The following is a 70,333-nucleotide window of genomic DNA, read 5'->3' as shown; positions in this document are numbered from 1 at the left end:
GGGAAGGAGGGAGGGGACGGGGCTGCCAAAAAGGGGATGCCAAAAAGTCCTTCGGGTACCACCTCGGAGGGGAGGAGGCCGGATGGGTGCTCCGTTTTCTGCTCCTTCTTTCTGCCAGCAGCAACAGGCAGCTCCGTTCAGCCCTTGCAAGCCGGGGGGCTGGTGGTTGGGGAGGGGGGGTCTGTGCCGCTCCGCCTTTCCCCCCCCCACCCCAAGGCCGCGCTCAGCACTGTGAGAATCTGCGGTGATGGATTGCCAGGCGCTGCTGTTAACAGGTGCGAGCATTTGGTGATAAAATCTCCAGCACTAATACCGGGGAGCCGGGCCAAACAGCTGCGCGGCCCCGCTTCCAAATGCCGGTCACAATTACTCAAAGCCTAACGACTCGGTGCGCCGGGGAACCCCCGCGAGCGGGCACCCGCACCCCTCCCGCACCCCTCCCGCAATCCTCCCGCTCCGGAGCCGCGGCCCCGGCCGCATCCTCCTCCCTCGCTGCGATCGGAGCAGGATTTCCCTGAACGGCCGGAGAAATCGGTGAAGAAGCGGGCGAAGAGGGCTGGGGGAGCTGCTTTCCCGAGTCCTTTCACTTTTCTACCCTTCTCCTGCCGACAACCTGCACACGCATCCCCCTCTCCTCTCCACGCGTGTGTGCAAGCGGCTCTGTTCATCCTCTCTCTGCCTGCACGGAGAAACGCTCCGGCTCCTCTCCATCTCTCCCACCGCCGCTGCTCAAGCTCCCCGTTAGCCAGCCCGGCGGCGAGGCGGTGGGAAGAACAAATGGAAGAGGGGAGGGAAAAAAAAAAGCCGAGCCCGTTTCCATTTTTATTAAGTAAAATAATAGTTATGACTCCCCTACATAAACGAAAGTGTCATAAAAAATTCCGAAGCAGCTGCCAGAGATTTCGACCACACACACAAGCGGGCGATTGAATTTCCACTCGGTGCGTTTCGGGGCAGAAAGGAACCGCCGGGAGCTGCGCCTTGTGCCTCTGCGAGGGGAGGGCAGGGGACAGCGAAGGGACCAGAGGCTGGGGACAGCAAAAGGACCGGCGGCAGGGGACAGCAGGCACCGGGGACAGCGGCACTGCCACCCCCCGCGACCCTCCGTGCCCCTCAGGGTGGCTGCCACCAAAGCGCCCTGCCCCGAGGCTGGCCCCACCAGGAAAGCGGGGCTCGAAGCGAAACCAACGGGGGGGCTGTGCCGGGTCCCCCCCGCACCATGCCCAGTCCCCATCCCCTCCCAGGAGGGCAGCTCCGGGGGCAGCCCCCGGGAAATGGGGGCTCGGGGGGAGCCGTACGCCCCTGAGCGCCTCCGCTTCCACTCCGAAACTCCTCATGGGGCCGGGGGGGGGTGCATTAAAGGGCGTTTTTTGGGGGATGCTACCGGTGCCTTGCACCGCTCCCCCCGGCCCGCCCCCCTCCGGCAAGGCGCATCCCGAGTCGCAGCCGCTCGGGGAGCAGCACGTCCCCAGCAGCCGCTCCTGAGCCTATTTCGGCGTGTTTTTAGGGGAAATGTGAGCCCCAGCTGAGGTGGGGGGGCCCAAAGCGAAGTGACAGCGGCAGAGCCCCCGTGCCCCCATCTGTCCCCATTTGCCAGCGACTTCTGCTCGCCGAGCGGCCGCTCGCTGCGGCTTCGTCCCGCAAGATTGGCTGCAGAAACGAATCGAAACGAGAAAAAGTACCTAAAACCCAACCGCCCTGAAACGATTCGGGAAAGGGAAACCCTGGAGTGAACCACACCAGACGGCCGGGTCCCATACGCACAGGCTGCCGGCCGTGCCGCCGGCCCTACGGACGGCCGCGGGTACCGGGGTCAGCGCTAATCCCGGGTCCATACACGGGGTGCGAAACGATGTGGACTCCCGGAACAGCCCCACAACCGATCGACCCGAAAAGATCGGCTTTGCCATCTCCCCCCTGCTCAGGGGCGGGAGGGGAGCGTTTGTTCTTAGGCGGATTTTTATTTTTTTTCTGCGCTCCTGTCTGGGATATTTCGTTACGGGCAGCCTCCCTTCCACCTCCCAGCCGCTTTCACCCGGCTCTGCGATACATTTCACGGGGAGCTGCGCCATCAAAAGTGCCTGGCGGGGTTCAGGGTCTCCAAAAAGTCTCAATAGCGAATAAAATAAAATAAAAATAAAAAAGACGGGGGCTATCTGCCGAACAGCATTTTAATTTTAACCTTTAAAGGGACTTTCGGTGCTTGTCCCACCTGTCTGTCGGAGGTATTTCCATGCCCTCCACCTCCCTCGGGCAGGGGGCTCCGGGCCGGCCGCAGCCTCCCCAGGGGCTCCCCGTGTCCTCCCTGGGGGCTCCACGCCGCCCCCGAGCCCGGAGCCCCCCACATGCTGCAAAACGCCCCCCCGACGAGGCACTGATTTTTTTTTCCACGGGGAAAATCTCGATCCCTGCCTGCCCAGCTGCTTTTTGCCCGAGGCTGGAGGGGAGGGAAGCAAGAAAGATGCCGGAGCAGCCCCCGGAGTTGGGGTTTATCAGGAGCAGAGCCCCCGGCCCCGCACCCTGCCCTCGCACAGGACCGGCTGGGTTTGCGAGGCAGACCCGTTGTTGTTTCCTCCGCCGGGCAGCATCTAAAGTCGTTTATTCTGATGAGAACCGCATCCACAAGTCCCCCAAGGCTCAGTGATGGATTTTCTGTATTACCTCGTTATCAAGCTCGGCTGACCTCTAACTTCTCTGAAAACACGAACAAGACAGACCTGCTGCTGCCTGGGCTGCCCCAGGGGGCTCTTTTTCCACTTATGTGATTTCCTTTGATATTATTTCTCTTCTTTCCATATCCAAGGCTCAGACCTTCAGTGCTCCCTGCAGTTCAGTCCCGTGGTTTTTTTTCCCAGCCCCTTATTGCCAGCTCCCAGTTTGCGGAGCTCACTTGGCTCGCCAGGAGCTCCTGGCACAGGAAGGTGGCTGGGAACGGTGGTGCCAGGTAGTGCAGGATGCACGAAATTCCCAGTTTGGAGACCACCGATGTCAAGTACCTTTAGCTGTCCCTGCAGCGTTCAAATGTTGGATATCTCTGTTTGGTTGACTTGCATTTTCAAACCCAGATGTCCCAAAATCCACACCAAAAAAGGCCAGGATTTCAGGTGAAGGTTTCCCCAGGTGTCCCAATGCTCAGGGCTGAACCTTCTCATCACACACACACACAAACACACACATTTAGGTACTGGGATCTGAGTTTAGGACCTCAGCTTTGGACGTGCAGTTCAACAACTCTGCCTGCTGCTCCGTGTTCATTACCAACCCCATCCCACATGGACATGAAGCCCACCAGGCAAGCTCACATGCAGCTTAACACTCAACTGATTAACTCTGGCTTGGCGTAAGCTTTTTTTCATGCTGTTCTTCAGCAATCTGACATGAAAAGAGACACACACACTTCCATGACTCAGAGGAAGGCAGTGATTTCAAGCCATAAAGCACCAGGTGCACTTTTGAGACTCACCAAATCCAGCTCTCCTGGTTGCCATAAAAAACACATTAGCCAAAGGCTGATGCATGTGGAAGGCAATTACACTCTGGCACATGGCAACATGTACAGAACAGCCTGGTAACACTGCCTACCACACGAGGAAAAATATCCCTGTGAAAACAAGCCTGCTAAATCACTTCATTCTTCCCTGAATCCCCTGAAAATAAAAGGGAGGATTTGGCGGAGGAGAGGGGGTCCCGTGAGGGAGGGAGTCACGTTTCCCAAATGTAGGTGCACCGTGCAAGACCTGATGTAAGTGACTGGGTTCCTGCAGATGCAGGAAGCTGTGAGGAGGTCTCCTAGTCCAGGTTTCCAAGCCAGCACCTGACCATGCTCAGGTAGCTCCTGCTGCTGAGTCCTCTGCAGTCAGCAGCCCCAGTGCCCACCTCACCCACCAGGTCCACAGAAGCCCACCCCTGCCATGAACGCCAGCTGAGGACCCTCAACATGGGGACAGGAGCAAGCAGAGAGAAGGTCTTCAAAGGAGGAAATTCCAGAGAAGGTGGAAAATTACTGAAACGTGGCTTGACTGGGAGAAAAAAAGCTTGATCATTATTTTTTTTAATTATTCCTGCATGGAGTAAATGGCTGAGGATGGCATTCTTTGTGGCTGGAAGTATCCATCAGTCTCCAGGTGGGGATGAGGTTGGGGTGAGTCTTGTAAAAGATTAGTCCTGCACACACGTGCTGACATCTACAGATGTGCCTGCAAAGAGGCTTGTAGATACATTTTGCCTCTTGGCTTCAAATAAAACTGTGCTTCAGTCAGCTGGTGACTGCGATGTTCCTCCTGCACAGGAATAATGCACAGGGTCCCTTTCCTCTACTCCCACCTCGGGAAGGAGCTGAATAAACAGTTGGAAAAAGTCTGTGACCTGAAGGCTGATGAGGGAGGGGAAGTATCTCACTATGCCATGCAGAGAAGCAGAGGCAGAGCCAAACACCCTAACCCCTGGCCCCTCACCCAGCAGAGGACAACCAGGTAGAAAAGAGGCTGTGAGGATGGTGAACATTTCATCTGGGTCAAATACCATCAAGCAAAAATACCAAGCTGGGAAGCACCAAAACAGCCCCAGCTGAAGGTCTGCAGTGGGGTGAATCCCAGCCTGGCTCCGGCACTTCCACACCTTCAGCTCAGGGAACCGAAGCTAAACCTTGCTTTGATGTGGGACTTTATGGCTGCGCCGGTGTGGCTGCAGGGGGCAGTTCTGCAGTCCTATAAAATAGGTGCAGAGTAGGTAAAAGGGACGCGCCAGATAAAAGGGACACACGCAAGAAACCCATCCCTGGCACTCTAGAGGGGCGTGAGCTTCTCCTGCACTGTTCTTGAAACCACCAGAAGCAATCGCTGCCCTGAGCTGCACGGAGGATGCGAGAGGGGAAACCTGTCAATGCACAGATTAAAATTAATGCTCGTCCCGGCTGAGACGAGGAAGCTGCACAGCTCGGGTGGAAGATGCAGCACCAGGGAGTGCAGGAGGAAGGTCAGGGCTGGCGTTTCACCTCTGGGTTTGCATTTCTTGGATAGACCCGACCCTTGCGGGGTGGGCACGCGGCGTCACCCAGCCAGCCGCATCCCACCGACGCTTATTTTGAAATTCCTTTGTTAAAAATTATTTTTATTACAATTTTCCAGACCTCGATGCCGAGTTCTGGCAGCAATACGGGGCCGGGAGGTGTCGGGGCACACTGTCTGCTCCCTGCTGCTGGGACGCGGGCAGGCTGAGCGCTGCGCCCGTGCTTCTGGCTCCCCAGCAGGCTGCCGGGGCTTCCTTCCCTCCCAGCGCAGAGATAAGCGTGCCACCTAGAGGAAATCCCCTTCACTGCCAGCACTGGCAGCTGAAAATTATCCAATAAAGAATAATTAACCTCTGGCTTGAGAGAAAATCCTCCTCCCGTGCCCTGCAGCAGCTCCGGGCTGCTGCACAGGCACGTCGTGGAGGGATGGCGATGCACCGAGGTGCCCCAGCGAGCGCTGTGGGGCCAGCCCGTGGCTTCCCATATCCCATGCTCTCTGCCATCCCTGCCTCTGAGAAACAGGCTGCATGTACCACGGGGCGAGGGGACTGTATATATCATATAATGCCCTCCAGTGGCAGCTAGCAGCAGTCTCAAGCCCACAGGTGTGAAGGTGAAGGGGGACGGTGGCGGTGTCACCTCCTGGCCCAGCAACTCCCACTCCGTGGGGCCCGGGCACGGCTGGGGATGGAGCTGTGGCCCCACAGAGGGCAGATCCACGTCTGCACATTGTTCCTGAGAAAAATCTCCTTTGTGCTTGACTCACCAGGCTGGCCACAGGCACCTCACCAACCCACCAGGCACCCGCGGGACCGAGAGATGCGATGCGGGAGCAGGTGGGGCAGCAGGTGCCACAAACCTGGTGTCCTCTAGGATTTTTCCCTGCACCTCTCCTGCCCGCACTGCTCCTCACCACCTCGTGGCTGCTGTCCCAATGCTGGTGTCCCTGCGGCTGGGCACGGTGCTCGTACGGAGCAAAGGGCTTCACGGCACCACGCGGGAAGCTCGCGCGCTTTGCAGGCCTTTTATTTCCTGCCATGGCCGAGAGGAGCCTAGTTGTAATAAAAATCTGGGCTCCGATCCTACAAACACTTATGCCTAAGCTTAACTCTAAGCACGTGAGCCGTCAAAGGGGACTATTCATGTGCTTAAAATTTAAGCATGTGCTTAAGCGTCTGCAGGCCTGGAGTCTGTCAGTGCGGGGATTTGTGTGCTAAGCCCATATTCTGGGTCATTATCCTTTTCATGTCTTCTCTGGCATTTCAGAAGATGCTTCAAAGGGGAATTTTCAAGTTCTTCAATAAACTTTGCCTTCCCAAGCAGCCTGGATTCTTGCCTATTCTATGGGGCGATTCTCCTCCGCTGCACCCCCTCCCCCTGTCAGCGATAATCCTGTGCTATTTCATGCTTGGCCAGACAATTAAGCCCTCTTGCTGCTTGGCTCTGTCTTTGTTATGTATAATTGTTCCAAATAATTAGCCACTATTGCACGCTACTCTGAAACTACTTTGTATTGCAATTATACTTAGAGGGCGAGCATCAGCTGAGGGAGAACCCAAGCAGCAGACAGCCTGCAAAGAAAGGGCCGGGGGGAGACGGATGCGCGCCTAAAGCAGCACCGCAGGGCGGCTGAGGGTTGGGAATGGATAAATGGTGCTTGGGGATGGTCCGCAGCTGGTGGGGTCTGGCCAGAGAGCAGAGGGTGGGCTGTGGGACCTCGTCCTGGGCGTCACCTGGCTGCCACCTCGTGGTGCTGGCTCTGGAGCAGCAGGTAACGCTGCGGTGAGCGCGTTGGCCAGCTCTGTGCGATGGGAATGCAAAGCTGCTCTGGGATGTTTGGGGGCTGGCAGCAAAATGGTCCCTACTTGTGTCTGTGGGTACTTCTGGGGGATGAAATTTGTGGTTCCCAAGGGTCCGGCAGCCTTCTGCTTGCTCACCAACAAGCTCACTGCACAGTGGACAAGCGCCAGACGGGACGCTCAGAAGAGTTACACCTCCACATGAAGCACCTTTTTTTAGATGAAAATGCTGTGGTGCAGCACGGACACCTTATTATTACTCAGTCTCTGTTATTTCAAGCAGGGAACATCCGAGAAGGATATAACCAGGCACCTGGGTTGGTGTGAGCTGTGCTGGTCAGTTAATTCCTCTGCTGAAACCTGGGGCCTGCCCTGAGCAAGGGCACTTCAGCAGTCCCAGTACACAGACTGTGTCCCGCAGCAAATACTTAGCAAAAGGGTAAAGAAGAGTGTATCCTGAGAGATCCTTTCCCAGATTTGATAAATGGTGCTTTGGGAGTTTCCCAGCCCGACGTGTTTAGTGGTGACCCTCCCTGAGCAAACCCCATCTCCTCCTGGTACCGGCCGTGCCCCAAGTCCCTGTACCTACTAGGACAGCCCCCAGCGGGCCACACACGGAGTCCCCCCGTGTCCCCTTGCCCATTGTGGGGACGACGAGGACGATGCGGGTGCCCCCCGACGATCCGGGTGCCCCCTGAGCCCCCCCGGTCGCCGGCCGGCAGCGGCTTCCCAGGGCTTTCCACTGGAGGTCAGTGTTGGCCCGAGCACGGCGGCTGCCACCCCGGCCACCTCGCCCCTGCCACCGCGGGTGACAGACCCCCTGTCCCCACAGCCGGCGCTGTGTCCCCTGTTCTACTTCGTTAGGAATTCACCATCGGCCGGCGGAGCCCATTTCTGCCGGTCCCACCGCACCCATCGCCCCATCACCGGGTGGCCCTAATGGCTCAGTCCTGACCTTTTGGTCCCTTTGGGTCCCTTTGGGACCAAAACTTCTGTCCGTCTCCAAGTGGTGCGTGTGCACAGGACAAAGCATCACCTGGAATAAAACTTCCTTCTGATCTACAATTTCCAGCACCGGGACTGTCAGTGGACACCTGGCAGCATCCAGCCAGAACCCAACCCTACTGGAGGGACTGACCAATCCTCTGGGAAACGTGCTTCTAAAATTTCAGCTCATGTGTTTGTTTGCACCCAAGTGGAAAAACGCTATTTGTAGCTTGGGAATAGCGCCTGAAAAGAGCACTCAGCGTTGCTTGTTTTAACCTGCGGGGAAGCAGCAGGAATTTGGGGCACGCACGAGACGAGCAGAACCCGCCGTACGCAGGCACCCGCGGCAGCCTGGCCAGACCTCCCCGGGCAGCTGCTGTTTCCGAGAGAAAAACTGCTTTAGCTGTCAAAGGGGCAGCAAACCTTGGGTACATGGCTCCCAACATCCAGGCTGAGCGACCTGAATCCTGCCCAATTCACCACGGCATCCTCCGAGAAGCCACCTGCCCGGATCTCCAGACAAACCTCTCTGGCACATCTGATCCCAAAGGACCACGCTCATTCCACCATGGAGAAGAGCAAACAAAGTTTAGCCCCTGGCTTTCTGGAGTAAGATGAGGACGGTTCTGCCTGCCACTACTTAATATCACCTGAACTCTCCGGCTGCTGCTAAATAAAGAGGGGAGGATTTCAAAGGAGACTTGGTTTCACAGCCAAAATCTGGGTGATAATTGCTCCCGTTTCATTCAAAATCCCTCTTATTCACTGAGCAGGGACACTGAAAAGACACTAAAACAGACAAAGGGTGCAGGTATAAACTTTACAAAGCTTAAAACTACTCTGTCCCAGCAAGGCTTATGCTTTACATGACACTTTAATCCTACTCATTTGCTAGATTCACCCTAACTGTAAACAAAGCTTTGAAATGAAAGCTTAAGAGCCTAGTTGGGATACATTAAGTTAACCAAGAAGACACTCTTAAGGCATTAGTTTAATGACAATCCCAATACAAGTGCCAGAGGTTTGTGCATGTGGGGATTAATATCTGTAGGGAGAAGAAGAAAAGGGGTTTGTTCCCCGTGCTTTCAGCCTCTTTGGCAACACAGGGCCCACTGCCTGCTGCCTGCAGGCGATCCGATAGCATTGAAAACCTTTTCTGACACTCGCTGCTCACCCTGCAAGGCTCTGGGGGGACTGGGTTGGAGCAGGGGGCCAGATATCCTAGCACCAAGCCCAGGGAGCTTCAGCATCACCTGCCCACCCCCGCCACCCAGCACCCATTCCCTTTTGCACCAGTGCCGGGCTGTGCCCCGCTGTGCGCCGCGTACAGGACAGCACTTTGCAGGCTTTCTGTAGCTAAAAAATCTCTACCCATAGATAGCTTTTATAGAAAGCAGAAATATTTTCAGGGGATAAGTTTTCTCACCCAGCCCTTTCCGAGCAGGGCTGTCAGTAAGGGAGAAGCACAGAAGCTGCTGCTGGGAGCAGCGTGGGAGCTGAAAGGAGAAACCAGACAAAGCAGGAGCAGAGCAGAGCCGGGAGGTTTTTACAGACAGGTGAAGCCCCATTTTTAAGGAGACCAAGAAGAGAAAAGCCCTGACAGTGCCCCGCACACAGCTTTTGGTCACGGACAGCAGCCGGAGAATGAGATGCTCGGGTCTGCATCGCCACCCCAGTGACACCCAGCTCCTCCTTAAGGACTGTGGGAACCGCTCTGCTTCAGAGCACTCCCTGCAGCAATGGGGGAAATCAGTTGCTTTTACCTGGAGGGTGTTTAGACAAGAAAAGCTGAATCCAGCAACCAGTGGTGGGGAATCCTGCCTCCTAGCTTGGCTGAGCACTCTGGCTGGACAGTCCTATAAATAAAGAGCACCAGGCTGGGCAGTGAACAGACTGGGTTTTTAATCGATTTTGTGCCTAGGAAGGAAAGCTACGATCTCCTAACCTGATGTGCTAAATCACAGATTTACCTGCAAGGGATTTCTGGGAGGGAAGACATGCTCCCTGCTACACAGATGGAAACCATCGGGTCCAGCAAGAACAGCGTGGGCAAACCTCTCAGCTCCCTCGTGATGATTGCAACCATCGCACAGCTCGGCAGTGGTTAGTTCCCATTCATTTTTTATAAATCATAGTAAAATAGCTTTAAAAAGCATCACTAAAAATGTAGGACGAGGCGGTGTCAGACAGCAGCACAAGTCTGCCTTCCCCCGGTCACGGGAGCAATGGGTTTCCTCCAGGGAAGGCCTGGCTGGGGCCAGAGGAACAGCAGCACTGGACATGTTGGAAGGAAAAGCTTTATTTTAAAAAAGTCCTTTCTAACAATAAAAGTCATTTTTAAAAATAGTAAAAAGAAGTAGTCAGGGTGAGGTTTTTTCTTTTTTTCTTTTTTTTTTTTCCTACGGGGAAGGAAAGGGTAAGCATCTTAAATATTCATCTAAAATCCAGTGAATTGCTTTAGTAGTGGGATTTTTTTTTTTTTTTTTTTTTTTTTGGTAGCTCATTCCAGTTCTGGAGGAGGCACCCAGGGAAGAGAGAAAAAAGCCTCATTTTGGGACATTTTCTGCTCTCTGGGTTCCTACCTGTCCCACCACACACTGAGCTCCTGGGTGAGCTCTGTCTCCCCCGGGGTGCTGCGGGGTGCCCTGCTCCACCCGGGCACAGCCAGGTGAAAAACAGACTCCCCTGGGCATGGAGAGCATCACTGCCAGGAGGGAACGCAGCAGCAAAATCCATCCCCTTCTCTCCAGTTAAAAAACAGCTGGGAAAGAGAGGAGTTTGGCCCCCTGCACCGTGCACGGGGCTTTGTGTCCATGCACAGCCAAAGACCGGGACCCCCCCACCCCACCCAGCCGATCCCACAACGGGGCAGTGTCCGTGTGTCTGGCCATGCCCACGGCCACCTCGGGGCACCCGTCCGTGCTCCCCAAGCCCCATCACATGTACCGCTCGAGGCCGGCGGGGAAATTGGGCTGCCTGACGTAGGCGTTGCTGGAGCCGAACTGGCCGAGGGGCGACGCGGCAGGGAGCCCCAGGAGCTGCTCGCCGTGCTCGGCGCAGGCTGCGGGGCGCATGGCGGGCAGGGTCAGCCTGTTGGGAGCCCCGTAAAGCTGCGGGCTGCTGGGTGAATACCCGCCCTGCCCCACGGGCAGGTGGGGAGGCGAGGCGGCGTAGGGGTAAGGCAAGGTGTTGGGGCCAGGCCGGCCCAGCAAGCCGGGGCTGACAGGCTGAGGCTGGAAGCAGGGAGGCTCAGAAGCACCGGCAGAGCAGCTGGGGGCCAGCTCAGCCCCAGATAAACCCAACGAGGGGTGGCCCAGCTCGGCGGGCGGCGAGGGCTGCAGGGCCTGCTGCCCGCTGATGAGGCTGTCGATGCTGAACATCCTGGGGTGCTGCGCCTGCGGGGCTGCTCCGGCCCCGTAAGGATGGAAAACGGCTCCGGAGAGCTGGGGGCCGTAACCGGGTGAGCAGAGGGCGTTGGGGTAGGGAGCAGCGGGCGCCATGGGGCGGGCGGCGGGCGGCGGGGTGAAGGCGCTGGAGTTCTGCATGTAGCCGGGGTAGGTGGTGATGTCGGTGCGCTTGAAGCGCTTCCTCCGGCGCAGGAAGCTGCCGTTGTCGAACATGTCCTCGGCCGCCGGGTCCAGCGTCCAGTAGTTGCCCTTGCCCGGGTGGCCGGGCTCGCGGGGGATCTTGACGAAGCAGTCGTTGAGGGTGAGGTTGTGGCGGATGCTGTTCTGCCACTTCTTGGGGTTCTCCCGGTAGAAGGGGAAGCGCTCGGTGATGAACTTGTAGATGCCCCCCAGGGTCAGCTTCCTCTCGGCGGCGTTGGCGATGGCCATGGCGATGAGGGCGATGTAGGAGTAGGGGGGCTTGCCCCGCTGCACCGGCCGCTTCCTCCGGCGACCCCCGGCTGGTGGCGGCGGCTCCTCGGGGGGCAGAGGAGGAGGAAGAGGAGCTGGGGGGCTGCCCCCGCCGCCCCTCGGCTCCGGCTTCACCGGGGGCGCCTGGCAGGCTGGGGGCGACCCCCGGGGGGGCCCGGGGGAGCCGGGGCTGGCGGCGGGGCTGGGGGCCGGCAGCGTGCACATGCCTCGCAGGCAGGGGAAGCCGGCCGCGGTCATATACGGCCGGAGGGATGGGGGTAAGGGGGGGGGGCTGCGGGAGAAAAAGCCCCCCCCGAGGGCTGGGGGAGAGGGAGGGGAAGGGGAAGGGGAGAAGGGGCAGGCGCCGCGGCAGCTCCCGGCGATGGGGAGCCGGGCCCCGAGCTGCTTTGCAATATATAGGGCGGCCGCCCCCCTGCCCACCCCCGGGGGCGTGCGGAGCCCGGCCCGGCCCAGCCGAGCCCTCCGATGGGGGGGGGGGGGGGGAGAGTCCAGGACCTGTCTCCCACGGGCAAACCCCCCCGGCCCCTCGCTGGGGCCGTCTTTGGCAGCGAGGCCCCCGAGGGAAACCCGCTCCCGAGCGGGCTGCGCGATCCGCCCGGGCGCTCGCTCGGTTTTCCCGAGCTGGGGGGGAAATTAAACGGAGCCCCGGCGGCCAAACCCAGGGCGAGTTTTATCCCACAGCCGGCTGCCAGCAGCAGAGCAGGTAAGGCTGTCCCCCAGCCCCCCCGCTGCCCGGATTTCGTTGAGTTCTTCCCTGGGAAAAGCGCTCCGAGGCGGCCAGGACGCAGCGATGGAGAGAGCCGGGGCTGCTCTGCCCCAAACCCTCCGGTTAGTCACTGTGCAGCCTCCTGGGTAAGGGAACCAAGCTTTTATTTTATGCTTTATTTTGTTTCCCCGTGGGAGAGTGGAAAGGGATGCGCAGAGCTCGGGGCTGCCCGCAGGTACGAGGGCTGCAGGGCAGGGATGGCATTTGGGGGGCGGACAGGGGAAAGAGGGGGCTCTCCATCACCGAGGCTGAAGGTGGCACTCAGGAAGCCCTGCTGGGTGGCAGATGGTGGCAGATCCCTCCTATCCTGTGAGTAGTAAAAGTCACAGCCTTCAACTTCGTAACTTGATTAAAAGCATTTCCTAGAAGACAGCAGGACAAAAGCCTTTTTCCACAGAGGCACGGAGATGTGGCTCGGATCACACCATCATCTTCCTCTCCTTTTTGAAATAAAAAGCCACCGAGCTTTGTAAAATAAGATTCTCCATCCCATCTTCCTCAAGCATCTCCTAGTGGTTTTATTTTACAGTTCAAGCAAGAATTCATTGCCCGGTTTATTTCCCACTGTCACTTGTTCCCTCACTTGTGCCTGCGTCTGCTTTTGTTCTTATTTTCTCTTCAGACGTTCCTGGTTCATCTTCTGCCCTCCCCAGGGCTCAGGCAGGGCAGCGTGGGCTCTGGCAGAGCTGTGCTGGGTCCAGTCCTGGTCAGCCACTGGGCGTGCTGGGGTAAGCTGCATCAGTTTCCCTTCTGCCAAATGTGGGCAAGAATAGGGGCAATGGGAGGATTCAGGGGACAGAACGGCGCCTTTCTCCAGAGTTTGGTTTTACTTAGGTTGAAGGCAGCTCTTCAGAGAGGGAAGCAAAGCAAGAGCATGGCAGGGATCCTTAATTCCCTTGGGAGAAGAGGGAGAAAAGGACAAATACTCTAAATGCACACTCCTGGAGCAGTAAAGTTGAGTGTGTATCTGAGTGTTGGACACTTCGTGACGCACAGGCTGAGGATCTGACTTGCCCAGGCACCAGAGAAGGTGAGAAGCCCACAAAGGCTAAGGGAGTCATTAAAACCATTCCATGAAGAACAAAGAAAATTACCCCCGGGGGCTCTAGGGGGATGGAAGCCTTCAGCTTTGCAGGCATGATTTTTTTCTTTAATGCAGACACAAAGATTTTTGTGTAGATTGATTTAGCGAGAAGCAGTTTGGAAGGGAAAAAGTTAAGGGGTGTAAAGAAGGAACAGCTTTTCTCGGTTAGTCTCACAAGCAATTATTATTATTTTTTTAGGTGGTCTAAACATCAGAAAAATAATGGGAAATGAAAAACCCAAACTGTCTGGGTCTGGAGCTACCTGAAATGACAAAGGAAAAGAGGTCTCATCTGCACAGCAGGAGATGAAGGCTCACCCTGGTCCGAGGCCCTGCTCCTGCGTAACGCTGGGCACCCCGGGAGAAGCCCTGGCCCTGTCTCATGCTCGGGACTGGCCAAGGCTCCAGGTGCTGAGCAGTTACTTGGAAGCTGTTGGCAGCGTTCAGACAGCTCCCAGCCTTGCAGAGGTAGGAGCTGGGTGGTGGAGTAGGTCTGACAGATGGACAGAGCAGGACAGAGGTGGGCAGGAACCAGACCGAGCCCTACTGCTGAACGAGGAAAGCCAACACAGACAGACACAAATTCCCACCTATGCTTCCTCACTCCACGTGCTCTTTTTGCCCTAGACATTCTATAAAAAGCTGGAAGGCTGTAATAAAAACAGCTACCACAAGCGAGACCTGTCTCTCTCTTTAAAACAAGGCAATGCAGAAGGAATAAGTCAAGTTTGCTAAGCATGTGCAAGCTTTGCCAGCATCTGCTGCCTGCTCTGTCCTTGGCACCGTAACGGGACCCTGGGGAAGGGATGAGAGGACCCCACCCAGCAGCAGCCCACGGAGCAGGTGAGCAGCCCAACACATCCTCCAGCCTCTGGGCTATGCTCTAATGATACGTGGCCTCCCAGTGGGGCTCAAACCTGCCCCGAAATACCCCCATTTCTACCACCAACCACACGCACATGGATGTCCTGTGCTGGAAGCCACACAAGCACCGGCTGTGCACTTCTCCCACACACAGAAGGAGGTGACTACAGCAAACAAGCACTTCTCGTGGACTAACTCAGCCACCAGGGTATTTGTAGGTAATGGCGCAGCAACACCCAGGCAAATCATTTGCTCACTAACAGAATAGGTATGGTACAGGCAAAGCATTTACCAAACTGGGGAAAAACTTCTAAAGAATGGAACTTGTAAACCCTTCTTCACCCTCGTGGTGAAGTTTTTTTTCCACTTCAACTATTTAAGATTTTCTGCTCAGAATTATATTTCATATAAAAATTGAAGTTTTCTTTCATTCCTACCGAAATAAAGGGGAAGAAAGAAAAATAAATGTTTCTCTCCTGTTTTCTGTTTACAAAAAATAGTACTCTTAACAGAAGTATCTGTTTAAACTTGAGGGAAAATGTAAAAGATTCTAAAAGACTTTGAAAATCATGATCGGGACAAAGCTTGGTTTGGAGTTTTAGAGCTTTGGCTTCTAAAAACTTTGGTGCGTTTATGGTTTGTTCGTTCAAAGACAAATACCAACATTTGTGATAATCAATATTTAATTTTCCTTTTTCCTGGAAAAAGGAAAATGCCCCAGCTCCATGTCTCATGGCCAAAACCCAAGCCAAAGAAGAGGGCAGTCAGGAGGGCCAGGCTGAGCTATGCCTCTCCCTGCTGGCTCTGCTGCCCTTCCCATTGCCCTTAGTCAAAAGAGGCGGTGGAACAAACCGTGACACAAATTCCTGAGGACAACCCCTGTGAGAGCAGATCTTTACAAGGAGCCTTGGTCTCCAACTTTCCAACCACCTCCTTAACAGCCATCCCTTCCCAGCAGAACCCAGGTGCGCACCATCCGGGTTTCTCTGGGGGATGCGAGGTAGGCAATTAAAGCTCAGCGCCCTGCAGGGCTGTTTCATGAGGCTCACACAGAACCGTAGTGTTTTCGCCATGTAAACAAGCAGCAGGTCCGTGGGAGAACCTGGCCCACCAGGTCTGCTGAAAGCCTCTGCAAACCCATCAGAGGAAGGTGAGAACAGGAGCGGAGCAGGCAGAACACAGAGCCCAGCCACAGGCACCGAAGGAGGAGCAGGTTTCTTGCACTGCCCCACTATCTCCCCCTCCCTGACCCCACACCAGGGAGCCCTGCTGCTGCCCCAGCACTCACTGGCTGCAATGCAATAGGCGAATTTGCTGCACAGACCATCTGCATCCCATCCCAAACCCACCGAGGCTTGCATTTTTCAGTCAAATCAAGGGACTGATGCCCAAACGCTGCACATCAGGGCTCCCAGGCAAGGATTTCACTGCAAAAGTTTCCTTTTCCCTCATCCTTCCTTTACCCTCCTGTAACTGCTGGACTGATTAGCTGCAAGCCCAGGCAGACAGGTAAAATCCCACCTCGCTAGCTCACTGCCAATTCTTCTTCCTCTGTTTAATGCTCCTGCCAGGAGCGATTCCATTCACTCCAAACACAATAGCCTTTTCCCTCCCCTTAGGCCAGGAGCACATCTCTGCCGTGGAAAATTTCCCTGTCTCATACCTCCGATGCGATCTGCCTGCAGCCAGCCTGGCAGGTTGGCTTCTTTCACACTGCTTAAAATGCTTGTGAAACAAAAGCCCTTTAATCCCTCCTGGCTGGGCCAGGCACCTCTGTCAGTCCCCTCCTGGTAGCGCAGGAGGAGGGATCTCAGCTGGAGGTGCAGGGTGCCCAGGAGCTGGTGGCTGGAAGCTGGGTAGGACATTGGGGACGGAGCTGGGAGCAGTTCCCAGCAAGGGTGCAGAGCTGAGGCCTTGTGTCCATGATGATCTGGGGAGAAGAAGAGCAGAGATCCTCCAACCAGCCCCATATGCTTGCCTGGAGAAGTTTTCAAGGCCCATGGAGCTATTGGGGAGCCAAAGGCTGGCAGCCAAGCACTCTGCTGGGCATCCTAAAGCCTGGCAAGAAAAGAAGTAAGTCCAGAAGCAAGGCACCTGCCCTTGTGTTCCCCAATGTCTCTTCCCAGCCCTCCTGCCCCAAATGGGGACATCTCAGCACACGTCTGTGCTGGTGAAGAAAAAGGCTGGCTGGAGGGGAGACAACACGGCTCAGGTTGTAGAGACCTCGGATCTCTGACTCCAGAGGTGTCCAGTGACTAAAATTTCATGCAGTGACTTCAAAGTGCATATGGTGAAAGAAAAGGCTCTCCAGCCACAACAGGCCCATGTTCATCACGTAATTTCCTCGGGATAAGGGAAGAGAGATGATTCAGACTCTGATTCATGCCTGTCCAGTCTGATCTGAGTGTTATCACACATTGTTCCTTGCCAAAGCTAGCCCTGCCCTGTGCCACCTGGGGCTGGCAGAAGCAACCCAGAAACCTTTTATTTGGGTGGCTCACAAGGATTCAATCAGCTCCTTCCCACCTACCACTTCCAAAGCACCTGTGGGCAGCGGGGTCCTCCAGCTGAGATGGGAATCTCCGTACCACAGCGGCATCAGATGCAGGTGGGCAGCTGGCACCAGCACCCAGATCTGGGCTGCTTCTGTCAGCACCGAGTGCCTCTAGCTCTGGGGTAGCTGCTCAGGAGGCCCACACCACGCTGCTTTTGCCCCTGCCCCGGCCCTGTCCTGCTGGGTGATGGGGCTGTGGTGGATAGAGCTGCATCCCGGCTCACCAAGCTGTGGGCTTTGCTGAATTGCTTCTGCTTGGGTGGGAAACAGGCGATGCCAGGCAGCCTTAGCCTCTTTGCTGGAGCTCCAAGCTCACCCCTCTTTCTGGTGGCTTTCTGCCTTCACACATGCTTTTCCCCAACCTGCTTTTCCTGCTCCCAGCCCTCATCCCATGCGCTCTGACTCAGGTCACTGCTTTGCCCAGCTGGCGTCAGGAAATCCCCTTGGCCCACGCAGGGTTGGCACCCAGACCAGTTCCGAGGCCTCCTTCCCAGGGCTGCCAATCGTGTTTTCATCACAGGTTTCTCCGAGGGGGAAGGATTTGTTCACACTTCATTGTTCTTCCGTTACGCGTGAGCACTGCGATCCTCCGCGCGCAGCCCAGAGGGCAAAGGCAGTGCTCGCACTGCTGACGGTGCTGAAAGCAGACAGATGGCAAAAGCTCCCGGCTCCTTTTCAAGCCAGCCTCAAGAATTTGGCTGCCTGAGCAACCAGCCCAAGGAGTTTGGGGTCTGGGTTTGCCAGGAACACAGCCCAGTGCTGCCCGGACCCCTCGGAGGCAGCAAGGGCAGGCAGTGGACACAGCAGACACCGGAGCCATCGCCAAGGGCTCTCAGGGGCCACCAGCCAAGAGCTGACATTGGGCTAATTGCATCAAAATTCATTAGGTTACTTACTGCCTGCGTTCCCAAGTGGCTGGAGAGGGATGCCAGCAAGCAGCGACGCGTGCCGTAGCTGTGGGCACCACCTCCCCATGGATGGTGCCAGGACTTCAGGGAGGCTCTGCCTCCTTCCCTGCTGTTTTTCCCCTCCGTGCTCTCCAGTTACCAGCTTGGCAGCCCCACGCACGGCAACCGCAGCGACACCCGGGATAGGACCCAGCCAGGACACAAAGTCACCATTAACCTCGTATATCTGGGGAGCTCCCCCTCAAACCATCTGGGGAACAGGATGGGAAAAGCCACAAGGTTTAGAAAACCAGTGGAGGATGATTTTTCAGGTGGAAGACCTTCGCTGAGCTACACAGGAGAAACACACCACAACCAGGACAGGTTCACGGCTGCTGGCCATCGCTCAGCAGCATCACTTGGAGAAGAAGGATTAGAAACACAAGAGGAAAGCTTGGTTTTATTCCCAGGGCTCCAGCACCGTGCCTGCTCCCTCCTACCTGCTGCAGCATCATATTGAAAAGGGAGATAATGTCCACCACCTGCCTCACAGGTGCATTAACTCATTAACCCATACAGACTAATCAAAGCGCTCAGAGCATGGAGAGCTTCACTGCCTGATGCCAGCACCACTGAACAACACCCAAATTCTTGGAAACAACAGGCAAAAACCTACCAGCAGTTATCCCTTGGCCTGGCAGCCTGGACCAGGACTTGGGGAAGCAGCAGCAGAGCACGGCAAGGCACTGCTGCCAGCCCACACCAAGAGAAAAGCAGCAGCCACATCACCATCGGCCTGGGTTTCACGTGTCACTGATCAACTCAGGTTTTAATTACGCCCCAATATCCCCCTGTCTCCTGAAACACAAAGCTCTCAGCCAGGCAGCTCCTGCCAGCCCAAGCTTCATAAAGAGCAGCCAGTGACCACAGCAGCCCAACCTTCGAGCCAGATCCTAACAGCTTTGGACAAGTGTGGGATTTTTACACCCCTATCTGCGGGGAAATCTGATGTTTAGTGCCCTGACTGCGAGCAGGTCACCCTTAAACCCCTGAACATCCCAGGCAAAAATAAAAAAAGGAAAAAGAAAAGAAAAAAAAAAAAAAAAGAAAAAAAAAGCAGCGCCGGAGGGGAATTGTACTGGCTCTAATCCCTTCTGCCATTCTGCATATTCATGGAACATTGTCATAACACATCAGCGGGACAAAAGGTCTGTCGGCACCTCCTCCTCATGCCTTTGATAAAGCACGAGACAAATGCTGAGTAAACACTTGGAATCCATTCACTGCCCCATTCTCATCGGGATGAGAAAGTCCTCCTCTTTCTTGCAGGCCCAGAGCTGCTCAGCCTAATAAAGTACGGCCCACGGGCTGTGAAAAGAGAGGCCTATGGATGATGAAAACATGGATTATCTCATTTCACCCTCCTTGTATCAGACCCTGCTCACATTCTGAGTGCACTTGGTCTGACACGCAATTACACACGGAAAAAAAAAAATATTAAAAAAAAAAGGCCAGAGGGAGAGGGTATTTGGAGAACAGGGGAACTGTCCATAAAATTTCAGAGATGACCTTTCCCTAGTGGGAAAGTGATTTGTTCCTGCCCCGTGACCCAGCCCAGCCATCACCAGGACTTTTCACATCGACATCAGCACTTTCCTAAACGATGCAGCTCCAGACAAGAGAAGAAAGAACACCCAAAACGGAGCTTTGCAGGTCACTTCAAGGCCTGAGAGCCCAGAAAGCCCACGGGATGCTGCCAAACACTACAGATGGGGCAGGAGATGTCCCCTGCTCGAAGCCAACCAGCTCCACACCTACATAGGCATGGATCCACTGTTGCTCTCACCACACAGGTAGACAGAGGGACCAGAGCCACCTCTGCAGATGACCAATAACCCCCAGAAATCAGCAAGGAGGGGTTCCTTACCTTTAGATGACTTGGCCAGGATTACTCAGGACATCAGTTGCCAAAATCTCCACCGGGCATTTCCAACACCAATGGCAGCTGCCTCCGTTGCCCAAATTTCTGGAGGCTTGAGCAAAAACCCCTGCAATAAAACAAACAAATAAAAAAGCTTACATAACCTCAAACAGGGCAAGGAACTGGCTGTTTTGAAAGTAATCATCTGGAAGAAATATTTTCCATATAAATGCCATTCTTTATTTGGAAGAATATGGGCAGTTTTCAGTATGAATGTTATGAACACCGTAATACAAATATATCTATAACAGAAAACAAGAAATAGATTATGAATTGCTGTCAAATGATCAAGAAACAACAAACATACTGCTGCTTAATGAGGGCCTCTTCTCTTTTAAAGAAGTGCCTTGTAAACCTGCCCACTCACTGAAGGATGAGGGAGCTGGCTGTAAACGGTGCATTCAACACTTTTGTCTCTGCAAAACCCTAAAGTTCATTGGTCTTGCAAACAACAGGCAAAAAACAAACTACCAGCAGTGATCCCTTGGCCTGGCACATTACCCGTGAATGCTGCAATTCAAGTTTTTATGCATTTTACAAGGTGTTTGTTACCAAACACCTCGGAGGACTCACGAGTCACTCGCTGGACTGGGTGGTGAAGCCCGGAGCCAACAGCTCCCGATGCCATAAGAAATTTGCCAGTGGTGCTATGCCCAGATCCTCCCAGATTACTTAGTCACATAACTCCCAGTCATTTCCAAATGATCTCAACCGTCCTTGGGAGCTGAGCCTCGAGCTCAGTGCTGGGCGTTTCTCACCGGCAGAAGGCTCTGGGCAGCTCCTCTGCCTGCCCAGCCAGGGCCCCAGCCTGCAGGGCTTTGGGGCTGTGAATTCAACCATGTTGGTGATAAACATGGGGTTTGAGAGAGCCAAAATAGCCACTAATCTCTTTTTTCTTTTGCTGCTGTGTCTGGCAACAAGTCACCCAGGGGCTGTGCCCAACCCCAGCTGCCCAAAGGATGCTCGGTGCTTTGCAGGGCAGGGCACTTCACCTGTCTCACTTCTCAGCATGCAATCTGGCTCCGCCACCCTCAAGAGCTCCCAGCCCCAGGGAAGGGTCAGAATTTGGCCCTGAAGATCGATGGGGATTTATTTATTTTTTATTTTTCCATCCATCGAGGCGGGTTTGGTACCTGCCACGTCCTGTCAGCAGCGCCGGGGTTAGCGCATCAAGCCTTAAATCGACAGCGTTCCTCTGAAAACCCGATAAGTAATTGGGGGATCTGCTAATAGGGCTTGTCAAAATCAATTGGGGTTAAACACCTTTAGCTACAATAACAGCCACCTGACCCCGGGCTCCAGAAACCGCTGCTCGCAGGGACCCCGGGGGGTTACTCCTGGCTTCCCACCGCTTTGGGGCAGATAAAAGAGCAGACGATGCAGGGCTGGGTAATCCATTCAGCCCGGTGCACCGAAGTGACAGCTCCCAGAGTTTCTGCAGAGCTGATCCCTGCTGGGAATTGCGCTCAGGGGGAGGAATCCGCCCAACCAGATCTGGGCGACCAGAGTTTTCTTAAATTCAATTGCCTGAAGGAGAAGGCAAATAGCGTTTAAGCGCAGGAAAGTGCCTTAAAACCACATCGTTGATACAATGGTGATACAGCCCACTCCGCCGACGCCTGAAATGATAATATTTTTTTTCTTAAATAAATAGCTCAGCAGTACGAGCCCAGCCCCCTGGTGCAGGGAGGCTGCAGCGGCCACACTGCCAAAGGGCTCCACGCCAGGCTCACTGCCGAGGCTGGGCCAGCTCTGGACGGACAGACAGCGGTGCCCACGCCATGCTGAGCACCTCAGATCCCCCCAGGGGATCCCCACAGCACAAGGAAAGTGTTTCCCAGCCTCACAGCTCCCTGTAGCCCATGTGTCAGGTCTGCTGTGCTCCAGCTCCTGCTCACAGCTCCAGCAGCGCTGGATGAACCAAGGGGGAGTGACGGCTCCTGGATAAACCAGCACAGCTCCAGCATGCCAGCAATATGGAATAAAAGGGTTCATTCTGGCCTACATGGGTTTATGGGAATGCCAGGACACCTGGACTGTCACCAGCACAGGGTGAGCAGTGGCATGGATTCAGCCCAAATAGCAGCTGAGGAAAACATGGGGAAGAGCAGGGACATGGAGAGAAGCAACACTCGTTCCTCCCCAGAGATGGGATGCACTTCAACTACCCATGCACATTGAGTGTTAGTAGTCAACCAGCCCAAAGAAAGAAAATCGTGCTCTTCCCACATCCAGGATCATCTCCACTGCAGCCCAAGGATGCTGCTGGCCTGCACAGAGCAGGACTGGAGGCTGCGGGGCAGATGAAATCAATCTGCTGGGACGGCTTCCTTCCCTGGAGGACATCCAAGGGGACCCAATGTGCGCCTTTCACCTGGGCTCGTTTTTTCACCAAAAACCCAAGAGATATTAAACAAAGGAAACTCAGAGTGAGCTGAAAGACTCCACATGGCTCCCCTTTAGCCCTTCCCTCGGGAGCCTGATGTCTAAGGCAAGCCTAAAACAACTGTCATCGGCCGGGGGGCGCCTTGTCCCGCGGAGCAGCGGCTGGTGCCACCGAGGAGGCATTCAGTCTAAATTAACTCTAGCCCTAATACCTGAGCAAACATTTTCAGCTCGAGACTTAATATCCCTGGACATGTCTGCTGTCTCCCAGGTGAATCCCCAGATAAACAAGGTCAGCTCAGCTCTAATGCGGCCGTAAAAGGCTGTCAGTCAGCCCAGGGGGTCTGCTCGCAAGGTCAAAGGAGTTCTGAAAGGCACTGGGGCCAGACCCGCCCCGCCACTCATTTTAAGTGCAGGAAGGTTTGTTTTCTCCTTACAATGTCAGGTATCCCAAATTTAGGATTAGATGTCAGCCACCACAACGCTGCTCTTTCAAAAGCAATAAGAAAATAAACACGTGCACACACACATCCCCGGCTAATTCCATGCACTGCGCCCACCTGCAGTTGGGGGGTGGAGAGAACCCCTTCGGTGGGTCCCACACACCGTGTTCCTGGCACAAAAGAACCCCAAAAGCAGCATCCCACAGTCAAAACACACGTTTATGGTACCTCCACCAGAATAATCCACTGCACAGGTCAGTTCGTGGCCAGTTTATCCCTTTTGGGGTGGAACCGTCATTGTTCTTCAGCAGCCCTCCTCCTCTCCCTGTTTGTTCATCTCTCCTAAGGGGTTTTGGCAACTCCTAGCAGCCCCTTGCATCTCAGCCAGGGGAGCAGGGCAGGTTGCCCGCTGCATGACCAGCTGCTGTGCCCTGGGACCTCCTAGGAGCTGGTGGCACCAGGCAGTGTCAAACCAGACCCATGGAAATGTGATATGAGAAAGTCTCTGGATCCATCTAAGCAATGCTTTACAGACACAAAAAATACATATAAGTGGAGGTGAATGTGCAAGAGAATCCATCTCCCACGTCGCCTTATGCTGGGCCCACACAGCAGTGCCCACAGCGAAGAGCAGGGGGGTTTCAGCCTCTCTCAGGAGGGAAGGATGGGGAGCAGGAGCTGCCCTGGCCTCTTGGAAAGAAAAAGAAAGACAAATGAGCTCCTTGGAGGGGGAATTATTTGACTACACACAAAGAGGCGAACCTGAAGAGACTTGTGCCAGGAATGCCTGCAGCGAGGCAGGCTGCTGACTGACAGCAGCACCCTCCCTCCACGGCAGGCAGTGCAGCAGAGAGTAGGGGAGATGTGATCTTCTCCATACCTAACATCCCCGTGTGCTCGGGGAGGCATGGTGTCCCCATCCTCTGCCTGCTGTTCAGTTCACCTTGTTGTGCTCTGGCCATCTACAGACACAAATGGACGAGGAGGACTTTGCTGCTGCATCTCAAAGACATTTATCAACGTCCAGCCCCAAGCAACCTCAGCAGAGGTGCCCCAAGCCACACAGAGGACCCAGCTCATGGCACTAGAGGCAGGTAACCACTGCCTCTTTGAGGCATCTTTGCTCCAAGGTTGTCAAAACAGCCTCTACACCTGCAGGTGTAGGTTTGGTCCTAAGTGGCTATTTCAACACAGCGTGCGCACAACTGGGGAAAGCATTTCAGCCACCGAGTGATTTCTGGGGAGAAATCATCCAAGTGGCTGAATATTCAGGTGTGACTGCGCAAAGCTATGGCTCTCAAGTCAAACCAGATTAAGAAACGGCCATCCTTGATGCCTGCAGCTCCGTGTTCACTGCTGCAGCTCCAGAAGGGGTCAGTTTTTAACCTGGACCATGTGGTTATTCAGCTAACCACACAGCCTGATAAAACAGTCACAACTGCACAGCATAGGGGATGGCAAATTGTGGCATAGCTGTAAGCAGCTGGGCCAGGAATGGCTTTTTTCAGACGAAGCAAGTGAATTGTTATTGTACTTAAAATTAAACTGAGTCGACACCATCGGCTGTCTGTCCTGGAGCAAACTTCCCAAGTGGTATCTCCTGGTGAAAGAAACCAAGAAACCTCCAGAAAGCAAGCAGACAACAAAATCCCACTGAATACTAAGGATGACAATCCCTCATAGGCAAGGCTACAGCGTTTCCCCAGAAAGCTCCTCCTCCATGCTGCCCATCGCAGGAACATTCCACAGCCAGTTAATAATATCTCAAGTCACTGCCCCCCCCCCCAAAGAAAAATAAAAAATAAAATTCAAAGCAAATAAATCGTTTCAAAAAAAAAAATAGTAACTGTCCTTAAACATCCTCAATATTTCAAAATTCACTTTGTTTCAACATTCCTAAAACAGTGTTTTTTCAATAATTAAACCATTAATCTTTTTTAAGATCCATTCACAACTCTATCTAGATACATTTATCTGCCTGAGCTCAAAGCCAAGGAGCAAGCAGGCATTTCTTTTTCCGGCTCCTAGAAGACAATACTGTCACAGCATTCGCTCCCAGGCTATGAATGCATTCAGACATTAGACTTTCCCCATTGCAACTCAGCCTAAAATATGATTCTCAGTTTCATCCCATGACATCATGCTCTCAAGATCCCCCCTCATCTAACTAAAAATCACTTCTCATTGAAGGCTGTGAGAAATTCTCTCTCCCAGACTGCCCCAGAGAGGCCTCGGGAGCTGCTGTCACCAGCTCCCTGCTCTGCTGGAGATGGTCACATCCGCTGCAGGACAGGAGCGGCCCTCCCAGCCACCTGCTTTTCATCCTAATTTTAGGGTTAAACTGTTCTTGAGGTCTGCCAGGCACTGGGATGCAGGAGCTGAGTTGGACACATGCCTGTCTCTGTGCCCCTGGGCTTGGCAATGGTATCCTCTCCCACTGCCTCATCCCAGCTTGTCCGTCAGTGCCCTTACTCATTCCAACAGCATCTTACGTGTAGGGGCGGCTCCTTCCTCGCCTCTCCTCACTTCTCCACTCTTGGTGAGTTTCGGCTGAACCAAGGTCCCCTCTCCAGCAAAGGCGCTGGAGCTCATCCTGATGCACTGCAGCGGTAGGGAAGCTTTGGCCAAGGACCAATTCCCTTCCCTTTCCCAAAAGATGTCATCCCCATCCCAGAGCATAGCGTGATGGATGTTTTCACCACTATCAACAAACGCAACACACAATGCAACACAAATGTGCTCACAGTTTAGAGAGCGTGTTCCTCCCCTCCCCTTCTGCCTTGCCTGCTGGAATTCAGAGATGGCCAACAACTATTAAACACATCAATATAAATGTTAGTAGATTGCTTCTAATAGGAAACAAAAATGTTTTGAGCAAAGCTAATTGCCGGGAAATAAGGTCGTTCCAATATTTCAGCGGGGGGTTATAAATCTCTTGGTTCCTGCCTCCTCCCAGCCTTAAGGTTTTACAGATGTTGCTGTCAGAAGGAGAAGAATGATTTCAGATGCTTGCTTCCACTTCACATTAAAAAAAAATTTACATGCATGCAGTAAATTGCATGGCGAATTTTCTTTCTTCAAGGAAAACGCTCAAATCACAGCAAACAAATTATAGAAAATCTGCATTGGGACTCCTAAAATCCTGTAATGGTACAAAATGCTCAACACATCAACAACTGTCAAACTTTAACATATAATTCAACTTGGCCAGTCGCACTGACTAACCAAATGCTTCTTCCAGCCCTCTGCTTCTTCTCACCCCTCTCCCCCAGCAGGTCTGTGCTGGGGGTAGAGGGACACCACAGGGAGGTCAGGAGCCAGTGCTGGTCCTTCCTGGGCTGGAAGAGGAGGAGAAGGTACTGGGCAGCCATGGAAGAGAGCTGTTGTTTTTGCAAAACCCTAATCTAGATCCACATCAAAATGTTCAAGAGGACAGAGAGAAGGAAGAAGTTACAAGAGGAAGGTTAGGCAAGAAGAGAGTGTCCATCTGTGCACGGGCTGCTCAGAGGAGTTAACCATTTCCTTGGGAAACACTCTCCTGTTGGCCCCATTCACCAGTGGGGTTGCCCAGCGCCCTTCTCCTTGCACAGAGAGGCTGCTGAGCTCCTGGGAGCCCCAAAAAGCCCAATGCAGGCACCAAAGGAGGACCTGAGCAGGCCTCAGAGGCCCAGGCCCGGCACTGCCATGGCAGGAGCCACATTGGCTTGTGTTGTGGCAGAGATGTGCACATAATAACACACCGATTGCTCGGCTTCAGCTCCCTGAAGCTCATTTCAGCCCTGCTGGGCACCACTGTCACACACTGCAGTAATTTAACGTGACCTTTATCCTAGCCCAGTGCAATCCCTTCATTCTCCTTTAACTTCACTTACCTAACTCCTCAATGCCACCCGAAGGGCAGGAGGGCTCTGCCTCCTCCCCATGTCCACCACGTGCCATGGGGCTCAGGGACATCTCTCTGAGGCACCAGGCTTACCCCAAACACACCTAACACAAGCCAAGGGGCCAGGACATCTCACAAGACGCACACTTTATTTTTCCAACCCAGCAGAAGCCGTGCCTCCCCTGCTGAGATGCCTGGAGCCAGCTCTGAACACCGTGGGCCTGTTCCAGATTTACACTCTTTTTCCTCAAGCTCAGAGATCGCTGCCGAGCTATCTCTCATCCTGCTTTTGGCACCTCCTTGTATTTTAAGCTGTAGTCATACCCTCCAAACCCCACGTCCAGGGAAGGGAGCATCCAGTTCAGCTCCCTTTGCAATCTCAGGACAGCAGCACGACTTCTCCCACCACGGCGGGGTTACTGCTTGGATCTGATTTCAGCAAAACCCACATGGCACCCTTAAAAAAAATAAAATAAAATAAAATAAACCAAGCCAGAAATAACTAGCTGGGACAGGAGAGCTGATGTCCAGCGTTTCTCTTATTTAAGCAGAGGGAATGAGTAGAGGGAATTGAGTCTCCCAGAAGAGGAGCATGGGTGAAGGAACAAGCCCGTGCCCACCTTATTGCTGCTGGCACAGGGCTGAGCTGTGGCGAGGCAGAGGCCACACGGGGCCATATTCATGCAGCCCACGTAGCTGTGCTTCTTGATCCCTGCCACACAGCTGGGGGCTGCCTTTCAACCAGCTGCACCTGGGACCGAGCTACATTTGGAGAAGAGAAAGATGCCAGGACAGCCTGAGGGTAGACGGGCCCCTTCAAGGGCAGATGCCAGCACAGGGTCCCCATGGAGCAGCTCAGCCCCGGGGAAGCCCAGGCCCCGTGCCAGGTCCCCACAGAGAAACCACAGGGCTGCCAGGTGTGCACCCCGGGGTGCCCGTTTTGGGACGGCTCCTCGGCCCCGACCATAAATACCAGCCCCGACCACGCGGTCCCCAGCGGCTCGCTGTGTTCTTCCAGCGGCCGTGCCAAGACAAGCCGACGTGAGGCTCCGTAATCGGCGGTTTGTTGGTCCCCTGGGGCCAGTGAAAGCCCAGATTAGACTTTACAGCTGACTCAAATGCACAAGCAACCGGGATCTGCTCGGGCCACAAGCGGCTGCGGAATGATTTAAGAGATGGGCCCTTGGAGCTGCCAATTATTTATCTAGTTGATGACTCAGACAAGCAGTTTTACTGGCCAAGCCATGGGGAAAAACATATGGAACTAATCAGGTCGCGCTGAAAAGAAAAGATCAAATTAATATAAAGTAAATTGAACGACGCACACGATAGCAAACCTGATTTTTCCTTCCAAATAGGCACCATATCTAAAGACTCTTTTGTTGCTTATTATTCCTTTTGCTTTTAAGAGGCAACACATGGCAGCAGAAGTCCTTTCTGCAAGCACAACAAAACAATCTCTTCACAAAGAGAAGCGATGGCTGTTTATTCAGCAGGTCCCTTCTAGTCATGACATCGCCATCTTAAAATCAGAATGTCATTGAGAGAAACAAGAAACCAATGCGTTTTTGTGATTACCCCAGAAATACACCAACTTTGGTGTTAAACCAATACAAACGTGTTGATGAGCAGGCTTTGCACTAACAGGTACCCTGAGCTGTTGCCTGTTAAGTAGGCTAAGGAAGAGATGGGGTGCTATGGGAGTTTAAGGTTAACTGAGATATTTGGGGTTGCCTCTCTTTTATGCCCCAGGAAACCTGGATGCCCTTGGGAAAGTCACTTCAGCTCAACCAGCAGGAGCTGGATGCCAAAGTCCTACAGAGATGCATGATTTGGGATCTCGTGGGCTTTGGGACCGCCTCACCGCATAGCAAGGTTTGGAGCTCTCTGCTCACCCAGCCAGGTGAGCATATACAGATAAAAAAATAATGATTTTTTTCTTAAAAAAAAAAAAAAAAAAAAAAAAAAAAAAAAAACAGATTTTGCTGAAATCTCCTTTCCTGACAGACATCACCACTCCTCAGGACACTGTCCCAGAGACTCCCACCCACATCTCTGCCTCCTCCCTGGCACACAGCCCCTGATAACATCAGGCCAAGGCTGCCCTGTCCTCCCTGGGCCAGAAAACCAGATTTTCTGAGTGACCTGCCCAGGTCACCTCTCATCAGCCTCATTGCTCTTCCTCTCCGCAAGTCACCAGGTATTGTCCAGAGCCAGACAGCTCCCCCCCTCCTCATTTCCACCCAAATTCTGACCACGTCAGTACTGGAGCCATCCCTTTCACACACCCTCCAGGGATTTATCCCCCCTTATGGCATCAGCTTGCACTGAAACCTGCTCTTCCATCCTACCCTTCCTGTTTGTGTTTTCTTCCTCACCGCTGCCCTTTGATTGATTTGTTTAAAGACATCAAATGGGCTGTGGTCTGAGGCCAAAAATGACCAGACCAGCTCAGCAGGTAGAGATCCCAGCTGCAAGAGTTTATTTCATCCCTGGCAGAGGGCTTACCCCACCTGAGATGCACGGCTTGCATCACAGCAACCCAATGCTCTCAGACACGCCACTGCTGGCCCACCCCCATGATCTTCCTAGCAGCTGAGCTTTTATTACTTCTGATGAGTATTTCGAGCAGTTTCACAGCTGTGCTTCCTACCGGAGAGCAGCAAGAGACCACTTTCCACCACCATCCAGCCCACAGCAATGCTCTTGCCCAGGAGGTGAGGGGCGACCTCAGGGCTCCTCCTGCCCATGAAGCAAGGAGGGAACCCACGGTGGCCTCAGTGGATATATTCACAGACCTACAGCCCTTCCTGCCTCCCCTGCTTCCACTACAACAACCCTCTCGTGGGGAACGTGCCTTCACCTGGATCATAAAGCAGAGACCAGGCCAATACTAAAGACAATGGGAGAGAACACACCTTAAAACAGAGCAATGACCTCATGCAGATTCCCAGAGACTTTTTGCTTTTATTAAGCAAGAGAGACAAGCAGCATTCAGGCCGACTTAAAAGATTGAGCAGCATGATGACAGCTCCCATTTCAGGGGAGAAAGGCAGAGGGAGAGGGGATTTGGATCTAGACTAAATCCTTGCGGCAGGTACCCATCAGCATGCACCCAAAGGTCACGCAGGGGAGGCAGCTCCTTTAAATAATAGGGCAGCTTGGGGCTTTTTTCACCTTTGGAAACATTTTTAATTTGTTTTGTCTGTGCTTCACCCCTGAAGACCTCATGGGATGCCTCTAGCATCACCCCTAAAGGAGCAGGTTTGGGGACTGTTGGTGTCCATATACGCAGGCAGAATTGTGCAGGGCCCAAATGGGGATCCCACATCCCCAGGGAACCTGTCCCCCAAACAGGGGCTCACCTGCCACAGGCACCACCTAACAGTGTCCTGGGAAGTGTTCCCAGGTAGGGCACAGCGAGAGGACTGGAGCTGGAGGGAGTCAGTTTGGTTTTGTGTTGCGCTGGTTTTGGATTCCCTCTCCCCCTTTAAGCAAAACTCCTAAAAATAAGGGATGACATGGAAATCTGAGTCTGCTTTAAAAAGAAAAAAACAACTTTTCTACTCATTGTGGTTATTGGACAGAGACAAACAAACCAGAAAAAAAAGGGGAGGGGGGGAAATCAGAAAGCAAAGACAAAACCAAGCCCCAGCTGATTTCTAACCTAATTTTGTGTTCTCGCAGCGCCTGGCAGGCTTCTCAGTCACGCAGACTTTGTGGCACTGGAGTCCCCTCGAGTGCCACCAAGCTCCTCAGCCAGCCAGGGGCTTTGAGATGCTCGCTGTGTTGGGAAAGGGAGCCCCAGGCAGGACGGGCAGCCCGTGCCAGCTGCAGATCTCTGTCTTAAGGGACAGAAGTTTTACACTCTATGACACCCAACAAAACACAAGGAAAGAACTCAGCCATACCTTCCCGGCACTGCAAACCCCCCTAGCACCTTGCCTCTGGACAGCCCAGCGGCACTGAGAGCTTCACCCACAAGCAAAGCAAAACAAAGCAGTGATAACCAAACCCAGAGCGCTCACCTCTGCTCCTTCCCTGGATCCCAAAGCACAGACTGCAGGAACAGCCCTGCCCTACCAGGACACCAAAACCTGGGCTCCTAATTTGCAATTTCACACCACCTTCAGGGAAACCTGCCAGCAAGTCCCTGTCCTCACCACAGAGCCCTGGGCACCTGGGCTGGTTTCCCTGCTGGAACCAATGAAAGCAATTAGTAGCTAATCAGGGTCACCTTGTGGTTTTTGCCAAAGACCTTACCCTTTTGGGACCCTTCAGCATTTCCTTAGCTGCTCTGGAGGGCTCTCACCTCCCCACTTTTATCCCTTTCTTTTCCCCAGAGCTCATATTGTTATGGGACCGTGCAGTTCCGAGAGGGGACAGCAGTATAGATAAGGCAGGAGCTAATTAATTGCTCATGATGGAAAAGTGACAACAGAGCTAATTAAGGCTCTTAATATGCCTCCTGCCTACCATGGTTAGCTGCTGTGGTGACCCTGTGCGTACTGGGATGGCAGAAACCTACCTGCTCTCCCCCTAGGACTCAAAATCTCCCTTCCCCTCAGTAATTTCTGTCACACTGACAGTTAATGGATGAATCATTTTTCAACTAATTTTCAAAATGAAGGTTATCACCTTTTCTTATTACTATTAAGGTCATTTGTGCCTTATTTTAATTAAGTGATGTTCTTATTAACTTTTAAAGACATGTGTTATCTGAAGCATAATTATCTAGCCTTTTATCGTGCAGCAGAGCTGGACACAAGTACTGCGGGATGTCACACCCCACAAGGGGAAGGAGAATCCCAAGCTGGTTTTGGTTCTGACTCTGGCTGCAATTGTGTTAACTTGTTCTCAAGGCACTTCTCTTCCAACACGAAGCAGTGCCCTAAGAACACTGCACTGACGGGTCCTAAAGCACAGATCCTAAAGCAGGCTCATCCTGAAACTGCAGCATGGGGCAGCAATGGCAGGATGGCCAGTAGGTCCTGAGCTATTCTGTAAGCAATTAGCAACTAGCTTTTGTCAAGAACTATCATTCAAGAGCCAAAACAGTGCAGGTTTTGGCTGTGTAGCTACACATTTTCCTCTAAAATTGCCCTGTGGAAGGGAACCAGGTGCTTAGCGCTCAGCTTTTCCCAGTAGCTTCACCTCTGGCGCTCCCTGTGCCAGCTCTCACTTCTCAGAGAAGTCTCTCCATCAGCCTGGGATGAAGACACCAGGAACACACAGTTTCCAGGACACCAGGTATATGACTCTTTCTCTCATGGAAAGATCTCACCCAAGACAAGCTCAGAGAGTTCCATAGTTGTTTCAGGACGGGAATGACAAACCTATCACGAACCTGGTGGCACAGAACATCCGCAATAATTAAATTGGCACCATCTAGTTTTTCTCCTTAGATACAATTAAATAAACTGACACAAAAGCCTGATGATGTTCACTGTTGCCAAGTTACCAATATAGCAGATTTCTCGGCAACAAAACGCCATCCCAAAATATGTTTCCTTATGGGATTTTTTTTTTTAAGTTACATTATCAGAAAGAAAAAAAATAAAAATAAAAAGGCTTTTTAAGGAAACTAGGTCTTTCAATGCACGGGGAATACTGCACAGCTTATGAACGACACTTGCAATCCGCGTCCTCTTCTCGGTGAACCTTGCACCCCTCCTTGTGGCACACTTAAGCAATTGCCTTGCGAGCACAATCCTACCTCCAGGAGGCTGTGGGGCCGCTTCCCAAAAAAGCAAAGCTAAACGCCCGAGACAGGCTTTCGCGTCTGGCTCCAAGCATCGTCTTCTCCAGGTTGTGAACGTCTACGAGCTGGAGATATAAACAACTCTCCCTCTCACTAAGAGTCAAATACAAGCATGTTTCAAACATAATTAAACTGGAGGGTGTAGATGTGTGTGACACATTGGAACAGTTAAACTATCCAATCTTAATGTTTGTTTAAAGGTTACTTTTGGATGAAAGCTGGTTATGGAATAAATAACAGATGCTGAAGGCATCCATTATGTATTTTTGCAATTAGCAGAAAATCTTGGTACTTTTCTTAAAGAACATACATAATTTTGTGGGATGTTTATTGCTGGAAGCAATCTGCTCTTGCTGGCAGGAACAGCATCCAAGAGCCCAGGGAAGCTTCACAAGAAGTCACACATGGTGAGCCAAATGCAGTGCTCGCTTCAGGAACAAGCATTTCAAATGCCGAGCTCTGTGTCACAAGGAAGCGGTCAAATGCACTTTCTTTCCGCAGAAAACTTTAAATGAAAAAGAATACGGTAAAATTACCCCTATGTCTATTTTCCATGGACATTCTGATTAGCCAGCAAAAATGTGGCTGCTGATTACACTTTCATTTGTGAAATGTATCCAGGATGTTTCATGACATCGTTGTCTCCTGTGCCCAAGGGCTGCTCTAACTCTCCAGCAACCATCTCCCCTCTTGGGGTAGGGAGGTGCTTTGCTGCTGGGAAAATTTGTCCATCCAGGGTGAGTGGCCTGGAAACTAAAATGGAAGTAGACAAGCCACTACAACACCCACAGAACATCTCCCTCCCAAAGGAAATGTGTGTGTGCGGAGTATGAGGTGGGGCCAGCAGCTGAGCTTTGTTCTGTGCCAGTCCTCCCCTGAAAAAAAGGCACTGATGATTTCCATCAGAGCAAACGTAACCCCAGGAGGTACTCGGATGACAAGAGGTATTTGGGTTAGAACATATCATTGGAATATTTGGTAATCACAGCAGGGGACTTCAGCTGGATCTCGCTTCGAAGACAACAGTGGCAATGCCCCAAGCAGCAACCTGAAGAGACAGCTCCATGAAGAGGCCACCACGCGTTAAATTGATCCTCCAAGTACCTTGACAGATTCTGGTAGTCCCTGAAGTCCCCCATGATAGATTGAGCTTCATTCCAAAGACTTGATCCAATTGAGAAGTCATCCCAAAATACCTTTTCACGTCTCACAGCACTAAACGAAAACGTGTGCTGAGCACAGAGGTTTAGCTTTGTGCAAAGGGATCCGCTTTATAAGATACCATTTCCATATACCATCGTATATCATCATACTTACCCTGAGAGCTGCCCAGCAATCCCGCAGTCTTTGCTGTTTCTTACCATAAAGGAACTGCATTGTGCTAAAAAGCCCTCCAGAATAAAACAGATAATATCTTTTGGGATGGCGCCTTGCATTTTCCAAGAGTTGTCTCGCTGCAGCAGGCTATTACATGAAACTAAACCAAACCCTCCTATTTGTAAATTAGAAAGAAAAAGCACAACTCAAACTGTTATTTGGTTTAGCATTGAATATTTTGCACAGTACTTAAGGAGCATTTTAGACAAAAGCAAGCTTTCTGCCAAATATTTGAGGGGGAAGAGAAGATTTCTCTTTTGCTGTCTGAATACAGTTATAAACCAGGATGACAAAATAGCCTGGCATCGCTGCTCACAGTGAAACGAGCTGTGCATCTAGCTCTTCACAAGAATGGCTCAATTTGTCTTCATTTTGCCCATTTTAGAATCTACAGCTTTACCCCGAGGTAAATTCCTGCCCCTGTAACTCCTGTAATTCAAGGTGGCAGAGAACAAACGGAGACAGCCAACTTCTAGGCAGGGAGCGCATTTGTATGAATTTCTATCCAGCATAATTGTGCAAAGATGAACTAGAGTAAATCCAAGCATCGCTGCCGCGCGGAACAGATAGGTATCTAAAGCTGGAGTCTGATTAGTGGAGCAGAATTGACTGAGCTTCCTTAAGTATCTTCACTCCCCTCCTCAATCATCTCACTTGCTCCCATTGAAGCATGACAGGTCACTGCTAGTTCAGTGTCTACTGACTGAGGTTTTTTCATGCAACTGCTGCTAAGCACTGTGCTGAAGCAAGATGGGCACATCTGATCTCACAGGAGAAAAGAGCGCAGGTACTACAAAGATTTTCTATAGTTAAAAAATAGCACAACACGCTTTATTATCAGTTTTGTAACAGATTATGCACCAAGCTCGCTGGCAGAAACAGCAGTAGGCTGGTGGTACTTAAAGATTTTGCTGCTTTTGCAAGGAACAGATTGGTAAGAGCACCCCTTCGCCATCCCAAAGAGTATCTGCAATTCAGAAAGGTAAGGAAAAGACATTAAAAGGCAGAAAGCAAAGAGGATAGAGAATACTTCAGCTGAGCAGATTAACAGACTCAATAAAGACATCTATTGTTACCAACAAATACTCTACAGACCACAGGCTGAAAACCACCATCTTAAACTAAGCAATCCATGAAAAATAGCTGAGAGCAGCAGGATTAAATTCATCTATGCTCCCGTATCTCCACTGGAAGATTTGTAAAGGTCTGCAGATCAAAAGAGGGCGAGAGCTGCTGCTCTATGCAATCCAAAGTCTTAATATTTTTGTTGCTGTCTCCTTTGTTACCCGATTAGCTGAATCATCTTTGCATCGTCTTGCAGTTTTCACTATTAGCCAGCCGTTACTCCGGGGATATTCAGGCTACAGCAAGCGCACGGCCCCATGCGAGCAGCCCCTAAGCGCTGCACCTCGAAGCAGTAATCTGCTCTGCTCTTCTTCAGCGTGTCGGCCCCACCTGAGCAGAAGGCCAACCGAGCAGCCGCAGATCGCAGCTTTCAGAGACATCTGCTTCACAACAGGGACCGAACTGGTACTGAACTTCAAACTAAGCAGGAAAGTAGCCCACTAAGCCGTAACTTTCCTAACTGCTGGCAGCTTCGAAACTGCCAACAGATAACAACAGTTGGCAGCTCCAGACTGAGCCAATTTTTTTTCCCATTTTAACTCTCCCATTCTCCTCAATTGAGCCTGGGCAGCAGCACACGGATTTCCCTGCTGTTTTGCATAAGATCTTGGAATTCCCTCACAAACCACCTCTTTTTATTAAGGACAAATGTTGTCAGTGGGGAAAATCTTATACTGCAGCAATCCTCTGCTCCGTGCTTGCAGTCTTCGCCACACCAGTCTCTCCTGCCTCGCTCCCCTGACAAATCAGCACCTTTCTGGCAGGGATTTTCGGTTCAAGTCTCCTACCTTTGGGAGAGGAAAGCTTGCTTTGGGACAAGCTACCAGAGTCTTACCCTTGTTGGTCTGTCCCCTAGGAGACTCCACATCCTCAGAGTAGGCTTTCAGCAACAGTTTTTAAAATAACATTTGGTTACACAGTTTTACCAGCAGAAAGCTACCTACACAGGTTGGAAAATTCCCTGCTTTTCCCATTCCTTTCAGGCCAGCTGTGCAAATCTTTCCAGAGTAAGGTTTCAAGTTCAACATGTTGTTTACTGGAAACCTACATGTGAATAAACAACTCATTTGTGACAAACCTCTCTGTGAAATATGAAGACTTAAAATAAGCCTGGCAACCTCTCCACTTTTTTTTGTTTGTCTTCTAAAAAAAATAAAAATAAATTTAAAAAAATTATGCTGCACCAATCCTGCTTCCACCGATATCCAAAACAGTTTTCAGTTTGTCTATCCTGAAGGGCAATCATGACCAGTGTCCAAAAGCAAGTTCTTAACTGATGCATCTAGACTAAAAATACCCCAAATGGAAGAAAAGCTCCTTTAAGAACACAATCTCCAGCAAAGCACATAAACTTGTGATGCAGAGTAGCAGAAAAGCATCCAAGAAGTCAGTGATTGAGCAAGGAAGCAAGGAAAATGAAAAAAATATATATAAATCTCTAACAGTAGCCACACAATAGGATCAGGTTTCCTGGTCCACTTCCCAAGTCCCATTTCTTTCACAGACGTTCCAAACGAATTACTGCTGCAGAACTGTAAGAATGTAGTAACTTGACAAACCTATATAATCAAGAAAAGGTCAAGAAATCAAGAAAGATTAGGGAAATGCCTGCGGAGTTCTCATCTCTTCAGGACTTCAGTTCTGATGCTGAAAGCCGAACCTTTATAGACATATCCGTGTGTGTTTGTCCATGCAAGATATATGAAGTGTACGTGTATATTAGCACTGTTATAAGGGATGTTTTTCATAAATATGTACAGAGAAATTAAGCCAAGCACTCCTATTAAGCCACAGAACAAAGTTTATTCGATCTTCTCAAATTCTGTGTACAGTTTTGCTGCTAAGTGGGCACAACACATTGGCATATTACCTTTAATCTTCATTTCAATTTTAAATCCAACTTGAAAGGTTTTGTAACATTTAATGGCATCTTCAATAAATAAAAGGACAAAAATAACTAGTCTTTGTACAGACATTACAATCCACTCCAAATTCAGTATTGCCAAAACATTTGTCTTTAAAAAAAAACAACAAAAAGAAACAACTTGCTCTAAAGGGTTTTTTGTTTGTTTTAGCACTTAAATACATAGAAAAGTATATGATGAGAAAAAACAGATATTCTATCCTCAGCAGAATTTGTAAGAGCCAGTAACTGAGAAACAAAGATAATTAAATCTCTAAGGAGATTAAAGAATCCTGCCTGAAGTCTTGAAAAAAGTCCTGATTTTAGCCTTCACATCAGAAGTGTAGTTTCACTGGGTCCTATCCTATGTCAGCATACTTAAACAATAAGAATTACATTCCATGATTTACTTATTTATTTTAAAGGAAAATTCATAAAGCAAAAGCATTAGCCTCCCATACTAACAGAAGTAATCATGGTCCATATATTCTGCAATAGTAAACAGGTATTTGTGCTCAGTCCTTTGTTTGAACTACCACCATACTGGAAAAGACCCTGTAGTTTACCCTTTATTTCTGTATCCACCTCTTCCCCAGTCCAACAGTAGCAGGAACCTCAGTAAAACGAGTATTCATGCAATACAAACCTGCCTGCACACATCAGAGCACAGGATGAGGACCAACAAAACTAATTTTAATTAGAACTTGGCTTAATTTAAAGCTTTCTTTAAATATAGAAAGTCAGCAATAAAGAAAAGCTGAATCCTCAAATTTTCTAACTGCAATTCCCTGTAATTTGCAGCCCATCACAAACCAATACTAATGTCAGTTAATGTAGCAAGAAGAATCCTATCACTAAAATTAGTTAAAACACCCATCCTCAAGCCTTCTTGGGGCTTCTTCAGTGAAAGCTCAGGGTGTGCAAGGAATGCATGGTTGGGCCCCTATGCATACTAATCTTATGGGGGGAGGTTACTTTAAACAAAAGGTAGAATTACATCACATCTGTACAAACGCTTAAAATACCGTTTTTCAGCTAGTTATCTGCTTCTTCCAACTATTATTGCTGCTGACTATACTAATGCAAGAGAATGTGATAAAGCAGGACCCAATCTGTTTAAGAGAATGGGACTTTTTCTGCAGATATTTTCCCTTCAGCTGACCACATAATAACAAAAGTGCAATCATTTACAAACTTTTCAAAGCAACTATTAAAATTATATACTTTTAGGGAAACAAATTCGTAAGTTTAACCATAAAAATATTTCCCCAAGTAATAAACCTTAAAGCATTCAGTAACACAGTATTTCAGTAATTATAATACAGGAAATCCCTTCCACTTGTTACAAAAGACAGAACTATTAGAAGATTTTGCTTAATGTACACTATTTAAGAGTTTTGCACCTTGTGAAGGTCATGCCATAATTAAGAACTAAACTATCATTCAAAATAAATGAGAATGGAAAACTGACCTGACTTTGAAATGATATTCTCAACTTTTTGGAAACGAAGACAAGGCAAAGCCCAGGGTCGAGTCATCCAGATAGTCAGGAACTTACAAGACAGTTTACACCCAGAATCATAAGACAGCACCACTTTCCATAAACTACTTTGTATGCCTATTGCTGAACAGCATATTAAATAGTTTTGTGAGAACTGCTAGAACAGATTCTCATACTAACTATAGATTTACTTACAGAATACACGTTTGGGGGCAACAGGGAACTCTGTGACAAAAATTATACTCTGAAAAAAATGTTTCCTCAAATTGGTCCAAACATCCGAAAGATAAACACGGGCACACAGGTCCCTCATTGCTTAATGTTGTTGTTTAGTTGATCCTTAAGAAAGACAGGTGCATGACAATAAAGAAGGGCCGCCCATGACAGGCACAGAACTGTGACAGTACAGTCTCTTCAGAGATGTGTTTTAACTACGATTTTGCCACATGAGCAACTGAACTTATACTAATGGAGAACCCTGAAACTTGTATACTATAGCCACGAGAAATTATTTCCTATCAAAAAAACAGATCCGTTTGTAATTAACTGCTTTTTCAATCATCAATCAATATGTGAAAAACAATAAAAAAACCTTTTAAAACAATTACAAAGAGTGGACTGCAGTAGCAGCTATTCAAGCAAGATTCAAGCACAAGTTTAAACGAACTTTCAAGCTGGGAATTAGCCTTCTTTGTCAAAAATTTGTACAACTTTTTCAAAAACCTAAAAAGAGAGAGATTAAAACATTATTAATTTTATGAAGTGTTAGGTAAACAGTCACTTCAAGTTAATCCAGCACACAATAATTGATAGTATTTAAAGATGTTTTTCTTAAAATTTTCATAGTGATTCTTCAGTAGAAAAATTGGCACCAACTCTGGGAAAGCGGGACATAAGAACAATAATAAATATTTCAGAAAAGCAAGATCTCATGAAAGTGAAAAAGCCAAGAAACTGCTGAACACAGAAACAATAAAAATCTTTTTAGTCTGGCTCATGTTCAAGCAGAACAAATTGATTTCTTAGTTATTCCTATCTCAATTAGTTCTTTACAAGTCAAAATGAAAGTTCCGCAACCTCCTTCAGTAATAAACTCATTCAGAAATCACTGCCTAATTAGCTTCACTGACCATACATACAACCAAAAGAATGCCATAAATATGTAGCCCACACACTGCCATCCCTGTGTTTTCAGGCTTACATACTTACTTCATCAACAGATTTAGAGGCATCCACTTTTCTGACTTTTCCCATTCTCTCATATAAGTCTATTATAGGCTTAGTAGACTGCAGATATGTATGAATTCTAGGAGAAAGCAAAGAATGCATTTATTTACATAATAACAGTAAAACAGAAGAGAACTAAAAAGTTTTGGATATAGTACCTTTTTTCCAGACTCTCTCGATTATCATCGCTTCTACCACTGCTCTTGCCTCTTTCAAGACAGCGACCAATACATATCTACAAAAGACATCAAAAGGATGATCATAACCGCAAACACAATGTGCTTACCTGAAAAGCAGGAGCAAAAAAAAATAAATTATGAATTAGTAACAAATCTAGATAGTCCAGACATACAAAATATTGTCCAGATCAGATATATTTAAGCCAGACTTCACATAGGGAGTTAAGATTATTCCACAGAAAAAGGATGACAGCTCTATATTTCACCAGTTTATTAAGATGCGAGTTCTTAAAATGGAATTAGGGTCAGTGGAAGCAAAAGCAACATCAAGTTCTGTGGTGTGAATAAGACTCCAACTTGAGATATTTAAAGAAAATGATCTGATTTTCATGGATGTGTTCTGATCTGAAAAGCACAATGTCAGACTAGACTACCAATATATGCTTACACTGAAAAAGAGTTGGTGTGTTCTCTCAAAAATTTATGTAAGATGACACGTTAATTTATTCAAAGTTATATTATTTTTACTTGTCATTGCCATAAGAAGATTTAAAAAGCAAAGTCTCAGGAAAAATTACAAAACCATACTTAAAAGCTGCCCGTTGAACTGTTAGTTTTGAAGCCTAAAGTTAAGTAAGCAATGCTGACACGTGTACACCTCATGAGTGTATTTACCTTATGCATGCAAGAGGACAATAGTTAGGTGACTTTTTCTTCCTACAAAGTACATCTATAGTAAAAATTAGAATCTCAAAATTAACACACCCCCAATGAAAGTTTTCACTTAACCTTTTATTTTCTTTATTAAGCAGAAAAATAGACCCACACTTGTTGAGACTAAAAAACTTTGCAATTAAGAAAAAAATAGCAATATTTCTTAGAAAACTGGGAGAAAGGAGGAAAGCCAGATTAAGATGTTATTTTACGATCAGTTTTTATCCCTCAAGGGCACTGTCATATTAAAGAGACAGCATATCATGGCATTTGTTTAATTAATATAATGTATCATTGTCAAAAAGCCCTTATAATTAATGACTTGCTGAATACAATTTTGATTATGAGGTATCCTACAGCACAGCTCACAACTATGAAAATTAAGACTTACGCTGTCAGCACTTTAGAATTAAAGCAAACATTGCTACCAAACAAGTAGACTGAAATCTTTAAGAGTAAACAGAGCAATGTTTTCTGAACATGAATCAAATGATTGTTTAATATATTTAAAGCTTTTATAAACGCTCCAGAATGCAATTCTTTGAAGTGCTTCTTCAGTAAAATTTATTTGCAGACGATTGTACCAAGTGTAATTATTCACTTGTTATTGCAAAAGCCTGCAGTTCTTCATCTGCAGAAACAAGTTGCCAAAATGCCTGAAACTCACAAATCAAGTTTTCCTTCTACTCCAACACCAGTCCCTTGATATTGAAAGATTCACTACCCAACTGAGTTTTATCGTTCTTCAGTGAATCTCACAACATAGCAAGAAAAGAAGTTAGGCTAACACACTTCATTACCTCGTTGTCGCAATCAAAAAACAGAACAAAAGAAACATCCGCCTTTCCATCCATAGTCTTATTCCAGCCTTGAAGATTATCTTCATTTCTGGGAAATCCATCAATCAAGAACTTGTTCTTCTGAGAATTAGCAGCCATTGTTTGATCCATAGCCTGCCAGAAGAGAATTCATCTCAAGATCCCCTGCACATGCAATTATCTAGCAACTTGCTCAATCACTCCCAAAGTGTTCATATGGCAAATTAATAAGTATTTCTCTTAGAGTTATTGCAGATTTACAGAGTGTTTTTTTTTTTTGTGTGTCACCTTCAATGTGTTCTATTTATTTCACTGATGCAACAATAGAGCCTCCTTTTAAACTGAATACACCATTTCATAAAGCTCAGTATCTCAAACTTTTAAGGCTGGGCCTGTTTGTTATATTCTGCAATATTGTGTAACAGCACATACCAGCGTAAGATGCCAAACTGTCCCTGGTCTAGAATTAAGCCTAATGGAAAAAACTCCAGAGAAAATTAGTTGCATGAGCAACAGAAACTTTTTCTGTCACAAAGGAGATGCCCTGATTATTTTCCTGGACATCTAAATAAGGATGAACACTGGAGTTTCTCCTTCCACAGAAACATTAGCAGGTGCTCTTCCCCTTTCCTTCACCTGGCTGTCTATTTTGTTAAAACTTACAGAAAGTTAATAACTTTAATGCCTTCACCCTACACTCTCATATGACTGATCTGACCACTAAGCCCTACAGCGTGCTAAGGGAAGTGAGAAATACAGAACTTCATTTGTTTCCCTAGGAGAACCCAAAAAGAAAAATTTAAATTCTCACAGATCCCTAGGTATCAGAGGCCATCACCCACTGCCTCCCAGCCAGCAGCATGACTAATTGCCGAGAGAAGCACAGCATGCAGCGTGCACCTGTGTCTGCTATTCCATCCTGCTCATACTACATTGGAGAATGGGCAGTTCTTGAAGAATACTGCCACTGCTTTGTCACTTAGTCTGCAAGAGCGAGCTAGAAAGGAAATAGCCCTTTCCTCACCCTCTTCAACAAGCTGATTGTTATTTCAACTGGTACGATTTCTCCCTCCTTAATGTAGTTCTCAATGAGTTCTCCATACTGTGAGCCCGGCCTTTTTCGTTCATCTCGAAGGAGGTCGCCAGCAGAAAGGTGTGTGTAGCCGTATTTCTGAAACATGCAAAAAACAGGCAGATGTCCTTGAATTAGTACACATGCAAGGTTACATCAGTCAACACTATCAGTGACATTTATCCTTGTATTACAACAGAAAAATACCAGAAATAGCAGCTTGCTAGTGGCAAATCTGTTCCATCTTCAGGACACACAGCAAGAGAGATTCTTGGGCTAAATGGTTCACATGGCCTTGGTCAGATATTTGCATCCTGTTTTCAAAGGTAACATCCCATTTGGAAATGAGAAAGTCTCAAAGTGCCCGAGGCACTTCTTGAAACATTGCACTGTGCATGAGACATTTAACGAGCACCAAACTTGATAGAAGCTACACCCCATCCTACACAATTCCAGTACCTCACTTCTCCACACGGTAAAGCCAGATTTGACCTACTGACTGACGGCCTCTTCAAAATTTTAAGACTGTCTTTCATTGCTAGGTTTACACAACAGGTAAATCAAAAAAAAAAAAAAAAACAACAACAAAAGCACACAAACCAATTCCTGTTTCTTTGCAGCTGGAGGCACGCTTTAAGCACAGCAGTGTCCTTATTTTCTAGTTGTAGGTCTGACAGCAACTTCCTCCTCTGCCTTGGTCGCATCACTTATAACTGCATCTAAGAGTGCAGGTGCACAGATGCCTTGAACCAACAGAAAGCACTGCTGCCAGCAAACAGTCCTGCCCACACGCTGCTCCAAACCCAGCCCCGCACACCTGCCCTGTGTTCGTCCTTCCCCAGAAAGGAGGTGACCAGAGGGCTGCCCTTGGGGGAGGCTCAGATGCAGGCTGTGAGCAGATTAATCGGTCCATGGAAGATCTTACCAAAGAGAAACATGTTGCTATAAGGGAAAATTCAGATCACAAAACAATCACTTGCTCAGCTCATTTAACATCACAAGAAAACTAACCAAGTGTACCCCTTGAACAAATATAGTCCTTAAAAACAGATGTAAAGACATCTCTTTAACGAATGCTTAAGCTAAACAGGCAATAAAGACACCTCCTGGGCGATTACCCAAGCTATCTATATACCCAAGACAGAGTACACCTATACATACTTGTCCTGAAGTTTTTGCTACAAAACAAAAGCAGCAGCAAATTAGTTCAGGGTTATCAGCTCGGCTGCAGCAACATCTGAAGCAAATTTCAAAAATGGTGCCTGAGCAGCATAATAATGTGCCTAAATGCTTTTTCAGGCTGTGAACTTGGGATTTAAAAACTTGGCTACTGGACTAAGTACAACAGAAATATTACACAACCCACTAAGTGGCTTTAAAAACATTTCAGTTGCTTTCCAATTTCACCCACAAAAGCGTGGAAAGTTAGTTCTGCATAGTCATAATTTAAGAAGGGATATAATTACCTAAATCTCCAAAACTCTACACATCTGGAAAGAAAAGGAAACAAGATTTTGCTTTAAGTAACTGTGAAGAAAAACCTCCACAAATATCTTCTGTAAGCTCTCTGTACTCCTGCTTTCATGTGCATTGCATTTGGACATGCCTATTTAACTGCAAATCTACATATTAACTATGGACTACAGAAGCCGTAAACCCAAGTAAATCTTTTCTCTTAAGCAGAAACCTTACTCTGCTGAACCCCAAATTAACATGCAGTCCTTGGTGAAGTAAAGACCGATGATGTTTTTCACATTAAGTTTCTACGAAGAAGAAAACAGGAGGAAAAATATAATCCCTTCTGTTTTAGAGGATTACCAAACCATTTAATTTTCCTTGGCATGTCCCTTTTCATGCATGAAAAGAAACTTGAGTCAGACAATTTTTGGAATTCTCTATCCTTTGCAGCAGCAAACTAAATTATTTTTTAACGGCTGAACGGGAAAGTAAAAGATAGAAGTGTTTTAAAGTGCTGCTGTATAAATAGAGTTGTTTTAGATAATAGTAAATTGTCTTCTGGAGTAACCTTCAGAACGGATTAACCAGGCAATAAGGAAAACAAACTTCTCCTTCAGTGGCAAAACATCTATTTGTTAACTGCTCTGAGCGCAAGAGCCAAAGACAACATGTCAGTTTAAACAACACAAACAAGCACAGAGAAAGGCCTGACTGCGAGTCTATATGCGGCAGGCTGCAGGGACGTGGTGCTCATGCTGCTCTTGCCAGTTTTAATCAAGCCACGTGCCCAGGACACAAAGTTTTCTTTCATCTTCGGCGAGACAAACCCTCAGCAAGCATCCTGAAGCAGACAAAACCTTAACTTTCCCCAAGAGCTCGCAAAAGAGATTGTAATGTTACTGCACCACCAGGGTAAACGCTCTCACGCCTTGCAAGTTCGCATTGTGCCAGCACTTTCCAGCAGCGCCAAGCCCATCGCGATGCAATCCCCAGGATGGAACCTGTTGCAACCACTTCTCTGAAATCAGAAAGAGAGGGCTGTGACTTCCAAACAATGAAAAAGCAGTTCCTCCAATTCTCCCAGGAGAATGCATACATTCTTTTAGAATAGATCCATAACATTAGCTGACGGCTGAAAGGTCGGCTTAAAATAGCAACCAGGTTAAACAAACAAAAAAATAAAATACTTGGATGCCATGCACCTAAGATCTAGACAGACTTCTAGACCTTGGAAAATAAACAATTCACTATTCTAAAACATATTTCATAGATAATGTTTTCCACTATGCTAGCTGACAGGCACGCCCTTCTAGAAGAAAAAAAAAGAAGAAATCAGCAAACAGCTACCATATAAGCTGCTCTCATTGTTTTCAAAACTGTTTTCACATTTGGAGAACCATAACCCCAGTCTCTACCAGAAAATCTGTTTTCAGTGTAGGTACCTTCCTCCCTCGCTTTCAAAAAGCAGACTGAAGTGGAAAGGCAAGTTCAAGTTTCTAGCAATCCCACCTGAGAGGTGGTACTTAGAACAGCCCTTAACGGTGCTCTGCAAGAGAGCGAAGCACAGCTTGCTTGTTCATCATACAAAGGCTTGGGAAATCAGGCTCCACTCAGCGGGGCAAACTGGGACGCACAATCTGGATGTGCCACATCTCCAAATGAAACCCCAAGCCTGCCGCCTCTCCAGAACGCCCTTCTCTTCCCTGTACCACTGCCACTTGATCTGTCATCTGCCAGCCAGGATCTGCAACATCCGCCTGCAGCCAGCACAAGCCTTACGTCGTGTTTGCTGAAAGGTGAGTAGATTCACATGAACTGCAAATGAGAGCAGAGGGCTCGTATCCGTGCCACACCTGAACGTGGCAGAGCTCAGCCTGGCCGCTCCCTCAGCACAGTAAGAAGGAACCAGGAGCACGGATCAGCTGCTGCTGGGACCCCGTGCTGGAGCTTTCACGGGGCACGGGGTTTGCTTCCGATTCAGCCCCGTGTGGTCCACCGCTCTGCTACACAGTTTGGAAGTTCCTTGAGTGCGCAGGAGCCAAGAAAGAAGCTAGAGCAACACAAATTACTGCTCTGACCTTGAATCCTATCTTGGCTTATCGTTGTTAATCTGCAAATGAAAGTCAAAGGGCTGAACAAATAAAAAAACAAACTTTTATTGCCCTAGTTCTGGCCTGTCATATCTTCTGGCAACTTTCAGTTGCTTCGTAAGGTTGCCCATTTTCTCAGATAGCCTCTTCAAGAGCTAGTAAAGAAATAAAAATAGAACCGCGTAAAGCAGGCAGCCTTCATGGTGTGGGGTTTTGGGTTTGTTTGTTTTGCTTAAACCTAAAAAAGTTTTGTCTGCCCCGTTGGCAATCTGCACATAGAAGCAGAACTTTGAGGTATAAATCATCATGCAGTAGCAGCCCTTCTGTCTGCATATTCCAGTAAAAAAAATTAAAAAAAGATTTCCCTAGCTAGAGATATATTCTTGCTTCTGGGGGAAAACAAAACAAAACACAAGGCAAAACAAAACAAAAAGCACAAAACCCACACTAATAAAAACAAAACACACAAAGGAGATCCCACTGATAGCGCCTCCGGGGGAGCGGGGGGCAAACAGAACACCCCAGTGCTTCAGGAACGCAGAGCTGAACAAAAGACACCCAGGATGGCTGGGAAAGTCCTAAATTCAATGCCCAGTGAGCGAGCCTGGGTTCTGTAAAATGGAAGCATATAGGGAATTTATTTATTTTTTTTTTTTGAGGGGGGTTAAATGATCTCTCACCATGTTTCACAACAGCGCCACGGTTCAGAAATATGAACTGACATTCCAGCAAACAATTATGAGAACTCGGAGCTAACTGGACTACTAGTACGTGGCACTCTTGGAAGAGATTTTGAAAACTGAGTTTAGAGCAAACAACTCTGAAAACGCTTTTATTTCAAGAAAGTTATTGCTGTCTCTCTGCAGACTTCCAGAGGACAATTAACACATGACAGCAAAAACTAAATCTGCTGCTGCTGCTTCCAGAGGAGTGTTTCTGAAACACTGCCTTCTTCTTTGCAGTTTTCTTTTCCTCTGAGAATCTCTATCACACATCCCAAAACAACTTAGCACCTTTTCCCCCTTGGATTCTCATTTACGATCTTGCAGAAAGAAGAGGCTCAGCATCCCACCTTGTGGGCTGAATTTTAAACAGAAATATCCAGCTTAGGGCTGCGGTGAGAATTAATTACATTTTGCGTATGCAGGGAGGGGTGTTTTGCATACCCCAAATCCCTGCAGAGTCACCTTGCCAAAAAAACAAAGAAACAACAACAAAAACAGCTGACATCTTGCTTGAAATAAAGACAGATTATTTAGTTATGCTTTTTTCCCCTCTCCCAAAGGACCTTTGTGTTTCAGGCAAAGGTTGTAAAGATTTAAAGTTTAAGTTAATGAAATCATATTTTGTGCAGATTTGAGGAATGTGGTATTTTTCCTTGACTGTACCATAACTACTTCATTAGCAAAGTTCAAAAGTCAGTAATAAAACATTAATTTTGTCCTATATACGCATAATGACCTCACAATCACAAAAGATAAATGCTGTGGAAAGCATGAAGGTTAGATCTCAAGAACATGCACTCAGATGCCTTCATCCAACTACCTGCTCCAACATCTGCCCCATAGAGAGCCCTGCCGCATCCCAGCGATGTCGAACGCTACCTCAGGCAGCCGTGGAAGGCTGTGGGAGTTAATCTGCAGGGCGGGGAGAGAGCAGGCACTTAAGAGGGAATTCTGCTTCATCCCCTCCCAAACAGGAGGAATAGAGCAGCATTTCTACTGGATTTACATTTCAGTGACAATTCTGTGAGCCTAGGGAATACACGCACAAGTCTCCCCTCCGTATCAGAGGAAACCAGCCTCCTTCAGCTGTCTCTTCAAACCTTATCTGCAAAGATAAAGAAACCTAATCACTTACCTGCTGCTCCCTTTTGTACACTGTGTCAATACTCATTTTCACTTGCTATTACAAATTCTTCCCTCAAATCACTTCCCCATTTTAGTCCAAACTTGATACAAATACACGCCCGGTCCGTAATGAGGGACTGCGATCTGAACAGCCACGATGCAGGCTGGTACTTAGGAAATCCACATCTTACCTGTAATGACTGATGGCTATCTCCCTTCTCTGGGAGGGTAAAACACAGTCAGCGAAGCAATTACAACACTTTTTGAGAAATTGTTCCCAGGTAGTACTTAATGCCAGCTCCACAAACCACCTACAGGGGCTTGTGGTTTTGAATAAAGTCATTTGGAGCTAAAAATCATACCGGGTCACACCTCAGCAAAGCGAGGCCTCTCCACGTGACGTGCTCTGTCCCACATCTCCAGCATGTACAGCAACTGAGAAGTATTTATAGCTCATACTGACTTTTTGTTGAGCACAAACTTCAGGTTTAGAGCAAGATACGGGATCGGATTCGTTCCTAATGTAAACTAATATTAATCAGCCCATTTATACAACAAGGATGAATGAGGTTTATTATTACTTAGCTGCAGCCCCTTTTCTCTGCGGCAAGCTGCCAACGGGGTTTAAAATCCAAACAAAAATACACTTTCAACCTGAAGGCAGCACTGAGTGCATGAAGGCCATTCAACTGCCTGCGTTAGGGCTCTCTGGGGGGCTGTGAGGGCCAGGCCAAGGGTGTGAGCTTAAAAAAAAAATCTGGTGCTCAACAGTGCCTTGATTGCATTTCATCCATACTTCCCTGTTCATGCTCTCTCTTTCTGAAGTCTTCCAACAGACCCCCCCGAGCCCAGCCCTCACTGGAGCCACCCCAGACCTTCCCTCCCTCAAGGCTTAGCCAGCAACTCCTGCAGAGTTGCCCAAGGGAGTGGGAGAGCCAGACGCTGCTGTCAGCAGCCCCTTGTGCTTCCTGCAGTCAACCCACTGCACAGGCCGTCAGTAACGTCTTTCCACGCAGCAAACAGGATTAGCAGAATTACAGCAAGTTCCCATTTATTAGCTTTTGGACTTCTCTTTCTAGGCTTAGAAAGAAAATAAACACAGTACAAGCAAAGTTAGTTTTCCGTTTTTAGCTGCAACTACAATTAGGGTAGCAGTGATTCATTTGAATCCTTCCTCCTGAAGTGGTCTTTATCCAATTACCGCAGCCTATCAAGCCAGAGGCATTCATACTTCTGAACACAGGGCAGCAGCCACAGGAGGTTCTTCAGCCCCGAGGCTATGCTAATGGTTTGGTGAAAGCCATTAATGACGGCTTAAAAAATTTCCCTACAGTTTAAGCTCATTTGTTTGCTACGTTCCAGGGACTGAATTTGACCTTACCAAAACGGCTTTATGAGCGCTATGAACATTTCATCCCACCGCTTAATTTAAGGAATAAGCCAGTTTGAAGAGTCCATAATTTGAGGTTAAAATCCTTCAGAACTGAAGTCTGAATGGCATTTTTCAGTCTGCACCAAATTTGCCTAACCCAGGCCTTGGTACATATTGCCCAATATGTACCAAGGCCTGGGATGTGATGGCAGCACGCAGAAACTGCAACAGCACTGCCAGGGCATCGCCAGAACTGAAGGTGCATCAAACTTGCCTGCACTGGGACTTGTGGTTGGGTGCTTTGTCCTTTTTTCCTCCCCAGTCAACAGATTCAGAAACACAGGCATTACTACAGTTCTGTCATTTTTATTCATTGGGGCATGGATACATCTTGATCCTTCAAGGCTTTCCATGAAAAAAAAAAAATAAAATGCATGTGCTCAGGGAACAAAAATGCCTCAAAGCCAACACGCACACGTCTGGAAGCATCAACTACTTCTGTAATTACCCACCTGAGCGCTACGCAATTATAATCTGATTGTTTTTTAGGCGGAGAATATTGCACTGTGCAAGAGTCACCCTTTCCTCTTCAGCATCTGTTCTATCTCAAAGGACTGTAAAAATGTATTTGGAAGAAGAGAATCGTGAAGAGCAGAGCCGAACGCCTCGTCATCCTGTGCCACCAGCTTGGGGCTCTTTGAAATAAGAGGAGACGAGGTTAGCTTCTGGGGGGGCAGGACACGTTCTGACCTCTACCATAGCGTAGCACTGAGCCAAATTTCAGCCTAACACTGTTCCTTGGGCGCTACCCGAGGCGGCAGAGGGCCACACGGCCAACCCCTGCCACGTCTCCCCGCCGGCAGGGCCGTGCCCAGCACCACAGCCCCGGCCCCAGCACCCAGCCCAGCCCGCCCTCGGCAATGGGGGGGGGGTGCAGCCTACAACCCCCAGCGTGCCCCGCGGCCGCGCCCGCAGGAGCCCCCCGCAGCCGTGCCGCGGGGCACGCTGGGAAGTGTAGTCCCCCCCTCCCCCAGAGCCCACCGCCCTCACCTCGACGATGCGAGCGCACTGCGTCCCCTTGCCCGCCCCGGGCCCGCCGAGGACGAAGACGACGACGGGCTTCATGAGGAGGAGGAGGCGACGGCGGCGGAGCAGCAGCAGGACAGCGGCGGCGGGGCGGCGACCGAGCGGAGAGCGGCGGCGGCGACGGCAGCCGAGACCGGGGGCGGCTGAGGGCGGCTCGCGGGCGGTGCGAGGCTGAGGCGGAGCCGGCGCTGAGGTGGCCCCGCCGCGGGGAAAGCGCTTCCGGGCGCCTCAGCGCCCCGCAGCACCCGGCGTGCCCCGCGCGGCCCGAGCTGCCGGTAGCCGCCGGTGGGGGCAGCAGGCCGCGCTCCGCCAGGCCCGGCCCCCAACATGGCGCCCGTCCCCTCTCGTCGCCATGGCAACGCCGCCGCACCGCAGGGCGCATGCGCGCCCCCCCCTCCTCGACCGTTTCTTCGCCCGTTTTTAAATCCCCCCCGCCCTGCGCGCGCGCGCTGGCGGTTGGCTCCGCGGGGAGGGGGCGCGGCGCGATCGGGAGGGAGGCGGCGCCGTCCCATTGGCTGGCGGAGGGTGGAGGGGGCGGGAGCGCGGCCGGTTCTGCCTTCCCATTGGCTGGCGGCGGGCGCGGGGCGAGCGGCGGGAGCGGCGGCGGCGTCTCCCCTCAGGCAGCGCCCTCAGGGCCGGCGGCGGACCCCGGCCCGCAGGTACCGCGGGGAGCCCACGGGGAAACGGGGGGCTCCGGGGCAACAATTTGTTGTTTTTTCTTAACAAGTGAGTCCTTTGCTTCTTCTGAAAAACGCTAATTGAAAATGGGGGTGAACTCGGCGCTTTACTTTGTCTCTTTGCCGTCTTCGCAGCGCTGTCGCAGGAGGATGGTTCCCTTCAGCTTCCCGCTGGCCAGGTGCGCGCTCTGGGACCCGGCGCCCATGGGTGACGCCGTGGGTTCGCACATCGCCTACTACAGGTACGGAGAGGCCTTCTTAGGCAGCTGGTGGCTGACATGAGAATTATGTGATTCAAAGCTTCGTTTCATCTTCTGAGTATAGCATATAAAAGACACAAAGGAGAAAGAAACAACCACTGTGTTTGTAGTAAGCATATAGGATTTTTCATTGAAAAGAGTTAAGTGTTTAAGAAGTTTCTCTTTCTGTGGGGTAATTGCAGTCAGGTGGGTTGGAGGTACCTTCGTCTAAACTACAATTGCGTGCTGTTTGCTTCCTACGTGGAAAGGTGTAGAAGTAACTGCATGCTTGTAGCTTTCTTTAACCTGCTTTTCCTTATCTCTAAATATCCAAAGGAAAGTATTTTTTTGGCAAACTAAATGTAGATAGCATGCTTCAAGTAAAACTCGAAGCTAAGTGTTTTGCTTGCTTCAGAAATCAGGGTTCAAATACCAAAAGTTTTCATTTATTTATTTATTTATTTGTTGTTAGAATGAGTCTGGAGGAAAATCTGGAGCACTTGTGAACTTGTAGGGCGGGATATTCCAAACCTGACTTTTAAAATCAACAGAGAGCAAAAATTGATCTTTGTTACTTAAGACAATTTTCATACAGATATATCTACAGCAAGATCTTCAGTATTCACACAAGTATACGAAGATCATTGTGACAGGAGAAGGACATAACCCATTTACTTCATATATGGGTAATCTTGGTAAAGAGGTGGGCAGCCCTTACACACAGGTCAGAGCAGCCTCCACATCGCCTTTCTACGTAGTGCTTTGTGAGTTTAAATTTAAATCTCCAAGTTTTAGCCAAGTTTAAAATTAATTACTTTAATTTTTATGAAGGCACTTTACTTCTCTAATCTTGATAAGAGGATATGAGTCATCTTCACAGTGTTCACATAAATCAGTAGCTTCTCTTTGAACTTTCTCCAAGTCAATAACAGATAAGCTATGATGAGCTAAAATAATGTTGATATACTTAGTAACCCAAATTCCAAACTTTTTACCATTTTACCTTTTTTTAATGAGTTGTGATTTTATAAGTTACATAATTCTTCTCCTGACATTGCTGTGTCTTTGAGCTCAGGCTGCTGTAGCTTTTAAATCCGCATTCAGTGCTGGGCTAAAATGATAGGGCACCCTGTCAAACTTAGTTAAGCTTTGTTTACTCTCTTTGTTTATTTACTCTCTAGATTTATGAAACTTGAGTTCTGTGTTTTAGCCTTAATGTTTCTAACTTGTACACCTTATATTAAAATAATTCACTATCATGCATCTTAGTTCTATAACAATGTTGCTCTTAAGCTGAAAAGGCTCTTCTCTCTTCTTGTTATTTATTCTCCAGGGGGAAAAAAATGTTTCCACTCTGACCTTAGTTTGCAGGATTAATCAAGCCAAAATATTTTTGTTAAGATAATCGTATAAAGCATTCTGTGAATCTATTCTAGTTAAAGTGTGTTCTTGAACGTGAATGATTGATTGGGGTGATGCACAGAACAAGAGATAAAATCCCATGAATATATTATGCAATATTACTAACTTTTATCTTTTTGCTGTTTATAGCTTTGGGCTGCTTCTGTATATTTTCTTTTCAAAGGAGGATAAAAGATCCGTAAGCTAGCACAATAAAGCGCGTTTAAAAAAAATTCGTGCTTTAAACTTGGTTGTTGTCTCTCTTTAGAAATCCAAAATTATTTCTGATGGAGAAAACCTTGCGACTTGCCTATCGCCATGCTAAGCAGAGTGAAAAGAAATTATTTGCCTGTTTTTTACTTGGGACTCTTGCAGTGGATGAAGGTAACTTTAAATATCAAGTAGACACACAATAGCAGTTGGTTGAATAAGCCTTTATCAAGGAGCCTGAGTTGTTGCTCTTGGACTCTTTTTGTTTATTTTCAAGATGGGGAAGGCATAAAGCTAACAATAGACCGTTTTGATCCTGGCCGAGAAGTTGCTGGTGGATCGGGCAAAGTTCCAACTGCATCTCTTCCTGGAGACTTTCTGGTTCGGTGTACAGTTAGTGCCTGGGGACCTTCTTCAGGCAGCATTATAGTCCACAGTGCTGAAGATATCAGCTTGGCTTTTAAGGTAGGCAGCTGCTGGCAGCTTTTGGGTTTCTTAATAAACTGCCATCTAGGCAGGAGATTGGACTATGTACAGGTCTTAATTTCCAACCCCACCAATTTAAACCAAAACTAGAAAAGTAGTGCCTGGAGGAAAACTACTTAGTTGGTGATGTCAAATGAGCTACTTGAGTGTCACTGAAAAGCACACTGAAAACTACTCAGAATCGGTGGTCTTCACAGAAGTTCAAGGATTATGCTTTCTTTTATCTTCGACTAAAATCTTGCTGTCTCACTGTAAGTTTTCAGCTGGTCTGACCATGAAAAAGAGCAAGATGACTGTGATGGCAACACACTTATTTAAACAAGCAAGAACAGCTTTTTCTTTCAAATCTATCACGAGTGAGTTGTGGTATTTGCATTAAAGTTCATTAAAAGTATTGCTAAGCAAGTAACTTGCAAGAAAACCTGTAAAGGCTATGTAGGCTGGTAGGTATAGCTGAAATGTGTAAACTATTCTGTGCTCTGTGGATAAATAATCCAGAAAAAACACCTATTTCTGTAATCATTTGCCTGTAGTTACTGCAGTGATACATTCAACTATGTATTTTTTCATACAAATAGCACTTTACATTGGTTTTCTCATGGTGATACATCCACATGTCAAAATATAAATTTATTGAATGCACGTAGGAAAGCTTCAATGGTCCACTTTGAGCCTTCTAGTTGCTGTTAATTTATTAATTTTTATATAATTTAAGTATCCCCAGGTTTCTGAATATATTATAAAGCAAGGCTAGCAAATGCATTTAAGATGTGTTTAATTTCAAATATATTTTACATTATTATTCATTATATTCAGTATAGCCATGAGCTTTGGAGGCATGGCTTATCTTTTTTCATACGGTGCCTACTGCAGCACTGGCTAATGAATAATTTGAGTTCTTACTGCAGTAAAAATGGAATCGTAGTAGTAATATGAAGACAACTTTGTATGGTTTAACTTTTTTCTTTCCCTTACTTGTAGGATCTGCAGCACAGCCTGTGCAGTAAAGATTCACTGGACCTGTCTAAACTGCTCACTGTTAGAGCTCACATTGTTTTCACAGAAAACCTGGATAATCTAAATTTCAGTTTTCACTGGGCTTCTATTACCGCAGCAAATATCTTGGAATACACCCCTGTGAAATCTGTCCCAATTATTCCCACAGCCCTAGCAAGAAATTTGAATGGTCCTATGAATATTGCACAAGTGCAAGGAACTTATAAATGCGGGTAAGTAAAGGATGACGCTAAAACACCTTAAGTGGCCTGTATGCCTTAGAAGAGGAAGGTAGGAGGCATCTCAGTGCTTTGCTTTTTAATAAAGTAACTGACATGAAAAGAACATGATTTCTGGTACCTAGAAAAACAGTACATTGTAAACAAGCAGGAAATGGGATCAGGTAAAAACCTTAAGTCGTTCAAGTAGGAGCTCTTGCTTTTGACCTCAGTAGAAGCACCTTCCTGCTGGGGCAGGCTGAGGCATGTCTAGTCAACAAAACAGCTACAAACAGCATCCAGCTTGTGTAACGATAGCAGTGCTGGCCCTAGAACGAACATCAGATGAATGTGAACAAAAGCTCTTTCTGTTAACCGTGCTTATAAGGATGGTGTTGGGGAATTGTCATTCTGACTGGTAACTGCTTTAATAGGATGAACTAAGCATAGAGCAGGAAAATAATCTGAAGCAACTGAATGCCATTTTATTTGGTGAGAGACCTTGTGAATGCCTTCCTGACAGTTATTCAAATTTAACATGACTTGCACTTCTAGTTCATTGTAACTACCAGAATATTAAGCAAATGTGCTTGATAATTTTTTGATTGACACAGGGAATTAGTGAAAAGCAGTAAGTATGGAGAAAGAATGGGTTTGATTTTTTTTTTTTTTTCTCAGACTTCCTTCTTGCAGTACTTTCTAAACTTTCATCATTCTTTTCAGGATTTTTCTGAAAGACTGATTTCCAAAATATTAATACTACTAATGGTGATGATAATAAAACAAACAACAACAAAAAAACACAACTTCTGCTTTGTTTCAGCTACCTTACTATGGACCAGACGAGAAAACTACTTTTGCTGCTTGAGTCTGATCCGAAGGCATATGCTCTGCCATTAGTTGGAGTGTAAGTGTAGATTCATAAACATAGATGTGTGTTAATAAATAGATAGATATCTATTAATATATTAATACACATATTGGTTTGAGTGGTATTTGAGGGAATATGTAGTGGAAACTTGCTAATGTAGCGGTCTCTAATCAGATATTTCTTCTTGCTTGTAGTTGGCTGAGTGGAGTTACTCATATCAGTAGTCCTCAAGTTTGGGCATGCTGCCTTCGATACTTATTCAGTTCTTCAGTTCAAGAAAGGCAAGTCACTTGTCTACAAAACACAGAAACTATGCGATGCCTAAAAACGTATCTCCCAGAAATGTGTGGTAAATGGGTTCGAGGATATTTGGGGGAATTCTGTGATGTATGAGTTGTATAGGAGGTGGGTCTGTCTGCTTTAGTTGTTCTTCCTGGTTTTGACTTCTGCCTCAAATCTCTTGAAAACTATAACTGAAGCGTTAGCTAGCTGGGCCAATATCCCAAAGAAACAAGAAGGTAAATATATACTGTCATTAAGGTCACTGCATTCTTCAGTTTAAATAAGATCTGGCAAGCAGGAAACACTTACATAAGGAGTGGTGTGTTTAGCTGTTGGGTTTTTTTGAACTTTTCTTATGGGTGCTTTTTGGCATGTGGTTTCTCCCCGCTTGTATCTAACCAACACATTGAAGCACACAGATTTGCAGCTAGTTCTGTCTTGTAATGACTTCCTGCTAAGTAGTCTATTTTTGTAGTTTTTTGCATTCTGATTTTTTTTCAGTGTCATGTTAGTAAATAATCATCCCTCGTTTTCTATATCTTTTCACCTGTAATATTGGCCAAGTTCTGTTTTATATGGAAGCTGGAAGGAGGGAGTTCAGGTCTTTATAGTTTTAAAATGTTCTTCTGGTAAATTAAACCTTAGAATATGCAGTATATGCGTAAGAATTTCTTATGCTGTTATTCATACTTGCTTTTAAATTACAAAATGAAAACACATTTGGTGAACAGATGTTTGTAATTACTGAATAGACTTTTTTCCTTAAGCAATTTAAAGACACACAAATGCAGATAAGACCCCAATTAGATTATTAGATTTGGCAGTCAAGTTAGATGCTTGACTCTCATTAACTTTCACTGATTCTATCTTGGAAGTGGATTAGGTTGATTTGATGAACCATACAAAGAGAATTAACCTCTGTAGGCTAACTGTTCAATCTGTACATCATATATTTTTAACTCTTAAGTTGTGAGAATCGTTTTAAAGTTGTATGGGAATGTGCTTTTTGAGCATCTTGTTCTTACTGCTTTCTCTATCCCAGATAGAACTGGAAAGAATAAAATAAAAGTATTCTGAAAGCAGCAGTACCTTTTTCCTGGAAATGCACATTGTTTTCGTTATCCTTGATCTTACTTCTGTGCTAATATTGACTGCTGTGTTGCACTGTCCCCTATCCATATAAAAACCAAAACGAACCAAACAAAAAACACCTTCAGTATACCTTTTATTTAAAAAATCTGTTTTTAATATTGATGAGCATTTTTAGAATTCTGAGGAATGATGAATGCTACATGTCTTTATAATCTCTTCTATTGAATTATGAAAAAAACAACACTATAATTTTTATAATGTTTTCTTCTATACTATTATTGAAGACTTCTAGGATTTCATTTAAAGTACTAAGTGATCCTGAAGGGTTGAACTAGAAAGTATAAAAATTATTCTCACTGTTTCTCTACTTTGCTTTGATTCTTGCATACGGCATCAGTTGTAAGTCCCTCTGTGTTCTGTCTATGGCTCAGTACCACTCAAAATACAGTAAGTCACCAGACTGATAAATTGTTTGATTATTTGCCCAATATATTGAGAACCTGATGGTCTTCTTCCTGTTTCTTATTTTTTTAAGATATGTACTTTTGTTTCTGTTTTAGGGTTTTCTCAGAATCTGGGAGGTTTCTTGTTGTGCTTTATTCATTGACACACAAAGATCCAGAGTTTTATGAGTGTGTTCCATGCCGTGGACAGACTGAATTAGGGTTTCAGCTGTTAACTTGCAATGAAACTGTACACCTCTTTAAAGTAAGTGGCTTGGCTCCTTACTGCATCATGGTAGATTTAAAAAATCAACTTTAGTGTAAGTACTTAAAGGAGGGGTCACTATAATGTGACCCAAATGAAACTGCAGCGTTTAAAAATGATGTAGCTGTTTAAAGTTAGATGTGGGTTTTTTGGTTGTTCTTTTTATTATTTTTTTTCCCAGTGATTTATTGTAATTTGTGTCTCAGAGTGAGAGCACCACCCAAGTCAGGAACTGCTCACTTTTCCAGTGGCATTTAAGAGTCTGTCTTTTAAAAAATAGCATGCTGTGTTGGAATTTGCTAGTGTTCTTTCTTATTCTGATTTCCTATAGCATTTATTAATCTGGTATACTGTGCTGGATGCTTCCATTGACTGCTGTGGGTGATGCATGTTTGTATTTTCTTTCTGGAGAGCAAAGCTAAGAATGCAAAATGGAGTTCAGTGGCTGCTAACCTGCAGAGCTCTTCCTGTGATGCAGTAACAAAGCAGAAGCAATTCCATCTTTTTGCAAAGTAACTGTTTGAAAGAATGGGTTGCAGAGTCTGGGGAAAAAATAAAAGGTTTGCAGAAATCCTAGGAATATCGTTTTTTTTTAAATGTTTTCTTGGGTGTGTGCAGAACCTGAGGCTGAGTTGTTCATTTGCTCAGTACATGCTTCTGGGCTCTGGTAGAGAAGCAGTTAATGTTACATGTCCTGTGCTGTTCTACTGTGTGCTTTCTCCAGAAAAAGCTTTCTGAAGATGGCAAGACTTCAGTAACAGAGCCTTGCTTCTGTTGTTTCCAGGATTTTCCTAGCTGTATGTGAATCAGCATAGAACAGTTACTGTTTCTTCTGATGGTAAAGGCTTGTGGAAGAGCATCTAAGCAGTTACAGCAAGGAAGCATCTGCTCATGGCTATAATTAGGCCAACTACTTTACAGAGTAGCTGGGGGAACAGCGTTAAACAGGAAGGGAAGCTGCCTGCCTCCTTGTAGTGGTAAAAGAATTGAGAATTGAAAGTACAGGCCAAGCAACAAATAATCAGATATAAACTTCCTTAAAACTATGTCTTTGGGAGCAGTACCTCAGTAATCAAAAGTTGAAATCTGCGTGCTTCACAAATACATAAAATTCCATTTCAGAATGTTGAACCTTCGGACAAGATCCCTATCCGGTTTGAGTTGAGTGCAGAAAACCAAAACGCAGAAACTGAGTTCTTCAGCAGAATCTGCAAGAAACTTCCTATTAGAAGGTAAATCTTTCAGGTGTCAGCTGTGCACAAAAATCAGATATTTTTCAGATGAGATGTTTTTGATCTCTGCTGTGCAGGATGGCAGACTAACTCTGACTACAGTGATGATCTTGCATTAAAATCTGAATGGGCTTGTGTTTATTCATAGAGTTTATGTTCAAGTAAGATGGTTAAGCTGACCCTATAGCCAGAGAAAAATACTAATAGTTCTACTCTTCTTACTAGTGGTTGTAATTTATACAGCAGATATTCCTACAAATGTTTCTTTACTGATGGAGCTTAGTATTTTCACTGTATTAAGTTTTCCGTGTCCTTTGATCCAAATCTCTAGCTGAAATCTACTTAGGTTGGTAAAAATTCAGTTTTGCTTCTGATGTTTCAGAGCTGAAACCTAGATAGGTTGAAACTTAGATTTTTGGGACTTATATATAACCTGACTTATCCATCAAATTTTTGGTTATCTGTGGCTGTAAGACAGCCTTCAATCTCCTTTAAACAATCTTTGCTTTATTACTTTCTGTTTTTCTAACATAAATCAGTGCTTCAGTGTTAGAATGTCACTTAAATACTGTGGAGAGAGAGGATTAGTATCTTTTGGGGCAATTTAAAAAAAAAAAAAAAAAAAAAAAAAAAAAAAAAGGCAGCAAATGCATTTTCATTGCTTGGTCCCAGAGCTGTTTTCCATGCAAACTCCCTGGCTAACCAGGGAGGTGTATAACTATTTCTAGGAAAAAATGATGCTGGTATTTCACTGTAGACTGCACAGTGACAAACATGAAGATTCATATTAGTGCTGCCAAAACAGACAAGTAAAGATTTCTGTTTGACTAATGATGTTTGTTAGTCCTCCCCACGGCTGTTCACCTAGTAAGCTGTCTGCAAGTGATCACGACTCCGGTGTGGAAGATGAGGATTTATCCCCAAGACCCATTCCAAGCCCACACCCAGTGAGTCAACAGGTAACTAAGTAAATAATTGCTCTGGGCATCTCAGGTTTTAGAAGATGTGATACTTTAAGCAGCGAAGCTCATTGTAAGGGGGTCAGAAAACGTAAAGCTTCTGTCTCAAAGTGCTAGCAGGAGGAAAAAAAAATGAAGAAGTGGACTGAGAGTCTTAGCTCTGTCTCTAGTCAGCCTGCCTTTGTGCCAGGGCTATAGACACCGATTCCTGCATATGCTAGCATTTGGGAGCGGAGACAATAGGTTCTACTTAAGGAACCTGTCTAATATTATATGGAATAGCCATGGTGTCTAAGGTTAAGAATGGTGCTGCAAACTCCCTTTCTTGTATATTTCTGGGTTAATATATTTATTTATTTATTTTAAACTCAAGTGTGTACAAATATAATGAAATACCTGCAACAGAACATATCTGGTAATCCACAACTGTCACATCCTTATTGACCTCCTTATGGGGTCTGTTACATACTGGGTCTAACAATAATAAGAGGGAATATGTAGCCTGTCTCCGGAAGGGGAAGGATTCCTACTCCAGATTGATATAGAGCTTTTGTTTCGTAGACATGGCTATTAAGCTATGAGAAAGCAGTACTGTTGTATAAGAATTATCCTGGAGATCTTTTTTTCTATACCTGGATTCTCTAAGCTTTAAAAAGGTATTCCATATACAGTTGATTTGGAGCCAATAACAGTCAGATACTGGATCTAACTGGAAAAACTGTCTTGGAGAAACACTAGGAAAATTCTGCATGTGAAGAGCAGGAAGCTCACTTTAAAATGCTGTCTTAAACTTGCTTGTGTAATTGTCTTCAGGTTACCAGGATCTTTCCTTCAGTTCCTGAACTGTCCCTTGTTTTGGATGGGAGCTTTATGGAATCAGGCCAGTTGCCTAAGCCTGTGGGGACTTCAAGTGCTAAAAGTCTACCTCGAGCGCTACATCAGCCTATTAAAAAGAAATGGTGCTTGGGATCTATGTATTACCCCAGCCAGTACTCTGACGACAAACAAAACTTGCCTGATAATGTAGGAGATCCCTCTCTGAGGCAATTACCAAACCATTTGAATCAGAAAATTCCACCTTCAAGGCCTTCCAGGGGCAAGCAAGCTCAACTCCAGCAGCAGTTGCACTGTAAGAATGCCTGTCCTCAATCAAGAAAAAGTTCTGGATCTTCTCCTTCGACTCCTTGTAGTGGGCCTTCCCCAGAGGCGTCTGAGCATCAACCCAGAAGGCCACCACAAAGGCTTGCATTAAATCCCGATGGAGCTGCACAGCAGGGAGAGCCTCCAGTTCGAAGAACCTCGGTGTCCAGTTCCAGGCAACTTCCCACTGTTACACAGCCAGTCCTCTACAACTCTGCTTTTCCACCGCAGAGCTGCAGAAGGCCACCAGAACTGCAGATGCCAGTTCAAGTTCCACCTTGCTGTCCAACCAGCGCATGCAACTGTCAGTTTCCTGCTTCTGTCCAATATAATCCAGTAAACTCCTGGCAAGGAATTGGTAAAATGAGCCCCACGCGTGGAGCAGAAGTCCCGTCAGAGATGGCTCAGCAAAATCCATGTACAGTGCTCCATCAAAATATCATTTGTCCAAATATTTGCTGCAATCCAGGATATACCACGAGTAACCCCATAAGCATGGGATGCCATGGGAAAATGGGGAACTGTTCTCTTGAAAATAGCTTGTCACATGGGATAAGACCACCTTCAAGTGCAGGCCCTTCTAGTCCACAGTTTTGTGGAGCCCACTCACCATGCCTGCACGCGCCTGCTTCTAAAGCAGGATCAGATAATGGGATGATGGGACTATCTCCAGATGCTTACAGGGTTCTTACAGAACAAGACAGACAACTCAAATTACTTCAAGCTCAGGTTTGTTGAAATGTCTGCCTTCTCCTCTGCCCTCTTGGTGGTTATACTTTGATAGTTTCCCCACCAGAGGAATTAAACTAAGTGTTTGTTCTCATGAGGACAAGAAAGCTCGTCATACCACGTCCGGTTTAGGGGTGGAATTAGCTCTGCTAATTGATGTCACTTAAAACAATGGAAACTTTTGACTTTGCTAATTAAGCTTTGTATTTTTGTCATAATTCCAAAACATGAAGGTTTGTTTCCCTTTCAGCAGACTTTTATAATGCAAATTGATGTGACTTCTATATAAATACTTTGTATATATATATATATATATATATATATATGTATGTATGCTTTTCTATGTTAAAAATTTGTGTGTATATGTGTGTGTGTATCCAGGCTAGAGACAGACTATAGACTTTGGCATTAACGTAAGCATACAGGTGAAGCACAGAACATTGTCACGTGTTACTTCACCCACCTTTAAAGCCTACAGCTTCCTGAGCTGTTGAAGCTCTTGATTAGAAAACTTTAACAGTCTGTTTGCAGCAAACTGGCAGGATTCACCAGGTGTTTGTTGCTGGGCTGGAAAATTGGGTTTTACTGGACTCACTAAGTTTTGTTTTGATACCAAGTCAAGTTCCTTGAAAGTACCTGCCTCGAGTTACACTTCTGCAGGGTGTGATTTAGGACTGAAGGGCTAATGTTTGAATTCTGCTGGTGATGAATTGATGGGAATAGTACAATTGTAGGCAATACATATTTTTCCTGCCTAAACTAGAAAATTTAAGCTGAAATCTTCTATAGATACGGTTCCTGCTTGTAAAATCAAGCTCTTGAAGCATGAAGGAGGGAAACCACTCCATATGGTATAAATACTTTGGAGTTGTGAATTAATCAACAAACGGTGGATAGAAATACTGGAGTAAAGATTGCCTGGGCAACCTTAATTTTATCATTTAAGTGCTTGTATTTGTGATTTAGTACACAGCTGGTTTAACACGGTGTAGGGACAGTTGGCATATTAAAAGCTTGGCTGGTAAGTGAGCAATAGGCTTCGTATATGAATGAAGGGGACAGAAAATACTTCCAACAGGTGTGGTGTAAATAAGCTTTCCTCAAGTTTTCTTGGTGTACTTCTGCCAGCATGCATAAAACCTCTTATTTGTTAGCTCTGCCAGTGTCAAAATTGATGTTTTGATTTATGCTGCATGCACGGCTGAGAACTGGGATGTTAATCAGACTTCTGTGGCAACACAGCCTGGATTTGAATCCAGATCTTAGAGGATTCAAATTTAATAATTCATTTCTGCCTCTTTATTATATTTTCCTGTACAAACGATACCATTCTGATAACTGTTACAGATCCAACGCTTATTGGAAGCACAGGCTCGTCAGGCTTGTTCCTCCGAAACAGCCTCATCTAGCAATGCTCAGCAGCCTGAGAAGCAAGGGGAACTTGTTACTATGGAAACTCAGCCCTCACCAGCTTTGCCCATCAGAAAAAGTGTGAGCATTGCTGTGAGCACAGGTAACACTTTATTCCTTAAGAACAGACTGGCATTGCTTTTTCTGGATATTTCTGTGATTTTGTCTGTAGAGAGAAGGGAATGTATTGCAGAAATGTTGAATGCTGGCAAACATATGCCTGGATACCAAAACCAGCCAAGTTTGGTTTGTTTGTGTTTGTGAGTTTAGGCTGGAGTTACTTTGGTCTTTGGGCTGCAAAGACTGTGATTGCCATCACTGGAGGAGTTATTTTTCCAATAGCTTTAGCAAGGTCTTATATTTTTAATTATTATTTGTTCTAAGAAAATATACACATCTTTTTTATTATTATTAATACACTGTTTTGAAAAGTAGTAACTATTACCCTATCTGGTGTTCTATTAAATTCAATATTGATACCATGCTTTCTGTAACTCATGGAGGTCTGTGCATGGAGGGGAGACTGCATTCTTTTTAATTTTAGCAAATTATGCAGGTGTAACTGTAAGGTTACATATTAACGTATCAATTCCTGTTTAATCCATAGAAAAATCTTGGTTATTGTAGGAATTTGGTAAATTTTCCAACAGGTTCAAGGGCAGTATATTAAAACACTTCAATACAACCATTTATTTTCTTCAAGTATGCTTTGGGAGCATACTTTGTAACGAAGCACTTGAACAATGTTTTGGCAACTCCTATCTGTTCTAAACCTTAAATCAGTTTTGAAATGGTGAAAAAAACCTGAATGTGAGCAAATGATTCCTCTAGCTTTACAAAACCAAACGGTCTCAAAAGATAGTAATGACTTTCCTAAATGGGTAAAAATCTTATTCTTCTCTTCTAGGTGCTAGCTTATTTTGGGATGCACCCTCAGAAAAACAGGATGACTCCATACCACAAGGAAAGAAAGAGGATGCAGAGATTTCTAAGGAAGACATAAACATTTCAATTAATGCTGAGCAAGATGCAAGTAACACAAGTATTGCTTCTTCTTTAAAGGTGGTTGACATGCCCAGCTTTGTAGACAGTATTCATCTCGTGGAAGAAGGAGCTAATCAGAATACTCTCCAGTAAGTAACCAGAAATATCTCCTGTTCACATAAGCTGAACTACCTTGCAGAAGTTACTACTTTTTGTAATTTTTCATAATTCTTTTCAAGAATTATGAAAATGGTCACCTGACTTCAGTTGTGTTCCTTCCCTTCTTCTTTGTTGTGTGTTTTTTTTTTTGTCGTTTGTTTGTTTTTAATTATGCTTTGAATTGTATGGCTTGCCAAAACACAGTTGTCTTCAGAGTTTGTATTTATCAGTCATACACATTTAGCTGGTTTACCTATCAGCAAGAGCTGATGGCAAGAGCATTTAGCTTGGAAAAGCACGTACGGTGCTGGCAGCATTTCCTTTCTTACCTTAACTCCTGAGCAGAAAGGGGACACTGCTGTAATTATTTGCTTTCCTACAGTGATTTTTCCTTTTCAGCATTCAGAACCATTTCAGTTCTGAGAGGCTTATGATTATGTGACTGATTATGATATGTCCTCTGAATTTCTCCGCATTTTGCACCTAATTACATTGCGTATGCAAGTGCCACGTTCATTGATATTAACTACATTATTTTTAAGGTCAGATTCTTCAAGTAGCAATAACTAATCTCAGTCTAATTTAGAAATATTTTTAGTTACCTATATGGATGTTATTTTTACACAGGGAACAGCTCAACAATTTGACACTTAATAATCTAATATTCCCTGAGTATAAAAAGCCAAAGGAGGGGGAATATCCTTCCAGTTAAATTAGGTTTCTAAAATAATCATATTGGGAAAGATGGATGATAATTAGGCCAAAATTTAAATGTTCATAGTCCTTGATTACAATATTATCTACAAATACGTAACACTACCAGTAATGCTACTGATTCAAATCACTGTTTTCAATATTATATTTTAAAGAAATGCCATCTGAAGTTTCTCTTCAACTTGGGTACATAAATCTGTGAAATTGTTTTCTAAGTGTCTTATGGCAGGAACACAGAGTATCACTCAGACTTCTTTGAAGAGGAGGGGGACATTTTTGGGACTGATAAATAATTGTTAGTATAACACTAACTGATAACCTACATTGACTATCTAGTATGTCACGTGATTTAAATCTTATCGCTTTCAACACAGGCAATTGATCGTTTGGGTTCTGAAATTCCATTATCTTACACTTGTCTCTTGAGAAGGGACGGGAAGGGGAAGGAGGGTCAGTTAACGATCTCTTTGGGATGATAGTACTACTGATGTGTCTGGTCTCAAAAGGTTTATGCAATGTACACACCAGACAGCAGCGGATGCAGAGCATCATTTAACTCATTCTAGAATATTACCCTTTATATCTGTAAACTTCAGGGCACATTATGATTTCTTTTACATTTGTTATTATAGAGAAACATTTCAACTAGGGGTGTTTGTTCTCAGTTCATTATATTTGGTCTGCATTCTGTATGTGTGTACTTATAACTCTTTGAGAAGTTCTTCCAATGTGGTCTTTAAACTTCAACAGGACTTTTTTTTAAAACCAAGGTGAATAAATGATAACAAAAGATACCTTCTGAATAAGTCATGTTTCAGAACGTATGGAAAATATGACTCATAAAGGCTTTAAGTGTCCATAAAGATATTGAAAATGTAAGACTAACTCCAAAATTTTAATGACTTATTTTATCTGCTTTAAGGGTAAGTCAGTGTCAATGAGTTTTAACAAATCCAGAGAAGCCAATGATGTTTTCAAATCATCATTTGAAAAACTATTGAGGCTGCTGTAGTCTTACCCTGCAGGCTGTGTTTCTTCAGTCCTCAAAAGGTTTTTGCTCCTTTTTGCAGTCATTTTCTTTCAAAGTTTCAGGCAGAAAACAACCAAGAAACGTTAGACTCTATCTCCAGTGGTCTGTTTTCTCCTTTTCTGGTATTCATAGACAGGCAGCGGTAGCGATGCCTTTTGTTTTCTGTTTTAAAGAAATATATCTGCTTATGTCAATGGTTTCCTTCAGAAACGAAAACGTTTCCCAAGCACTTGTTCACAATTCATCCTCGCAAGAACGTCCGAGCATGTGCTTACAGGAAGAGCCAACAGAGGGAGCCAGCAACCATGTGGTGGTAACAAGTGAGCAAAACCTAGAGCCGCCCACCTCCTTGTTGCCCCGGCGTCCATCGGAGGATCAGAAGCTCTACCAGCACTTGCTGGTAATTCATTGAAATTTCATATTCAAATCTGAATGCAACAGTTGCAACAACACACTGCTGAAGTCATGATGTGGTATTGGCTTGACTGAAAACCCCATGCAATTTTCTAGTTTGTATGATATGCTTTATAGAAAAGTTCCAGGTGTGCAGATCTTCCTTTTAAGATCTAAATGGCTATTCCTCATTCTTCTGTGCATACATGGAGTACTGTCTACTGCCTAATATATAATTCTGTAGTTAAAAGATGATATCAGTTAACTTTTCCCAATTAACGCCCTTTAAAATAGCACAGCACTTTATCCTCAAGTCTCTTCAAGGATGGAGGCTTTAATCTTGAAGCAGAATGTCATGTTTAAATTCAGCACAGACTCTTACAGAAAGCTTACAGAAACGTAAGGTAGCACAGTGTTCCTGTACACTGACGTGAGTTTACGTGATTGCATCTGAACTGAATCTGAGTTTGGCTTGTCTGTCAAACAAGCCGTTAACCCATCTAGTTGTGTAGTAAATTACAAAAGAACAAAACAATTTGCTTTCGTGACAACTCCTGCACGTCATGATAATTTTGGCAATGTGGTCCCTTCCCTGCCCCCTTTTTTCTCTAGGGCCAAGTAAACCATCTCTTAAAGTCCTCAGAAGAGCAAGATCACTTGCCAGTAAAAACAGGATTTGTTAATGATGGTCCTAATTATCAGAGTGGTGATGATGCAACAGAACAGAACTCGGAGGCTGACATGGGAGTGGTGGATAGAGAGAGTGTGATTAGCGCTACGCTCAAGCAACTGAGGAGTCTTGGAGTGACAATTGAATCACCCAGCAAAATGAAGAAAAATACACACAAAGTGGAGAATGCCAGGTAAAATACTGGTTATGTTGAGTAGTAACTTCTAGACGTACCAAGACTGAGTCCAGGTGTCTGGCTACTTCAGGGCTGACCCAAAGTTAAAATATATCATTAAGAGCTGCATTTCTGGAGGAGTGTGTTTGAGACATGGGTCTTGTTCATGTAGCTGCTTATGGATAGGGCTGACTGCCTCATACACCTCTACTTTCATCCTTACTGTCTTCTTGATACTATTGTGTAAGTGTTAGGTAAACCAAAACTCAGTCTCCTAATTAATCTTCTCTTCAGCTGTGTATCAAAAACTATTTCCAGTCACACAGTTTCTGAGCTCTATTCTGTCATTTTCACTTTAATTTCATCAGATACTTTTCCAGAATTTCTTTGCTTCCTTCTTGGCTGCAGTTTGTTGGTGTTCTTCTAGTCAATAATATGCTGATAAGTGAACCTGTAAGACAAAATGAGAATTCTTGATTTTTTTTCTTCAAAGTTGGGGCAGGGGATGGGATTCTTCTTTCTGCCACATTCATGGTTGATAAATAATTCTGAGCAAAGGTCTCCAGCTCAACAGAGAAAGAAACAACAGTGAAAGAAAACAGAGAAAGAAACAACTCCATAGCCTGATTTCTGGTGGTGCATTTGGTAATTTCTCGTTTGCTGATGAAAGTCGACAATAGCTCAAATCTGCTTTAGAAAACAATCAGCTCTGAAATCTGCTAGTAGAGGTTGGTTCTTCCTGGTAGCAGGGCTGTGGTCAGTATTGAATCAGAAGGGAATATCATCAGTTCTCCAAGACACTGTTTGAACACTGTCAGCGTGACTGGCTGGAGAGCTGCTCTGCAGGACGTGCAGGATGTTAGGCCTCAGCACTGAGCAGCCTGCTCAAGCTGTGGTGCTCAGGAGAAAGGAGAAATCAATGCGGAGGCGAAATGAATTGATCAGATTATACTGTGAAATGCATATTTCTTTTCCTGTAACGCTAAACTAACTTTTTGCTGCTTTATTTCAGCATCCTAGCATGCATAAATCCTGAAGCAGTGATTCCTGGACTAAATTACATGTCGTTTGCCAACGTCAGCATGTATGGCTTAACTCCCAACGTAGTTGATCTGAGCATGGAAGCAAACGCTATAGCACTCAAGTATCTCAGTGAAAATCAGTTATCTAGACTTTCTCTCAGTCGCTCAGGCCCAAATCCTCCTCCTGATTTCTCTTTCCAAGACACCTCACATGCAAATGTGGACAAGAGCATGGTGGGCCTTAGCCTAATTTCACCAAACAATATGTCCTTTGCCACCAAGAAGTACATGAAACGATATGGACTGATACAGGGCAACGACAGTAGTGAGGATGAAGAGGAACTGCACGTTCAAGGTGGCAGCTGTGGCACTGACAAAAGTGAAAACGCGCTGCACAACTGCACCCCTGTGTCAGATGGCTTCAACCACTGGACTGAATTATCCAAAAGAATTGATGAAGGACTCCCTGCTCATCTGAAAAGTCGCAGCAGAGAGTTGACTGCTAATGCTCCTCTGCCAGAATTAAACGGTCCTATGATAAGAAACATTACAAACGATTTTTTTCCTCCCAGAGCAGAACAAGCAAATGACAACTCGGTTGAGATTTTGAAGGATTTAAAATCAAACCACAAATTGTTACCTGGGAAGGTTGAATTCACTGAACAACCTGGCAGGAGATATGAAGGAGATATTAAAGTTTTCCCTGGAAATCTGCATACTTCAGCCCTTGAAACATTACACCAGTCACACAGCATGAACTCGGTTGGCACCATTCTTGATGTAAAACAACTCAGGCAACTGCCAAAGTTGTTCTGAACATCTCCAGAGATAACTGGCAGATGCTGTTTCAAATCGAAGTGGGACCCCTCTGTAAAAGACTGCAGGAAACCAAGGATTAAGCTGTCTTTTATGAGGTCTCTTTGTTGTAGCAACATTAAAATTTGCAGAACTGAGCTTTCAGCCCAGTTTGAGAGCCACCTCTAGAAGCCTGGTCGAGTCAGTGCTGGTCAGCATTGAAGTATGTTTGCACTCGTGTTTACAGTTCAGCGTAATTTTAAAGTATCCAGGAGGTGAATCGACTTGAAGCCTTAATGAAGCTTTAATAATGATGCTTATTTAAATGCTCTTCTGTTGAATTTTTTAACTACTGACTTTTACGTGTGTGTGCCAACTGTGAGCCGTCGCTGTGGTGTGGCAGAGCAGGGGCAGCAGAGCTAAAGCACTAACTTCTAGAAGTCTGCTGAAACGTTTGGATTCCTGTGTGTGGGGTTGCGCTGGGTGGGAAGGGAAATATAACCATGGTTTTACTTTGCATGAAGTTATTTTGAATTCAGACAGGAAGGCACATGTAACAGACTCTGTATCATGAAATTTTATAAAGAAATCGGGGAAAACTAGCACTTTCATAACTTTTGTGATTTTTTTTTTCTGAATGAATGTTTTCTATTTATTTAATAACTACGAATTGCTCATAAAGGTCAAAGATTTCATTAAAAAAATAAAAAATCTCCAGTTGTTTGGTGTAGCCTTAATTTAAAACTTTTGGTCACTGTTCAGAATGACTAACGAAGTATGAGGATGTCACCTGGTAATAACTCTTCAGGAATCCCAGTGTTAGGCGGAAGGGTAAGCAAAATAAATAAATTATTCTTCATTAACACAGATCAGTCTGAAAGCTTTACAGCATATTATTGGGATTGCTATTATGGGATTATGGAAACTGAGGAATTCAGCTACTGATTTTCTGTTCAGACTTGGAATTCTGTACAGATGTTTAGGTGTAATAGGTACTCCTGGGATTGTGGTGCTGGTTGCGTTCCTCCTGGCTCAGGAAGCCCCAGGTGCCCAGCGCTGGCTTTGGCAGCTCGGCTTCCTCTGGCAAGTCCTAAGGACGTGGCTCCACCAGCGTCACTGCAGCTAACGCAGCTCCCTTCTGACCTCCTGGTCTTGGAAATGAGGCAGTGGCGGTGGAAGTTGCAATTTATTCCAGTTCCCACCATCCGTAACGGGGAGGACGGGGCCGAATGACATAGTGCCATCTGTTTTCTCCCTGGCTGTGGTGCATCAGCACGCTTCGGGCTTAATGGGAGTCTGAACAAACTTTGTTTTTATGATGGCATTGTCTCAACACGAGTTCAGCCTACGGTGCTGACCTCGTCTTTCCTGCTCCAAGGGTGTTAAAGCAGAAATTAAAGCAACCTCCACCAAAGTCCCAGGCTTTTCCCGTTCAGAGCTGAAGGGCTGGGGTGGCTTTGTTAGCTTATGGGATGTTTGATTATAGACTAATTGCTAATTAATTTATTACAGTAAGAGTTCCAGCACCTACCACCTTTATGGGCTAAGAATCAGGCTTGAATTAAGCTGCTATTTTTTTTCAGAGCAAAGCTGAGCTGCCTGGGTATAGAGAGAGGAAGGCGGCAGCTTCATGCTGTGTCAGAATTTCTCCTCACAGCAGCCTCTTCCATCACCAAGACTATTCGCTTC

General features: G+C 46.6%; 3 protein-coding genes across 4 annotated transcripts; 1 reads left to right on the top strand and 2 right to left on the bottom strand.

Annotated features, from left to right (window-relative positions):
• Window positions 1-10,730: 10,730 nt before the first annotated feature.
• Window positions 10,731-11,909, bottom strand: FOXE3 (forkhead box E3; the record flags this gene model as incomplete). Its single annotated transcript, XM_082766544.1, has 1 exon — window positions 10,731-11,909. One exon carries the CDS (start codon window positions 11,907-11,909, stop codon window positions 10,731-10,733), a length of 1,179 nt encoding a protein of 392 aa, XP_082622670.1.
• Window positions 11,910-36,571: 24,662 nt separating this feature from the next.
• On the bottom strand, window positions 36,572-50,349 carry CMPK1 (cytidine/uridine monophosphate kinase 1). The gene is made up of 6 exons (XM_082765591.1): window positions 50,017-50,349; window positions 42,149-42,295; window positions 41,107-41,259; window positions 39,572-39,648; window positions 39,396-39,492; window positions 36,572-38,909 (listed from the first exon to the last, which is right to left on the bottom strand). The coding sequence occupies exons 1-6, from the start codon at window positions 50,089-50,091 to the stop codon at window positions 38,868-38,870; spliced, it is 591 nt and encodes a 196-aa protein (XP_082621717.1). The 5' UTR covers window positions 50,092-50,349; the 3' UTR covers window positions 36,572-38,867.
• Window positions 50,350-50,625: 276 nt separating this feature from the next.
• Window positions 50,626-69,340, top strand: STIL (STIL centriolar assembly protein). Of its 2 annotated transcripts, none has more exons than XM_082766308.1 (16): window positions 50,626-50,778; window positions 50,865-50,971; window positions 52,638-52,753; window positions 52,857-53,044; window positions 54,047-54,294; window positions 55,103-55,186; window positions 55,345-55,431; window positions 57,085-57,232; window positions 58,355-58,464; window positions 59,309-59,423; window positions 60,237-61,292; window positions 62,640-62,805; window positions 63,610-63,835; window positions 65,797-65,989; window positions 66,595-66,845; window positions 67,840-69,340. In XM_082766308.1, the coding sequence occupies exons 2-16, from the start codon at window positions 50,880-50,882 to the stop codon at window positions 68,663-68,665; spliced, it is 3,906 nt and encodes a 1,301-aa protein (XP_082622434.1). In that variant the 5' UTR covers window positions 50,626-50,778; window positions 50,865-50,879; the 3' UTR covers window positions 68,666-69,340. The 2 variants fall into 2 exon arrangements, with proteins under 2 accessions (XP_082622434.1, XP_082622435.1); XM_082766309.1 differs by having other exon boundaries at window positions 50,636-50,711.
• The last annotated feature ends 993 nt before the right edge of the window (window positions 69,341-70,333 follow it).

This window comes from Aythya marila (genome assembly GCF_965140915.1).
Source record: "Aythya marila genome assembly, chromosome: 8".
Classification (NCBI taxonomy): Eukaryota; Metazoa; Chordata; class Aves; order Anseriformes; family Anatidae; genus Aythya; species Aythya marila.
Note: the sequence above shows the minus strand (reverse complement) of the source record. Positions and strands in the feature narration are given on the sequence as shown.

Coding starts and splice junctions, on each gene's coding strand:
- STIL (XM_082766308.1), top strand. CDS start 50,880: ATGGTTCCCTTCAGCTTCCCGCTGGCCAGGTGCGCGCTCTGGGACCCG. Junction 50,972..52,637: donor TCGCACATCGCCTACTACAG/GTACGGAGAGGC, acceptor GTCTCTCTTTAG/AAATCCAAAATTATTTCTGA. Junction 55,432..57,084: donor AGTTCTTCAGTTCAAGAAAG/GCAAGTCACTTG, acceptor TTTCTGTTTTAG/GGTTTTCTCAGAATCTGGGA.
- CMPK1 (XM_082765591.1), bottom strand. CDS start 50,091: ATGAAGCCCGTCGTCGTCTTCGTCCTCGGCGGGCCCGGGGCGGGCAAG. Junction 41,260..42,148: donor CAATCAGCTTGTTGAAGAGG/GTGAGGAAAGGG, acceptor CTCTTCTGGCAG/GCTATGGATCAAACAATGGC. Junction 39,493..39,571: donor CGAGAGAGTCTGGAAAAAAG/GTACTATATCCA, acceptor GCTTTCTCCTAG/AATTCATACATATCTGCAGT.